The 72,089-nt window shown below is 38.3% G+C and overlaps 1 protein-coding gene and 1 long non-coding RNA gene across 6 annotated transcripts; one reads left to right on the forward strand and one right to left on the reverse strand.

Annotated features, from left to right (window-relative positions):
* Positions 1-24,893: 24,893 nt before the first annotated feature.
* LOC113349023 lies at positions 24,894-29,801 on the reverse strand. Of its 3 annotated transcripts, XR_003359892.1 has the most exons (5): positions 29,504-29,801; positions 27,628-27,715; positions 26,717-26,802; positions 25,690-26,602; positions 24,894-25,585 (listed from the first exon to the last, which is right to left on the reverse strand). It is a non-coding gene; the product is annotated as an uncharacterized LOC113349023 (long non-coding RNA). The 3 variants fall into 3 exon arrangements; XR_003359891.1 differs by lacking the exon at positions 26,717-26,802 and having other exon boundaries at positions 25,690-26,581; XR_003359890.1 differs by lacking the exon at positions 26,717-26,802.
* A 38,121-nt stretch (positions 29,802-67,922) lies between these two features.
* On the forward strand, positions 67,923-70,168 carry LOC113353890. Of its 3 annotated transcripts, none has more exons than XM_026597359.1 (6): positions 67,923-68,411; positions 68,840-69,392; positions 69,486-69,533; positions 69,658-69,720; positions 69,805-69,883; positions 70,023-70,168. In XM_026597359.1, the coding sequence occupies exons 1-5, from the start codon at positions 68,287-68,289 to the stop codon at positions 69,853-69,855; spliced, it is 840 nt and encodes a 279-aa protein (XP_026453144.1). In that variant the 5' UTR covers positions 67,923-68,286; the 3' UTR covers positions 69,856-69,883; positions 70,023-70,168. The 3 variants fall into 3 exon arrangements, with proteins under 3 accessions (XP_026453144.1, XP_026453146.1, XP_026453145.1); XM_026597361.1 differs by having other exon boundaries at positions 69,658-69,712; XM_026597360.1 differs by having other exon boundaries at positions 68,858-69,392.
* Positions 70,169-72,089: the final 1,921 nt, after the last annotated feature.

Raw genomic sequence — 72,089 nt, forward strand, 5'->3', positions numbered from 1 at the left:
CCTGACACCACCATACCACCTCCGTCATCATCCTACACGTGATTGAAAGCTTCCCCATCATTCTAGCCCTTTATCCCATCAACTTATTACCTAACCTAAACCCTAGGTTATGGGTTGATGGATTAACGTGTGCTAGAGAAGCAATTGATGCATGAAGGTGATACAGGAGAACAAGTGGAAGCATGGGTCGAAGATGGAATGGTCTCATCACATCAAATCAGGTTACAAAATCGATCCCTAGGTCACTGTTGAAAATTAGGGTTTCGAAAATTAGGGTTCTGTTTACATTTTTTGTATAAATAGAAGAGATGGGTATGGTGTAGAAGCTGTTCTTGGACTAGCCAAGTTACCAATTAGGTTTAATTTTAGTTTGTAAATTTTTAATTTCAAAATCAATTTAGGGTTTATGTTTAATTTTCAATTTCAATTTCCTGCTTCAATTTCAGTTATGTTCATGTCTACTATGTTCTGTTGATGTTACTGTTAATCCTGTTGCTCCATGTTAGCTTCACCATCCCCCCTGCCTTAGGCTAATTGCCTTTGTGTCACTTTCACTTTGCTCCATTTTGTTTTGTTTTTGTTCACTATTTTGTTGCTGTTTAGTTTTTAATCTGTTTAGTCTTTGCTGTTTTTGCCAATCTTTTGTTCTCTGGTTTGCTTCCAATTTGGCCTAGAGCCACTGTTTACCACTCCTTGTGCTGCTGCTGCATTGCTGCCTTTTCCTGCCTACTGCTGCTGCTGCTCCAAAGCTCACTTCACTCCCAAAAGCCTCTGAAGCCCAGTTAAGGCCAAAGCCTAGTTCACTACCAAGCCCAAGTCACAAGTGAACTGTTAAGCCCAATTCACAAGTGAACTGTTAAGCCCAATTCACAGTTGAACTGTTGAGCCCAAAGCTCAAATCAGTTCACTGAAACCAAAGCCCATAGTCCACATTTCTGAGCCCAAGCTCAGTTCAACCCAATTTACTCAAAGGGTATTCAAAGCCCAACAATAGCAATTTAGGAGCCCAAAATAGCTAGAAAACTCCAAAACACACCCAGTCTCTGTGGATCGACCCGTACTTGCACGAGCTACAACCGACGACCGTGCACTTGCGGTATTACTGTAGGCCCGCGTTTTTCTGCGCTTAATTTTATACATATCTCCGGGCCCACCAAGTTTTTGGCCGGGGATAATTTTTAGACCTTTTCAAAGCCTATCAGTCAGCGCTCAATTGCAGAGGAGATAACGAATTCAGAGGGTACGGTGAGTTTTCCCCAATTTCCCAAAAACCCTAATTTTATCAAATTTGGGGAAAATGCTTGTAAACCCTAATTGAATGTTTTGGGTATAAATAGAGATGAAGGGTGAATGTCAGAATCATCTCTGGACTAGCCAGTGAACATTGTAGTAGTTTTATTTCCAATTTCAAATTCAGTTATTTGAGTTCAGTAAAAATTTGAAGTTATGTGTCAATTATCTTTTAAGATGTATGATATTAGTAACATGTTAGTTATGAGCTAAGTTACATTAGCTAAGGTTTAGATGAAACCTTAGTACACAGTTAGGTGGTGGAATGTTAGGTTATAACTCATGTAAGTTGAACTGATTGAGGAATGGAGGAAATTAGTGTCCAACTTTGCTTGTGATTGATTGTGCTGTTAAAAGACAGTCAATGCTAGGAGTAAAACAGTTGAACTAGCTTATTATTCTTCCATTCCATCTATGTATTCCCTGGAACATAGGCAGGCTTGAACCTTCACCTAGCTCCATTAGGGATAGGGATTTAACCTAGAACTACACTATCTAGCTAGGTCACTAGGTGGATTCAGAACCTTAGTTTAGTCCACAAACTCACTTCACTGTCACTTGAAATTCTCTGTTTTTGCTTATTGCCCAGCTACTTGTTTCTTCACTGTTTTGCTTAAATTGTGCAACTTAAACCTTGCTGTGCACTAGTTATAGTGCACTATCCTCCTCTGCCTTGCACTGTTGTGCTTGAAATCACCATGCAATTTGCTTACTTCCTGTTTTAGTTTGAACTCTTAGTTTCATGATAGGTTGCATTTAGTTACAATTTATCTCCCTTGCTCTTGGCTACTTCCCTTGGTTCGTAGCTTAGCTACCATCACTACACACCACATCCCTGTGGACTTCCCCTTACTCATCCCTTTACTATAACTTGGCCCTATATACTTGTAGGTTTTGTGTGCGCTTTCGTTTTCACACCAACAACCGTGCCAAATTCGAGTTGCACAATTATTGCGCCACACGCGCCATTGGAACATGCCAAGCGACGCTTGCGACCTAGCATGCCAAGACGTGCAAACCTAGGGCCAATTCGCCACACGCGCCATTGGCACATGCCAAGCGACGCTGGCGACCTAGCATGCCAAGCCGTGCAAACCTAGGGCCAAGCCGCCACACGCGCCATTGGCACATGCCAAGCGACGCTTGCGACCTAGCCGTGCAAACCTAGGGCCAATCCGCCACACGCGCCATTGGAACATGCTAAGCGACGCTTGCGACCTAGCATGCCAAGCTATGCAAACCTAGGTCCAATCCGCCACACGCGTCATTGGCACATGCCAAGCGACGCTTGCTCCTAGCATGCAAAGTCGTGCAAACCTAGGTCCAAGCCGCCACACGCGCCATTGGCACATGCCAAGCGACGCTTGCGACCTAGCCGTGCAAACCTAGGGCCAATCCGCCACACACGCCATTGGAACATGCTAAGCGACGCTTGCGACCTAGCATGCCAAGCTATGCAAACCTAGGTCCAATCCGCCACACGCGTCATTGGCACATGCCAAGCGACGCTTGCGCCTAGCATGCAAAGCCGTGCAAACCTAGGGCCAAGCCGCCACACGCGCCATTGGCACATGCAAAGTGACGCTTGCGACCTAGCATGCCTAGCCGCTACACACGCCATTGGCACATGCCGAGCGACGCTTGCAACCTAGCATGCCAAGCCGTGCAAACCTAGTGGCAAGCCGCCACACGCGCCATTGGCACATGCCAAGCGACCCTTGCAACCTAGCATGCCAAGCCGTGCAAACCTAGGGCCAAAGCCGCTACGCGCGCCATTGGCACATGCCATGCAACACTTGCATTTTGGCATTGCCACCTGCACCCGATGCGCAACGTACAACCAAGGCATTCCACACAAGCCATTGGCACATGCCATGCGACCCTTGCACTTTGGCATGCCGCGCCTACATCAAAGGCCACGATTCCTCTCAAGATGCAAAATCTCGACCGTCGAAAGTCGCCACTGAGCCGGCGCATCTCTCAAGCTCAACTTATCAAACACTAGCGACATGCTACACGATTTCCACTAAAACACTCGAGACATCAATACATGTCACAAACTGGGGGATGCTCTTTAGGGTTTTGGTTTGGCGGTTTACAGCGTGCGGCATACACAAATGTCTATTTCAAGACAGTGTATTAAGAATAAAACGGTTAGTAAATGCAGGAAGTAATGGTGAAATGCTCTTTCATTATGGAACATCAATTCCATCAAATTCCATCAATACCAGGCGTTACCACCTCTTCCCATTTAACTCATCCGTTTATTTTTCTTACAAGGCCAGAGTACGTTTCACTTAGACTTGTATAAATAGGTTTTACCTATTTCCACCAAGACAACAATTTTTTGGTCAGGAGAAATACAATACTCAGAAAGGAAACTTTGCTAGCTTTCCCAATAGCTGTCACCTTCTGATACAAGTCAAGTACTACTCTTCCGGAACTGTTCTGGTCTCAACACTCTTCGCTTCTGTCCCTAAACCAGCCCTTCTCCTCCTCTTTGTGACCGAAGCAAATCCAGAACGGCCATTTCTTGGTTTAGGCCGGAGTTGTACAGATTGATCTCTCGAATCTAAAGTACTCCCGTGCAGTACATTTGTTTAGGGTTTAGATTTGTTTCTCACTCACCTACCGAAATTACCAAAATCGGCAGAAACGATTTTCACCCATAAACAGCAAGATAAAAATTAGTCACAAACATCTTCGTCTCATCGTTTGTGATTCCACAATATCTTGTTTCACTACCATACAATTAAGATTATTGTGAGGTGATTGATATTACTAGGTTTTTCTTCGGGAATACAACTCCGGTGTATGAATTGGTTCCTGTTCACCTTGATTTATTAAAAAACGGAACAAAACTCATAGGTATATGTGTAGGAGACATATTTATCTATTCAATAGACTTTTTTGTGTGAGACATATTTGTTTATCAAGTCTTCGACTTTGGGTCGTAGAAACTCTTAGTTGTGGGTTAGATCATCTAAGGGAATCAAGTGCGCAGAATCCGGCATGGTTCTAGAGGCGTAAAGAACGCGACTGTACCTTGATAAGTGTGACATTGGTTAGGGATCAACTACATTACAGTCCGAAGTTAACTTGGAGTAGGCTAGTGTCTTTAACGGATTAATATAACGTGGTGTTCAAAACTGGACTAGGTCCCGGGTGAAAAAGCGGGGGTCTAACAACCATACCCAATATTTCTCTTAGCAATTTGTATGGACTAACTCCAATATACTTTCAAGAGAATTAACTTTACAGTCAGACTCAGTCTTAAAAAAAGTATATCAAAGAGTTATATCTTAATTTCTCAATTCAATTTGCAATCAAACAAATAGGAATTTGCGATCCCGATTGAATATAAGAAATAACTTGGAAGGTATCAAAAACCAATATCCAAGTGTCAATCAATTTAATCAACAACCAAAGGTTGGATTCACAATTGATTGAACTTACGCACAACTTGTGATATTTAAATTATATAAACAAATAAAATGCGGAAAAGAAATAACACAGACACCAGAAAATTTTTTAACGAGGAAACCGCAAATACAGAAAAACCCCGGGATCTAGTCCAGATTTGAACACCACTCTATATTAAGCCTCTACAGACACCATCCTACTCCAACTTAACTTCAGACTGGAATGCAGTTGATCCCTAACCAATCTCACACTGATCAAGGTACAGTTGCGCTCCTTACGTCTCTGAATCCCAGCAGGACTCTACGCACTTGATTCTCTTAGCTGATCTCACCCACAACTAAGAGTTGTTACGACCCAAAGTTGAAGACTTGATAATCCAATCTGTCTCATACAGAAAAGTTTATTGAATAGATAAATCTGTCTCCCGCAGATATACCTATGAGTTTTGTTCCGTCTTTTGATAAATCAAGGTGAACGAGAACCAATTGATATACCAGACTTATATTCCCGAAGAACAGCCTAGAAATATCAATCACCTCATAATAATCTTAATCGTATGGTAGCGAAACAAGATATTGTGGAATCACAAACGATGAGACGAAGATTCTTGTGACTACTTTTTATCTTGCCTATCGGAGATTAAATCTTGAGCAAATCTTAGAGAAGATAGTACTCAATCACGATAGAAAACATCAAGATCAGAACATGCAACTACAAAGAAAATAGTTGGGTCTGGCTTCACAATCCCAATGAAATCTTCAAGTCGTTAACCAACAGGGTTTTGGAAAAACCTATGGTTAAAGGAGAATCGACTCTAGTTACAACTAGTATCACACATGAGGTGTGAGGATTAGGTTTCCCAGTTACTAGAGCTCTTCCTTATATATTCTTCAAATCAGGGTTTTCAATCAATGCTACCTTGGTAACGAAGCATTCAATATTCACCGTTAGATGAAAACCTGATTAGACTCAAGCTAATATCTTTCAAATGTTACATCGAACTTAGCTTGTTACACACAAATGAAAAGTGACTTCATTTAGATATGAGTAACCATACCTAAACGTGTGCATCTTTGTTGGGTCAACATTAGTTAACCGAAGTTAGCCATATGAACACTTTCATATCAACCATATTCATTTTAATCATAACTAGTTCAAATGACTCGAATGCAACTAGTTATAGAGTTGTTCAATTATTTATATTCTCATAGAAGTATACAAGACACAATTGAAGCAAAATCGATTTTGATTCACTCGAATCAATTCATCAACATTATAGCCACGGTTTGAAAAAGATTGCATTCCTTAATATATAGATGTATTAGTTCATGAACAAACCGATTTTTGAACATAACCTACTCAAGTATGCAAACGGGTACGCATACCCAAGTAGCCGGACTTGGACTGTGTTTGCCAGTATGCAAACGGGTACGCATACTGTCGTTCACATCCGAATTCAGTTGAATATAGTGCGCGTACGAGTACGCATACTAAAGTTCCAGGACTTCAACTGAATTCGCCAGTACGCATACGGGTATGCATACGATAGCTCCCGGACTTCACCTGACCAACCAGTACGCATACGGGTATGCATACTAGATTTCCAGTCTCGGACTACACATATGCTAATACGCATATTGTGTTTATATCCAATCATGGTTATCTCCAATATGCTAGTATGCATATTGTGTTCTAAACTCCCATTACAATCATTGAAACATTCTCGGAAGATGACAATAGCTGTCTCTCACAAACTATAAGCTTCAAAGCAATTTTTAAGTGTTCGAATGATCAATACGAAACATTCTGAGTCTACATCAAATGAACTGTCTCACATTAGGGCCGGCTACATAGGGGAAGCAGGGAAAGCTCCACTTTGGGGCATCAAGGCCTGGGGGCAACAAATTAAGGGCTTTACATTTTGGTGTTTTATCAAAAAATAGAAATTTTGTAGGACCTTATTATCAAATTGTGTGATGTATGGGGGAGAAATTGAGTAGTTCTGGGCTAAATTTTGGGTAATCAACTTAACTTAACGTAAAGGTTTGGGTAATCAACTTAACGGATTTAAGAATCAAGAGTATTGGTAGTCTTTAAGAATCAAGAGAATTTTCTACCGAGTCTTCACTGAAATGGCATTGACTTGTTAACCGTACACGGTATAAAAAATTGCAGGCATAATTAGTTGATGTCAATGTTTTAAGGCTCCCGATGCTAGATCGCCCGAACAAGCCAATCTATGTAACGAAACTGGTTCAAAGTGACCAATCTTTCTACTCCAATCACCGGTTCGAAAGAACCTTCCATTCCTCCTTAAAAGTTCTTTTGTGCACCGAGTGGTACCCAAACTTGTATCTATGAAGATCTATTTCCAGTTCAGACCCTGAATGTCATACCTTGCTGAAGGCGAAAATGGCCGCCTGTAACCCAGCAAATAAAGTACATTATATAGTCTGTTTTAGGGATTGGCGACTTACCCATTCAGTTATTTTGGCACTGGACGTTCCCAAAATGGGTACTATCAGGCCCTATCCACTACTCCTTATCCAATAGATGGAAGGTCTTATCTTTGTCCCCCTGTCGGTGGGGAATCCGCTCCCGGGTCGTACTAATGTACTATCTCAATCTCACCATTGCCGCTCTGAGAAATCTAAATGGTGTTTCCCGTGCATTTAATCCTAATCTAGTCCACGGGGCCGGTTCGTCCTATTCAGATATTCACACGACCAAGAGGTACTGGATTTTCTTGCCCTGAAAGTGGAAGGAAGGCTGGAATGCCTGCCTATCAAATGTTATAGGCTTAGTGATTCAATTTAAGTTTTAGGCTTACTCATAATTCTTGTTTGCTGTAGGTATCCTTTTTTCTTTTCATTTTTGTTAAGTGTACGCCCTTCACTTAAAAAGCAAGCAAGCATCCCCATCCCAATTTTTTTTTAAAGAGTTAAAAAGTTCTATTGTTAGAATAAGTTAAGCTAGAGAATAATAATTATGGGGCAAAAAAAAAGTCCACTTCGGGGCAAAAAATGTTCAGGACCGACCCTGCTCACACAAATCATGTAAGATGCTACAAGGAGATTTTCACATGATCATCTTTGACTTTCGTCAAGAATATAAGATGAACTTGGTTAAAGCAAAAGCTTACCAACACATATTTTGAGAAATATGTAAGCGAGTTAAACTCAACTCGAAATATCAAATTTGTATAATCAAAGTCTATATAGCTATACGACTTTTGTCTCAAATGGGAGATAAAGTAGATAGACTTTTAAGTGATAGATGAGTTCAGGTCTCCGCATACCTTTTGTTGATGAAGTTCCACAAGCTCCCCTTAGTAGTTCTTCGTCTTCAATCGATGAACGCCGTGAAGTCTAATGCTCAACTACACTTTCTATCCTAATCCAAGACTTAGATGTTTTGACAACTAAACTTGACAAACAAGCTTGAGATAGCAACGCTTGCGAGTTCGACCGAGCAGTGCTCTAACAATATCCCTCTTTGTCAATTTTAGTGACAAAACTATCAATACATATGGATTACAAAATAAATAAACTTTGTAGCTTCTCATCCAAATGCTTGATTTCCTTGGTTCTTCAACATTACTCGAAATCTTCGTCACTTCCAAGTACTCCAGTGATTCTGAGCGTGTTCAACTCAGCATCATAGTTATTGAAGATCCGAAGCTATAACAATGAGAAAAAAGTTGCTCTCAATCATTGTTATACAGTGTCATAGTATTATTACATGGCATCAAAGTCCAATTGTATCACAACTTTGACAACAATACCATGGTGATATGTATCACTCCCCCTTAGTCAATACATGATCTCACATGAAAATTACTCCCCCTTGCATAATGATCCGTAAACCATACGTATTTGTAGTGCGAACTACACAGTAATTCTCCCCTTCTTGTCAATATAAATTGGCAAAGGTACAAAACTAGTGGGATCTTAATGAAATTCTCACGGAGATACTTCATGACCAAAAGGAAACATATCAACTTTGTTTAGGTGCAATCATATAGTCGAAACTAAATGCATTCATCAAGGAGTTAATAAGGATACAATAAAACTCCTACAATGTTCCACAACCGCACTCCCCATAAAGATTTGGCAATTAAGCACAAGTTCAATTAAGAACTCTCCCCCATAAAATGTCATTCCCGAGAGAACAACAAGAGCGACCTTACTTTTACAAGAAAAGAAGGATTTCTTTGGACATTAACAAATCATATGAAACATGAATTTGTATCTAGAAAACTCAATTAAATTAACCACAAGAGAACCCATGATTAATTTAATCAGAAATGCTCACATAAGAAAACTTATGGAGCCGCACAGTATTTACACATAGATGTGGATCAGGGAAAGACCAATATTGCGTAAAAGATTCATTCTATTTTTCATCAATATGTGCATAAAGACATATAATAGACTTAATCTTTGCAGACAAAAGTTCATCATATCTTCATCAATATTTGCATAATGACATAAAAGGCTTAACTTTTGTTCTCAAAAGTTTATTATATCTTTTATCAATAAAGACATATGATAGACTTAACTTTTGAGCAAAATATGGGACAATCACAGTCCACGGGCGCAAACACACATATCCCATAACAAGTTGCAATATACAAAACCATAAAAATTAAATTGCAAAATCATCTTCCAAATAAACTTTAGAATTTAAATAAATAAATCTAAAAACATTGCAAGATGAAAATCGTTGGCAATAGCTATGGGTACTCACAATAATTGCTATTCCAAACCCTAGTTATCCTTCTTAAAACACAAGAATAAATTCTCATAAGAAGTTTCCTAGATAGAAAATAAACATCAAGTTTCTTTGATAACATCATACCTTTGAAAGGGTCTATCATAAAAGGTATCACTGATATCCTTGATTTTTTTGACCGTAGAGACTCCATGTTCATGAGTCAGAACATTAACGGGCAAGATGCCTGGCTTTGACACAGTCCATGATGAGTTTCTTCTGATTCCTGATCAAGATCTTTTTATTATCAAGGATTTTGGTCTGACCATCAATAAGTTGTTTTATTTGCAATTGAAGATTTGCAAATTCGACCCTAGAGTCATTCTGAAAAAGAATTAAATCCTTGACAAATTCTCCAATCCAAGAGTTGTACTCTTTCCTTTCAGTCATATTTTTCAAGAAAAGTTCTTGAACGGAATCACATCCTTTAACGTCTTCATCCATCTCAAGATTCACCACTTTTTGAGGTCTTGAGGAGTTCTCCATTTTTTTTTTAATTAGGGAAGGCAAGACCATAAAATATATAAGTTTACAAAAAAGAGAAGGACACCCTTGTTATGGAAACCATAAAACTCCCAAGAAAGACACGGACGATTGTGGACTGGTGAGGAAGGCTAATGGATTAGAAAAGATCCAACCGGAAATACTCACTGTTTTCAAATATCTCTTATATCATGGCTCAATAACTAAAAGACTTAATCAGAGCATGCAGAAGAGATACAAGTTACAAGAAGTCAAGAAATGACTCAACCTTCACAAAAGGGGAAAACAACTTAATCAAACATAAGAGACAAATGGTAATCAACAATAGACTTGAACATCTGGCAAATATCATCCTTCCAACTCTCAAGTTAGATACAAGGATGAAATTACCTAGAGCTAGGTAGAAAAGTGATATGTAATCCCACCATAAGTATTGAGAGATGAGTTGTAAATACCATATGAGCGTTTGAACCTAGTATTTCTTACCTTCCTTCGGCTATTTATTATTCCAGAAGAATTCGATATAACTTTTTTATAAAATCCATTAGAGCGAATTTTCTGAGGATTAAGTCTAGGACCTCTACAAATCGGTTCCATAAGATTAGGGGAGAGAGGTCTCCACCTTCTAGACTTAGATATACCAGACTTATTCTCATAAACACTGGGAATGCATATTTTTGTGATGTAAGAGTTTGCACCATGAGGAGAAACACGATCCCTATAGAGATTTCGAAATGAGTGACCATTGAAGTCCCTTTTATGAGAGTTATGGCTTTCTGCATGAATGAAATCCATTGTAGATGTCGTCAGACAATTCACTTTGTCGACTGTAAAAAGAAGTAGACTTTGAAGATCAGAAATCTGTTTCTTTCTAACAAAACAATGCTGAGCATAGTGATTCTTTTTCCCACAGAAAGAACAGGTTTGTGGAAGAGAAGCAATGGAAGGAACCTGTAAGTTCATACCCCTATTAGAATACTACAAGTTATGTAAACACTTCTTAGCAAAGATCTCCTTTAGAGAACTTTTCTTCATGTATTGTAATTCTGTTTGAGAATTAGAGATTGGTACGGAAGATTTTCTCATTAAAACCGAGTTTTCCTTTTTCAAGGATTTGCATTGTTCCTGGGCTAAAAGAAGGGAGGCAACCAATTTCTCTTTTTCAACACGAAGGATGTTCAGATCAGATGAGAGAGTCTCGATCAAACGTTTTTCTCTAATTAAATCTTCTTTAACAATATCCTCAAGAGTACTAATCTTTTCACGTTGTAGAGTAGTTTCTTGACCAAGTTTCTCGATATTGTTAGAGAAGGACTCAATTATGCTATAGAGTTCCCGTTCTCGACCAAGAGACTTCTCAAGCTCATCAATGAGTTGATCATGTTTTTCTTCAAGAGCCTTTATCTTAGCACCTTGAAGATCAAAAATCTCAGCAGATTTTTTTCGAGTTCTGGTGAGTTCCATTTCAATTTTAGACATGCAAAAGTGGGGGTCTAACAACCACACCCAATATTTCGTTCGTCAATCTGAATAGACAAACTCCAATATACTTTCAAGAGAATCAACTAGACAGTCAGACTGGATCTATAGAAAAGTATATCAAAGAGTTATATCTCAATTTCTCAATTCAATCTGCAGTCAAACAAATAGGAATTTGTGAGCCCGATTGAATAAGAGAAATAACTTGGACGGTATCACAAACCAATATCCAAGTGTCAATCAATTCAATCAACAACCCAAAGGTCGGATTCAAGAACTGATTGAACTTAACGCACAACCTGTGATATTTCTATTATATAACAATATATAATGCAGAAAAGAAGTAGCACAGACACCCGAAATTTTGTTAACGAGGAAATCGCAAATGCACAAAAACCCGGGGACCTAGTACAGCTTTGAACACCACACTGTATTAAGCCGCTACAGACACTAGCATATTACCAATGAACTTCAGACTGGAATGTAGCCCCTAATCAATTTCACACTGATCAAGGTACAATTGCGCTCCTTACGTCTCTAAACCCCAGCAGGATTCTACGCACTTGATTCTTGTTAGAGCATTGCTCGGTCGAACTCGCATGCGTTGCTATCTCAAGCATTTTTGTCAATATTAGTGATCAAAACTATATGTCTTGATTTATAGTTTACTTATGACTAAGTCTCGGTCTAGGATAATTAAGTGTAGTTGAGCTCTAGACTCCATGACGATCATCTTACAAAGACGAAGAACTACTCGAGGAACCAGTGGAACTTCATCCGACTAAAAAGCTATGTGGAGACTTGAAATTATCTATCACTCAAAAGTCTACTCTATCTCCTACTCTTGAGACAATAGTCGTATAAGTATGATAGTTTTCATACATACACATTTGCTATTTCTAGCTTACTTTACTCGCCTATCTTTTTCTCGAAATATGTGTTGGTAAGCTTTTGCTTTAGCCACTTTCATCTTTACCCGTGACGAAAGTCATGATGATGTTTCAATCTTGAAAATCGCTTTAATGACGATAGTCGTGAATAACGATTGTTATAATATTATAGAAGAATGTTTCAATGATTGAAATGTAGAGTTGAGATTACCAACTATGGATATAAGCATATATAGTGTATTCGCACATTAGTGTATAAATCCATGTGCCGGAAACCAAGTGTGTGCATATGTGTGCATACGGTATTGGTGAAGGAGACAGGTTGGGTACGCGTACCAGCGGAAGTATTCAACCGAAAGTTTCTGCCGAGTTTGTTGTTCGCAAACTAGTAAACCATTCACCTTAGGTACGCATACCCGTACGCGTACCCACATAAGTTTTCGAACCGAAAACTGCTGAGTTTGTAAACTCAAATCCGGTAGCTAAGGTACGCCTACCCGTACGCGTACCTAAGCTGGTTATTTCTCAAAGCGGTAGTTCATGAACTTAAAACAATAATTATAAGGAATGCAACTTTTGCAAACTGTGGGTATATTTTTCATGAATTGATTCAAATGGATCAAACCGATTTTGTTTCAATTGCGTCTATGAATAAAGACCTAAGCAATTGAACAACTCTTCAACTAGTTCTTATGAGTCATTTGAACTAGTTATGATAAAGATGAATATGGTTAATATGAAAGTGCTCATATGGCTAACCATTGGTTAACTATTTGTGAACCAACTAAGTGTACACGTTTAGGTACGGTTACTCAAACCTAAATGAATACCTTTCATTTGTGTGTGACAAGCTAAGTTTCGATCTAACGGTTGAAATATATTAGATTGGTTGAATCGGGTTTTTCATCTAACGATGAATATTGAATGCTTTGTTACCAAGGTAACTTGGATTGCAAACCCTGATTTGAAAACTATATAAAGGAGACATCTAGCAACTGGAAAAACTAATCCCCCCACCTCATGTGTGATACTAGTTGGTTTTGCTAGAGACGATTCTCCTTTAACCTTAGGTTTCTTCTCGAGACCCTGTAGGTTAACGACTGAAAGACTTCATTGGGATTTTGAAGCCAGACGAAACTACTTCTCTTGTAGTTGAGTGATCCGATCTTGCCATTTTCTAGCGTACGAGTTCAATTGAATAATTGACTTGAGATTATATCTCCGATAGGGCAAGATAAAAAGAAATCAGAAACATCTTCGTCTCATCGTTTGTGATTCTGCAATATCAAGTTCCTCTGCCATACGATTTAGATTATTGTGAGGTGATTGATATTACCAGGATGTTCTTCGGGAATATAAGTCCGGGTTATCAATTAGTTCCTTTTCACCTTGATTTATCAAAATAAGGAACAAAAAATCATAGGTTTATTTTTGGGAGACAGATTTATCTATCATCATTTACTTTTCTGTGTGATACAGATCTGTTTATTAAAGTCTTCGACTTTGGGTCGTAGCAACTCTTAGTTGTGGCTGAGATCAGCTAAGGGAATCAAGTGCGTAGTATCCTGCTGGGATCAGAGACGTAAGGAGCGCAACTGTACCTTGAATCAGTGTGAGATTGATTAGGGTTAACTACAGTCCAGACCGAAGTTAGTTTGTAGTAGGCTAGTGTCTGTAGCGGATTAATCCAGTGTGGTGTTCAATCTGGACTAGGTCCCGGGGTTTTTCTGCATTTGCGGTTTCCTCGTTAACAAAACTTCTGGTGTCTGTGTTATTTCTATTCCGCATTATATTTTGTTGTATAATTGAAATATCACAGGTTGTGCGTTGTATCGATCAATTGTGAAATCCAACCATTGGTTGTTGATTGGAAATTGATTGATCCTTGGATATTGGTCTTTGGTACCATCCAAGTTTAACCTACAGAGAAAATAGTTGGGTCTGGCTTCACAATCCCAATGAAGTCTTCAAGTCGTTAACCTACAGGGTTTTGGAAAAACCTAAGGTTAAAGGAGAATCAACTTTAGTCGCAACTAGTATCACACAGGAGGTGTGGGGATTAGGTTTCCAAGTTGCTAGAGTTCTCCCTTATATAGTCTTCATATCAGGGTTTTCAATCAATGCTGCGTACCTTGGTAACAAAGCATTCAATATTCACCGTTAGATGAAAACCGGATTAGACTCAAGCTAATATCTTTCAACTGTTAGATCGAACTTAACTTGTTACACACAAATGAAAAGTGACTTCATTTAGATATGAGTAACCGTACCTAAATGTGTACACCTTTGTTGGCTCAACAATAGTTAACCGAAGTTAGCCATATGAACACTTTTATATCAACCATATTCATCTTAACCATAACTAGTTCAAATGTCTCAAATGAAACTAGTTCTAGAGTTGTTCAGTTGTTTATATTCTCATATAAGTATACAAGACACAATCGAAGCAAAATCGATTTTGATTCACTCGAATCAATTCATGAACATTATAGCCACGGTTTGAAAAAGATTGCATTCCTTAATATATAGATGTATTAGTTCATGAACAAACCGATTTTAGAACATAACCTACTCAAGTATGCAAACGGGTATGCATACTGTCGTTCACATCTGAACTCAGTTGAATATAGTGCGCGTACGGGTACGCCTACTAAAGTTCCCAGACTTCAACTGACTTCTCCAGTACGGGTATGCATATTATAGCTCCCGGACTTCACCTGACCAACCAGTACGCATACGGGTATGCATACTAGATTGTCGGTCTTGGACTATACATATGCAAGTACGCATACTGTATTTATATCCAATCATGGTTAATCATTCTAAACTCCCATTTCAATCATTGAAACATTCTCGGAAGACGACAATAGCTGTCTCGCACAAACTATTAGCTTCAAAGCAATTTTCAAGTGATCGAATGATCAATACGAAACATTCCGAGCCTACATCAAATGACTGTCTCAAACAAATCATGTAAGATGTTACAAGGCGATTTTCACATGATCATCTTTTGACTTTCGTCAAGAATATAAGATGAACTTGGTTAAAGAAAAAGCTTACCAACACATATTTTGATAAATATGTGAGCGAGTTAAACTCAGCTCGAAATATAAAATGTGTATAATCGAAGTCTATATAGCTATACGATCGATTTTTGTCTCAAATAGGAGATATAGAGTAGATAGACTTTTGAGTGATAGATGAGTTCAAGTCTCCACATAACTTTTGTTGATGATGTTCCACAAGCTCCCCTCAGTAGTTTTTCGTCTTCAATCGATGAACGCCATGTAGTCTAATGCTCAACTACACTTTCTATCCTAATCCGAGACTTAGATATAAGTAGACTAGAAATCAATACTTATAGTTTTGATAACTAAACTTGACAAACAAGCTTGAGATAGCAACGATTGCGAGTTCGACCATGCATAGCTCTAACACCGGGGTTTTTCTGCACTTACGGTTTCCTTGTTAACAAAATTTCTGGTGTCTGTGTTATTCTTTTCCTTATTATATTTTTTTATATAATTGAAATATCACAGGTTGTGCGTAAGTTCAATCAGTTGTGAATCCAACCTTTGGTTGTTGATAATATTGACTGACACTTGGATATTGGTTTTTTGATACCGTCCAAGTTATTTCTTATTTTCAATTGGGCTCGCCAATTCCTATTTGTTTGGTTGCAAATTGAATTGAGAAATAGAGATATAACTCTTGGATATACTTTTCTTAAGATTGAGTTTAACTGTCTAGTTGATTCTCTTGAAAGTATATTGAAGTTAGTCCATACAGATTGCTAAGAAAAATATTAGGTGTGGTTGTTAGACCCCCGCTTTTTCACCTCCATATAAGAATAATTCAGAACAGTATATATATAATATAGGTCGTATAGTACGTCAAAGTTTAAGACGAAGAGATTCTTTTAACCAGTTTGAAAAATATTTTTAGGTTTAATAGTGTATGATGTTTTTTTTTGCACGACTCATTTAAATATCTTTGGTCGTCTGATTTTGTTTGTTGATTTTCCGTGTCATTGTTGAATTTTGTGTGAATTGTGTTACATAGCAAACTTCATGTGTTTAACTTATACATGTAAAACTAAACAAATTTCACATGTGAAACTAAACAAAACTTATGTTTTCCTACGTATTGCCTAGGTACATTGTGTTGCATTGCAAACTTTGTGAATTTACCATACGTATCATACATGCGAAACTAAACAAAATTTAACTAATATTTGTATTGCCTAGGTATATTGTGATGTTTGTTGTGCATTATTATATTTTCTCCTAGGTACATATATAACTATTGATCATTTCAAGGAAGACCCCCATATAAGAATAATTTCTTGTCGTCCCTAGGATATTCTTATATAGAGGTTCTACTGTATAAATCTAATCTAAAATTACCATTTCTAACCGTAGATTTTATAATTTGGGCTACACATATGTATCATCTTAATGATGGGTTTATGGAAGGGAGAGGAACCAAACTTGGGCTCCTTAGATATTTTCACTTTTTAAATATAACAAAATATAACATGAACACATGATATTGTTTTCGCTTCATATTGTTAGTCTTTTAAACGAAACTAATATGCTCTGAATGCGTGAAAATGTAACCCAACCACTTTCAGAAGTTGATTTGACTTAAATGATATTAGATTTGCCAAAAACCATACCTTAAAATTTTTAAAAACACCATTGGGGTATTTGTTATTTAACACCAAACTTGGCAACCTCGAGACCCTACACAACGCTCAACCTTTCCGGATCAAGTTCTTATATTTTTGAGTTCGTATAAGTTCTTATGTTCAACTTAGCAACCTTGAGACTCTACGCAACGCTCGTTTCCCTTGGTGTTTGAAGGAGCATAAAAAAAATTTCTTTTGGGGGTGAATTGAAACAGACTCTTTGCTAGCCCCAAGTGTTTGGAGTGGACTAAAGTTGGGTTTGAGACACGACTCTCTCGAGAGTAGCAGCAAAGTTGATTTATGCCCTACTTTATCTTAGCTTGCAGATTGGGCGGATGTAGTTGTGCAAAATGTTATCTCAACTTGGTACAAGGGTGAAAGTGTAAAATCTGATGTGCATTCAAATTATTGGGCAGTGCCAACCCTGATTTTAAAGAAAAAAATATATATATAAGTATAAAAAAAAGGAACTAATTAGGGACAATAACTTGGCAAAATACGGTCATCAAATAATGTAAAAGCCCCTTACACATAGAATATTTGTAATAGTAATATGTCCTCGATTAATTATATTATTAATAAATTTGACTAGTTTACTTAATTAAGTGCTAGGGATTAGATCGGATAATGAAAATGATTAACGGTTGGATTCAAAAAATCAAAGCTATTATTTATTTTCTAGTTTACAGCTGAAAATTTATAAACTCCCAATCATAAACTAGAAAAGATAGCAAAAAATAAAACTCCAAACTTGTATCCAAACTTGTATCCAAACTTCAGAGCAACGGTTAGGAAATCCTAATATCGGTGGAGAATCTGGTTTCAACTACACAGTCTACAGTTAGAAAAATTCATATATAGTTAGAAATTTTGCCTTTCAGCCTAACATAAGGCAAAGAATTCTTCATTTCCTAACTGTAATAAGTTGATAATTTCCAACTTAAGGTTGGGAGTTCATCGATTCGCAACTGTAACTATTGAAATTTCTAACTTATGGTTGAGAACTCATGAATCTCCATTCTTAATTTGTTGTTTACGGCCAGGAGTTCATCCATTCCTAGCCATAAGTAGTTCAGAAACAGAAAACTGAATCTTAATTTCGTCAAATCTAACATATTCGAGCAATCAAAAGCAAGAAAAAATGGTTGGTTTTTCGAATCTTACCTAATAAAGCTCGCTTGGAGGATTAATGGTTGGTTTTTCGAATCTTACCTAATAAAGCTCACCTGAAGATTAAATGATGTTTGAATTTTTTTATACATATATATATTTTTTTAGGAAAACTGATGTTTGGACTTCTTGGTCAATTATACTCTTTATTTTGTTGTGGGGTTTAAATTATCATCATCACTGATAAAGAAGGAAAGAAGAACTGATTTTAGGTTTTGTTTTTGTTTTTGAACTAGAAATAACTCATGCCACAAAGACACAAACTACGGAATATTTTTGTTACTGCATCATGTGACCCTATCTACTTGTTTGATGTTTATCCTAAAGAGAACTGCTTGAAGAGATGTACAAAACCATTATTTGAAAACCAACATATATCTTGTTTTTAACAAGGACGTCTAGTATATGGGTTCAACTCGAAGACCAACATTATATAATAATCTTACTATAAATCTAAGAGAGCACATCATCAGGGGAAGAATATCAATATTACGTAATGAACAATGGATACTACACATTTATATGTGCTGCACTCTTTATACTCGCTTGGTTTTGTCCATCATGTTTTTTTCGCAAGGTTTTAATGAGGCCGTAATCAATATGTCCAACATCGTATATGGTTTATACCCTTTTTCGTTCGTCTGGGTTTTGTCCCGTTTGGATTTTTCTGGCAAGGTTTTAACAAGGAAATATCATAGTAATATGGTTCCATCAAAGGAGGAGTGTTGTAAATATATATCTAGTGGAGTTACACACTTATACCACCACCTTTTAATCTCCCTTTTCACCTCTTTATATCCTTCACTACTTGGTAACCTCCATAATTAATGTAATACTTAAGTTTAATATCTATAGTTACAGGGATGCCTTTACTTTTCTAATGAAAACGCTGTCTTTATTATCTCTTGTATTTATGGGGATGTATTTATTACTTCTCTAATGAAAATTATATCTTTATTATCTTTTCTTGTATTAACTTATAAATTGAGGCCCATTCTCTTTGTGATGCACACCATTTTTTATAATAAGAAATTATCTTTTCTTCTCTCCTTATATTTTCTTGTGCTTTAGCTTATCTTTTGAGTTAGTTTACACCATTAAAAACAAATATAACATGCACACATGAGAGTCCAAATTTGTGCACCCCCTCAAAACGGGTACACATTCTGGGCCCCTCATTAGCTTAGATCACTATATCAAGTTTTTTAAAACTTGTTTTACTTTTTATTTTTTATTTACAATTTCATTGGGAATAGCTGAAATAATGACTGCGCCAAGTGTTTTAGGTTTCCATTAACAATTTTTTCTTTCTTCTCTCTATCTTCTCTACAACAAAGAAGAAAATGAAAAGTCGACTCAATCAATCAATCTAATTATTTTATAACCTCAAACAAGATGCACTTGATATGTTCGTTTTCCACATTTTAGGAACCCTAGCAGTAGTAGAAACAAACATGTTAGATGATGTTTATGATTCTACTAGTAATTGAGCTCGTGAAGATTTAATTATGGAGATATAAATTCCTTTATTTTTATTTTCCTCCCTTTTATTTTTCTATAAGGATCTTACTAGTTATATCAGTGTTGTGAATTTATGAGTCTTTTGTTTGCTTTGTAATACTTCGGTTCATGAAATTTTTGAAATGGTTTCATTAATTCAAGGTGAGTCGTTGAACAAACTAGTTAGAGAATTAGGTTATAAAAGAATTTGGTTGATTGATTTAATCGATTTTTCATTTTCCTTTTTGTTATAAGGAAGTAGGGATGAACATGGTTTCGGTTTTCCGCTGGAACCGGACCAAACTAGACCAATTAGAAAGAAACCAAACCGAACCATTTCCTAATGGATTGGTTACGGTGTAGAAAGTGGAAAACCGATAGTGTTGGTTTTGGTTTGGTTTGACCTCTAAAACCGAACCAAAAACCATTGGAAAACCGATTAATTTTTAAACTTAATTTCTATCGTTGATTTACAAGTATTAGATTCTACCCATTGATTTAGAGGATAAATAGAAACCCTAAATCTAATATTTCATTATGATACTCTCCCTATTTCTCTTTCTCCTTCTCTCAGTCGTCTCCCTTCTCCACCTCCAACTACAGCCGCTGCTACTCGACTTTTTTCTTCCTGTCTTCCTTCTTTTTTATTTGTCAATAAATAAATTAAGATATATTATATATCTTCTTTTGTCTCTAGAATTGGAGTAAGCTTTAACTATTCTTGATATTTTTTTATTTTTTTTTGTCTGTAAATTTGTGTAAACCAGTACTATCGGCAACTATGATTTTTATATCTGTAAATTTGTGTTTTCTTTTGTTTTGGTTTTACATAATTATTGGTTAACCAAAAACCACTGGGACAAACCGAAACCAACTGGAACCATTTGGAAACCGAACCAATGGTTAATGAATTGGTTTGGTTTAGATTTTTAGAAACCAATAGTATTGGTTTCGGTTTTGGTTTGACTAGAAACCGAACCAAAACCGACCATGAACAGCCCATAGAGTGAAGAAAAAGAATTATTAATGGAAACCTAAAACACATAGCACAGTCATTATTTTCGTTTATTTCTAATGAATTTTTAAATAAAAAATAAAAAGTAAAACAAGCTTTGGAAACCAGATATGATAATCTGAACTACCGAGGGGGCCTGAATATACACCACGGTTTTGAGGGTGCACAATGTCTTTTTAATCGAATAGGAGATTTCCCTCAATATATTGATACTAAAGAACCATAGTCTCCATAGAAGGAGTTTCGGTAGATCATTACATGTTCATTCCAAGTTTGAATGTTAAGATATTCTAAAATTTACCATAAAAAATCTCCTTTCCAATTGTGCTTTATTGCATATTTGTTACAAAAAGTGTATATTGTGGTTTCCTAAATTACATTAGTTCTTAAGTCAAGATTAAAAACCAGAACTTTGAAATTTATGTCTTTCGAGGTAATGTTTCCTTCTGCAGTGTTGTTCTTGTATCTTCGCTCCTTTACAGCTGCGTACTTTCCTATTAGCAGCAAGAGAGTAGGTTCTGAATCGCTCCTGAAAGTGAACGAATGTCCACTCCATTATGTTGACCACTGAAAAACCGCTTCTGCTCCAGCACTCTCTAGTTGTTCTCTGGTTGTACAGTCTGCGTGAAGCCCTCTAGCTTCCCTGATGTGTCATGTAGAGTCAGAAAGAGTTAGTCCAATACCAGGTTTTTCTCCTGCATTCATCTCTGTTAGGACTTGTTGATTTTCATATCTATTAGCCTTGTTTATCCCCGCACTTGATCATTAGTGACCTTGAGAGTAGTACCATTCGGTGGATTATAGTACAAAAGTTGCATAATATCATAATCTGACATATGGATTGTCCCATAACTATTTATAAATTTAATGATATTGTTTTTTGTTGTTTCGCTGTTTTGACTTTCCTTCTTAAATGTTATTTTGCATCTGGATTTCCAGATTTGCCAAATTATAACACTACACAAGACCTGCCAATCTATGCCTAATCCACCTCTGTTGGTGTTTTGAAAACAATTATATAACCAATCATGAAAATTTTCAGTTCCATTTTTTATGTATTGCATATCAAAATTAAAATGCATCCAAACTTGGCAAAGTTACAATCTAGAAACAGATGAGTTAAAGTTTCGGGTTCTTCATTACACAAATTACTCTTAGTATTTGTGTCTGGAAAAATGGCTGCCATTCTCATACTATTTGGCAGTATGGAATGGGATGCTTTCCAAATAAATATTTTCACCGCAGGAGAAGTATTCATGCTCCAAATAAGGTTCGACTTTTTGTCTGCATAACCATTTGTGTTGATCTGATTATAAAGAGACTTCACAAAAAATTTACCTGTTTCATTTAGAGTCCAATGGGGTGTATCTTCTTGGTTCTCACCATTTACCTGAATTTTCTTAATTTGCTCAATTGTGTGTTCATCAAAGCATCTAGCCAGTTTTCCTAAATCCCAAGTATTATTAGTTGTAATCAAATCACTTACCTTTTCTAAGTCTGCATTATGAGTTTGAGGGCTACCTATTGGATACACTGTATCAAGGATCCAAAAATCATTCCATATTTCTATACTAGCTCCATTTCCAACTTCCCAAAGACAAAAATTTTTTAGTTGTTGTATGCTTGTAAGCATCCCCTTCCATATCCAACTGTCATTTCTATTTGGTGTATTTTTAAGATGCAATATATCATTATCTGGGTAGTATTTAGCTTTGAGAATGAAAGCGCATAAAGAATCAGGGTTCTCCTTTAACCTCCACCCCATCTTAGCTATCATAGCTAAGTTGAAGTTCTTAATGTCATTAATTCCTAAACCTCCTTCTTCCAAAGACTTACATATAGAATTCCAATTTTTAAGACAAACAACTTTCTTACCATTTTCATTTAGACCTTTTTCATTTTTTCCCCACCAATAGTCCTTCTGAAGTTTTGTTAAGTCCTTACAGATTTTAACAGGGATTTTAAAACAGTTCATTTGATAAACATAGAGAGATGCTGTGATATTTTTAATCATTACAGTCTTACCTGTTGTATTTAGATCTACCCCTCTACAACTTAGCATCCTAGTTTTCATTCTTTCCACTAAAGGTTCAAAGCATGTAATTTTTGATCTATTGGTGAATAAAGGCAAACCAAGGTATTTGTCATTTAGGGGAATTGTCTTGACTCCTAGAATTTCTTTGACTTTATGTATGATATTACTTTCAGTTTTCGGACTAAAAAACACACCAGATTTTTCAAGATTAATTAACTGACCCGAAGCTAAACCAAAATCTCTGAACAGTTTAACTAGATTGTGACAAGTATTTTCACTTACTTTATAGAACAACATACGGTCATCCGCAAATAATAAATGGCTCATGGAGGGAGCTTGGTGTACAATTTAATACCTTTAATCAACCTAAGTTTTCAGCTTGTGTTGTAGTTCTGGACAGTGCTTCCATACAAAACAAAAACAAATACGGGGAGATTGGGTCTCCCTATCTCAAACACCATTTCTCATTGAAGCCAAACCTGATCATTATTTGCATTAAAAAATTCCATTCGACTCTATCGAATGCTTTTGACATATCTATTTTTAGTCCAATGAATCCTTTTTTGACTTTGATTTTTTCATTTTATAAATAATTTCATGAGCAATCGTGATGTTTTCAGAGATATGCCTTCCAGGAATGAAGGCAGATTGATAAGACGATATCATTTTACTCAATAGCCCTTTCATCTTAGTTTATAAGTTGTGTTAGCCATAGCAATTAGTCTGAACTCCGCAGATGTAGTTGGGTTTAGAGTTTTTAGACTCCACATATGTTGTTAGTCTTTGAGGCCGGCATATTCCTCTTTTTAACGGGAAAAATACGGTTCAGTCCAGAAATCAATTCGAAAGTACAGATTAATCCAGCTCGAGTGAACTAGGTACAGATTAGTCCAAAATATGGGAAAGTACATTAGTAACCTTATTATTTACAATTTAATCCAAATATTTGCAGTTTAGTCCACGATGACTCATGATGCAGTCAACAATTTTAAATAATATATAAATTATTAAAAAACAATTTACTTTCGAAGATTCAACTATGTTTGACAGGGAATATAAGCAGTGAGTTTAAGTAATGCATACTGCATCAACTGCTACTTCTGCATGACCTCTAACAACAATTAACGAAGATTCAATGAGACATCAATATACTTGTTCGGGGGCGATAAGATGTGATTGGTAGCCATTTGCTTCAGCAATTATCTTTCATATGTTCTCCATCGCGAGTTGCTTATCAAATTTCAATATTTTTTCATAACTGCAGGAAGTTGTTTGTTGAAAACATTTGAGATTTTATCACCACCTGGGCGTCAAGATGTTTTTTGTAAATTCCATCGAAAAGAAACATATACAAAACAAGATTCAGGTTATGTCATCCAATAAGTCACCCCCAATGTATGATATTTAAGTCCAATTTTCGACCGTAATCATAGATTGAAAGTTAGGTCAAGGACTTCATAATTCAAAAGCTATGGTCAGCTTCAAAAAGAATAAACATGTGTACAACTATCTACACATGTTGGATAAAGAGTGAACAATTTTCCGGACAAGAACAACAACTAACAAGAACTGAGAATAATTGTTCTGCAACATTTTTTTATTAGGCAAGCTCAAGCATACATTAAATCGATCATTTATACCCATACAAGGACTTATTTTCATGGAAAATACACTATTTATACCCATACAAGGACTTATTTTCATGGAAAATACATTGGTGCACCAACAAGTACACCCCCACAAAAAGTGTAACAAATTAAAAGTATTCACTTGCAAACAATTCTATTTCATGGGAATTACACAGGTGCACCAGCAAGTACACACCTACCAACATTGTATAAGCACTAGAAATCCTCCTTAATTCACCATAACTAGTACCTTTCTGATCATCCAAAATCAAAAAATGAATAAAAAATCAAAGGGTTCCATTGAAAGTATAGGTACCACATGGTATATAGATAAATTCCTTTCAATTGCAAGTATAGCTAATACCGTTCATATCGTATTCAGACACAACTAGCAAACCATGTGTACGCAAAAAATGAGTTAAAAAGCATCACTTGGTTCCCTATTTCTGAATTGTAGCTACATGTTACTGCTGAATGCCGATACTAACGTAATCTGATACTTTATGTGAAATCAAACTTGAACAAGAAAAACTATTAATAATCATCATGTGTACAACTATGTAAACATTAACAATAAACAGATGTACAATTATGTACACATATCAACAGGTGTACAACTATGAATACATTGATAATAAACAGGTGTACAACGATGTACACTTAACAATCAACTGGTGTACACTAACAACTTTAACAGCTTTAGCTCACATATTTCCTTACATAAAATACACTTTCAATGAACAAACCACAAGAAACTCCTATATTGTCAATAAAAACATTATCTCAGAGAATATCAGGTGCTATATTTTTGTCTCACTTTGACAAAGACCAGCATCAACTCTGATTTTACTTTAGCATCTATTAGTATCCAAATGCCTAAGATCCTAATTTAGGCACATGATAATTTCTAATAAATTCTTATCTACAACATTAGCACAGTCTTGTTGTTTGGGAAAGCTTGCTTACTACTCTACTCAAACTCCGACAATAGAAGGTTCGCATAGAAGTGTATCAAAACATACAAAAAAGTTGATCAAAGTTATTATAATTAGTTGTCGACTCATCTACAGAAAAATGTGCTCAGTCAAGTACAATTAAAAAATAGAATAGACATAAATGAATAAATACCTGGTTTAGATGGCCCACAGTCAAAATTGCTATCACATACATGACCAAAACAGGGTCATCCTCTAATCGATCTTGAAAAATCTGCAAGAGCACATAAAAGTGTATTATCAATCAACAGAGAAAGTTGTCGATGGACATCAACATCAACAAATTAACAAACTAATGTAGTGTTCAAGATACTTTACCTCTTCCACTTTATTCTATAATTTTCCACCTTGTACCCTCTGCTTGTTTCTGTTTGCCTCTTATTCAGCCTCTTATTATTGTACAAAATACAGTGTATATTAATGTGCACATATTGTCATAAACAACTTCAGTAAGAATGGATGATTTTGATAAAGAAGATCAAAGATTTAATGTGTGTAACAATGTACACATTAGTTAACAATAAACATGTATACAACTACGTACGCATTGACAATAAACATGTGTATAATCATGTACACATTAATATTCAGCATATGTACAACTATATACACACTAACAAACCAACATTGTATAATTATGTACACATTAATATCCAGCATGTGTAATACTATGTTCACAAACTCAACATACGTCGACAGCTTCTAGTTTTAGTAAACTAGGAAACTGACAATGCTAAAAATGCAGGAATCTGACTTGCTTTCATATAATTATGTACCGTTCAGCAAAAAATACACAGAAAAAACCTAAGATGCAAAATAGAAGAAACAAACAGAAGAGTGGAGATCCTTAATCAATACCTTTTAAATGTTTTGTTCTGCGTCTCAGCTTCAAATGGTGGAACCCAAAAAGGAGTTAAATTTGCTACTACCTAATGACTTGGGGATGATGATCTTCGATGTAGGAAGATTTCTACGTATGTTGTGTGTAGACAAGGCCAAATGCAAATACTAGTTTGATAGTTTCAGGTAAATAACCAATGCAGAAAAAAAGTGCACGACTTACAACAAGTATGATAAAACTGGTGCACTAAAAAGTACACTACGTAAAACATAAATTGAATCACCTTCTTTAGCTTATGCGTGATACATTTTGAATGATATAGTGGTCAGCATGTCTCGGTTTTTGTATTCCATACAACAGATCACACATCTGCAAAATTTTATAATTAACCTGAAATGAGAAACACAGGAATTTCTTGACTCAGTTACTAAACCATGTGGATGAGGGGGGAAGAAAAATCAGTAAGTTACACTTAAATGCTATAAGCAGATTGGGTTTACGTACTCGTCATGTTCTTTCTTGGAGAAGAATCATACTTTATGTGAATCACTAGAAGAATCTGTTGGAACTGATAGCACAATGGTGTACCACTATGTGCGCATTAAAAATCAATATGTGTACAATTACATACACATAAACAATCAATAGGTGTACAAATGTATACACATTAACTAACAACAGGTGTACAACTATGTACACATTAAAAATCCACATGTGTACAATTATGTATGCATTAAGAATCAACATTGTACAACTATGTGCACATTAAAAACCTTAGCATCAACTATGCCATTCATTCATTTCATAATGTAAAATGCCTAAAAATGTAGGAACAATCAGAAGGAAATCTAAAACTTGATAGAAATATTCAAGGTTGCTAAAAGCGGGTACCAATATTGGTAAAGGAATTAATCCATAGCTTTTAGCAAACGTGCAGCTGGTAATTCAAACATCTTACCCGGAAGATGCATGCATATATATATATATATAAGCGCAATTTTTTTCAAGACTTTTACAATTGGTTTAAAATGTCCATCAGTTCTAAACTATGGTCAGCTTCGAAAAGAAGCAACTTGTGCACAAATATGTACACATTAAAAACTAACATGTGTACAACAATCTACACATGTGGTTATTACTTTTCAATAAAGTTCTACAAATTATACACGTCTCCAAGTCAGGGCACGTCTAGAACTAATACATCTCACTCTAATTTATCCTACAGTCAACAAACTCAACACATTACTGACACTCCAAGCCAGATTCATTTCTAAATCCATCAATTAATACCTCTAAAAAGTCTTTTTGCGATATAAATAGCTATTTTTTAGCAGATCTATCTAGACAAATCATTTACCAATCCCATTTGTCATAATCATGAAATTTACATCATAATTACACTAAATTAGACTTACCAGGAGAAGATGCAACCTTGTCTTTATGGATGCGCATGGTATGGTTTTGAACAACTTTGAACAAAACTGCAACCGCAACCAATTATGTCTGCATCCATCCAAGCAATTCGTTAGTATACAAATCAATAAACTTAATTTCTTGAAATCAATTGACAATCTACTTTCTTATGTACATATAATATAAGAACATTTACTTAACTAAAATTAATTTCTCACCAATAATAAATTACATAAAATAAAGATTAACTCGCATAAGCTTGACTCCGTTCATTTTAATTACTTTATTTCTAAATTATCACTTTCCCATCACAAGATCAAAACACCAAAAGTGATCCAAATTTCGGATGTGCCAATTCCACTTGCCATACAGGACCTTGCTGACCATTCAAACTAGCAAGGCTTGTGAAGAAGAACTACTGACACCAATTATCTTAATAAGCTCATAATCCCACAAATCAAACACCAAAACACAATATCTAGCTATCCTAATGGAGACAAGAATAATATCGCGAGCAAGCTCTGATACAGGGATGACACTGAATTTGTGCAAAGATTATATTATGTTATCCTACATATCTTAAATTTGAGAGTGCTCCAAGTCGGTTATGGAACGGTGATTATAGCACAAGAAAAAAATCCCAGGTCCAGCAAAAGAGAGTCTATTCAAGCATCCCTTTAAAAGAATGTTGTGCGCCTCTCTTTACGAGATTGATATCTCTTTTTTTTATCCCTCCTTATTGAGTAACCCTGGTCAATGGATTTACGAGATCCATATCTTTAACTCAGACGCTTATTTAGATATACAAACATTAACAAAAAAAAGAAAAAAGAAAAAAAAAGACAAACTCAATACTTTACAATTTTAACTATTAATTAGAAATGATAATGGTCAAAGAAAAAACAAGTAGCATAAAAGACTATATTTGGTTTCTATCTTAGTATCTCTTTAACTTAGTTTAGTGCTTGTGTCTCTCTAGCTAACTCAAATCAACAGATAAGTGATCAGTCATGGCAGTGGGACTGAGTACAGAGGTTAGCAGTGGAGATAATCAATACCATGGGAGGGTGACACGATATGTAATTCCAAATTTATCTTGTTGTAGTCTGTCATAAAAAAGGATATATATTGACACTTCAAGTTTTAGTAATCATCTCTTCAAAGAACTTAATATTGATAAACGCATTTCATGGTTCCTTAACTCGATAACCAATTCAGGAACAAACGAATTATCTTCACGCTTAAACATTCCTATCAAGTCCCAACATCATATATTGATCATAGTAATATCATATTATACATAACTGTTTCCGAATCTACTGATGCAACAAGCTCAAATTGTCAGACATGAGGAGTGACGATTAAGTGGACAAAGTGCCAGAATGTCACCTAATTTAAAAAGTAATTAAATATGAAAGTTACTAGCATTTTATGAAACTTGGATAATAGAGACTAATGTTCTTTTCTTCTGTGTAACTACAGTAAAATAAATGCAATGTTTAAATTAAAGCCATTACAGTATTTTAAGAACATATAGAACACTCAAAACATGTCCAAAATCCAAACTAAATCTTTTAAGAACAAATAATACATTTCCAGATCTGATTTTCAACCGTGAAAATGATAGAGGATTCCATCACAAGTCATGGAAGAACATATATATAGTTTTGTGATTTTTTTGTTTTAAAAATTCTTACATAAAAAACGATAAGCTGATCAGGATATTATGAATCTAATATGAAATTTGAATCAGATCAAAAGATTGATAGTAATTTGGAGTTGAGATTTTTGAAACCCTGAAAGGTTTTTTCTCGAATTCGAAACCAATCAATTAATAGCTCTTAATCGAATTAAAATGATGAGAAGAGATAAACTTACCTTTCACATCGATTTTGATGACGAAATCTCCAATTAATTTGCTGAAATTGAACCTCATCAACTTTTCTCCACGATTGCGAATTAATCTTCAAGAATATGTACTGATAATGACCATTTATTTGATTCTCAAATTAAGGGTTTGTAGATTGAAGTTTCAAACGCCAGAGATTAGGTTTTACTTTTTAGGATTTATTCTCTGCTCCGGCAAACTCTCTCGGATTAGGTTTTACTTTTTAGGATTTATTCTCTGCTCCGGCAAACTCTCTCGACATGAAAATGAAGAAATAAAAACTGCGTTAGTAAGAAATTATACACGACGGGCATTTTTGTCAAAAAGAAGAAGAAGTTGTTTTGGACTGAGTGGTTCATAAAAGGACCGACTCGTTCGAGATTGTGCAAATTTGGACCTCTTAGATCAACTGCAATGGTGCGAGTATAACCAAAAATCAATGACCAAAAAAATGACCAAATTTGAGTTTAGTCTAGTGTGTGACGTTAGAGCAACCACAGTCATGACCAAATTTGGGGACTATACCCAAATTTGGTCCCAAATTCAGCCGCAGTGGTACTGACTAAAACCATATTTAGTCCAGTTAATTAGGGTTTGCGACCAAATGTGGTCGCCAACCCAGACTAAAATGATTAATAGTGGGACGGAAGTATAGTGGGCGTATGATTTCAGACGGAAGTATAGTGGACGCTCCACATCGGGCGTACGTATAAATAACGTATGATAATGGGGCGGATGTATATAGAGCGTTTGAGTTAGGCGTCATTATAAACACCGCCGGGCCATACGTAGATAAAACCTACGCCCCATAGCAGACGCAGTTATTAAAAACGCCTGGTTTGGACGCAGTTACTAAAAGCGCCTGGTCCGGGCGCATGTATTATGACCGTATGCGGGAGACGGACGTATTATTAACGTCTGTTGGTATTGCTGGTCCGTTGTTACTTGATGAGAGAGAATATTCAGTACCAATGGCTACTATTGAAGGTTGTTTGATTGCTAGTACAAACCGTGGGTGTAAAGCGATTTACGTTTCTGGGGGTGCTACTAGTGTTCTGTTACAAACTTGACTGGTTCTGCCATTGCATCTACGCCTGAACTAGAACAACCACAGTCATGAGACGGACCAAAAGAATCCAGTACGCCTGTGTGAGACGTAATTTTAATGTACGTCTGTTTTGAGCGCACGTAATATGAGCGTTTGTTACTCAACAGTTACTATCAGAAGAATCCAGTACCTACTAGCTGTGATTTTGGAGGTGCTGCGATGCTTGTTAATGCCAACCCATGTAAGATATTTAAAAGCTTATACAGATTAATTCATCCTGTTTTTAGCTTCTTAATTAAACAAATTTCTTTGCTGACAACTTGTCAGCTGTGAATCTTTATTTTCTAATTGGCTCCATGATAGCTAATGGAAATTACATATTCTCTTGAATTTCTTCTTAGGTACCGGATCTTGTGTATTTCAATCATCCACATCCTCATTATGAGCGCACGTAATATGAGCGTCAGTTTTGTGCCCACTCAGACGGACTTTCCATAAACGCCCCACTCAGACGGACTTCACGTATACGCCCGACCCAGACGCACCTTTCATCTCCGCCCTACCCAGACGCACCTTTTATGTCCGCCCGACGGAGACGCACTTTCTATCTACGTATGTATCAGACGCACATAACATCTCCGTCCCAGTAGACGCACTTTCCATCGCCGTCCCATGTTCGGCGTGAATTATACCTGCGCCTCAATCAGGCGCACGTAATAACTCCGTTTCACTCAGACGCATATTATAAAGACGCTCGGTCAAGAAACGTGAGTATAAGTTCCGTCTCGCATCAAGCGTTCGTATAAGTTACGCTTCACCAAATTCTGGTCGTCCCCATTGCGCTTGAACACCCAGAATACCAAATTTTTTTGGCTTTTAGTCTGGCTTTTGGTGTTTGGTCCGTCTCATGACTGTGGTTGCTCTTACGGATGGAAGACTAAATTTGATCAAACGTACACTATATATTCGCCTGGTGTGGGGCGTGGGCTATACTCCGCCTGATTGGGGAGATTCTGAAAAAAAAAAAAAAAAAAAGAAGTGGGGCGGAGATATAAAGTCCGCCCCACTAAAATTGTTTTGGAAAACAAAGAATGGGGTGGGGTATAATGCCCGCCCCATACAAAATAAAAAAAATAAAAAATGGGGCGTAAACTTTGCGTACGTCCCATGTGGAGCGTAGACTTTACGTACGCCTGGTGTGGTGCGGGGACTTTACGTACGCATGGTGTGGGACGTAGATTATATAACCGCCTGGTGATGGGGCGTGGACTATACCAACGCTCGACTATATTTGGGTTTAGTCTTGGTCCCAGACCAAATATACTCTGGATTTTAGTCGTCGATCAAAATTTGATCGATAGTACGTTCCACTACGTCTGTTAAAAAGACCAATATTTGGGTTTAGTCGCCCACTGTGGACGCTCTTAGTACTAGGTTTGATGGAGCAGGACTAAATTGTCCAAAGCCCAACTAATATGGGATTAAACATTAATTTCTACCTTTTTAACACCATACTCTTCACCACACTCAACCTTGCCGTATCAAATTCCTCGTATTAAAGAATCTTATTATCGGGGCTTTGAAAATCAATGGTCATTTGTGGCTTTTTAGGATCATGAAATAGTAAATGAGATTATCCCTTATCACATCATATTCCTAATGTCTATTATACCCTTACCTAAATTTCACTATTCATAAAAAAAAATCCTAAATCTATTATCTTCTCCTTCTCATTTACAATCATGATGAAGATCATAGAAAAAAAAATCTATTATCTTCTCCCCATCCTTCTCTTTTCATTCATAAATTGCGAAAAGATGATGAGCATAATTTCATCATGATGAGGATGATGATCATCAAAAAAAACCAAAATTATTTTCTTCTCCTTCTCCTTCTCATTCAACATGATAAAGACGATGATCATCATCGAAAGAAAAAACTAAGAAAACCCACTATTTATTTTTGGTTTAAATGGTTAAAAAAATCCAATTCGATGAATTTCGGGTAAAAAAAAAACAGTTTATGAAAGTATTTACGGCTGGGAGTTGTTAGATTCCCAACCGTGAATCAAGATTACGGCTGGGATAGTTCGTCGACCCAACCGAGAGTCCATGTTTCGGCTTGGTTTTTCCAACCGAAAGTTTTTTCAATTTTTTTTTTTTTGGTTTTTAGAACAAGTTACGGCTAGGTTTTCCCAGCCTTAACTGCACTTCGGCTTGGTTTTCGGCTGAGATAATTTGTCGACCCGACCGTAGAATGAAAAAACGGTTGGGAAATAATGGTGTTCCAAACCGTATTTTTTATTTATGGAGGGGAAATAAAGAACTCATAGCCGAAATCATTTTTCTGATTATTTTTGTTTTTAGAACCAGTTAAGGCTGGGTTTTCCTAGCCGTAACTGGTTCTGAAAACCAAAAACATCAAAAAACTGATTTCGGTTGGGAAAACCAAGCCGAAACATGTACTTTCGGCTGGGAATCTAAGAACTCCCAGCCGTAAATACTTTCAGAAACTTTTTTTTTTAACCCGAAATTCATAGAATCATATTTTTTAGGGCTATTTTGTGTTTCCTCCCTTCCCAAGATCGCTAATTAGCGTTTCCTCCCCAAATAGATTCAAATTAGTGTTTCCTCCTCTCGTCAAGTATTCCATCCATTTTCCCGTTAGTTGAGTCAGCACCAGTGCAAACGTGGAAAAGATAAACACGTGTCAATTGAAATACCCGGAATACCCTCATATACTAATATGATCCGACGGAGGTAGAACAATCATCGGTGGAGTTTTACCATCAATGGGTTCATGCATTTATACATATACCTTCAATACATTTATACATACACAATCAATTGATTCATGGCAACGAGCTTCCTTCAATCACCTAAGAACTAACGACAGCAGCAACAACACTCCCTTCATCTCTAATCTATCTCTTGCCTGATCAGTATGTTTGTGAATTCTATGTCACCGGGGTGCAAGTGGAAGTGGTGATCTTAATGGGAGATACAAGGTCAGTGAGCCATACACTCCCTTTCTACAAGGAAACTTCGTCTGGCAAGTTAAAAATGGAAACTCGGTTAAAATATGGGAAGACAGATGGATTCCAAATTCGGATATAATATCGCAACCACAAGACTCGCAAGACACATCTCCAAAAAGAGTTCAAGAGCTCATAACTGAAGAGAATAAATGGGATAAGGAACACTAGACAGTTTCTTTAGCCCAGAGGTTAGAAATAAGATTCAAGCCATAAGCCCGAGAAAAGAAGAAGAAGACAAAATCCAATGGTTACACCATCATTCAGGACTCTTCTCGACAAAAAACATTTATAATTTCTTGGCAAATCAAGCTCAAGAAGATGATAATTCGTTAATAGATTTCCCATGTAAAAGTATATGGAAAATTCAAGAAATTCCGAGAATTAAACTTTTTGTGTGGAAGCTAGCTGGAAAAGCTTTGCCTACCTCTTCGAGATTAGGGGCACATAACCCGAAAATTGACCCAAACTGCCAACTATGCAATTCTCAAGTTCAAGAAACCGAGAATCACCTATTCAGATCTTTCCTTTTCGCTAGAGCTATTTGGTTCAGATTTTCGCTAGGAAAATTAACTTCTCCAACTAATACGGATCCGATTACATCTTGGGTTAAATGGTGGCTTTTAAACCCAGATTTGGATAATATGGTAGGAAAAATGTCGACCATATCATGGTTCATCTGGAAATACAGATGTTCAGTGGTTTTTGAAAAGATAAACCCAAATCCAATGCAACTAATTGATCAGATCAACAAATTTTTGCAATCCATCCCTCTAAGGGATAATGCAAAGGGACTGGATAACAATCAGTTAATGATGACCAACACCAAATGGTCAGATATAAAAACAGATTGGATAATATTTATTGATGCTTCTTTCAAGGAAGAAGACCTTTCAATGGGGTACGCTCACATTGTTTATTCAGTAGATCACCAGACATTTATGCACATTTCAGCGGGTTCAGAGACATCTACTTCGGCTTTTCATGCGGAAGCGAAATCTTTACAAAATGCGGTCATCTGGCTAAGAGACAACGTCTTGTCTAGCATTTCAATAGTAAGTGATTGTAAAGTCTTGGAAGACAGCATCAACAAGGACAACACAAATCTCTCATGGACAACCGAAAACACCGTTCGAGAAGCCAAGATAATTTTAAAAGATCCCCCTCAAGCTCAAGTTTAGTTTACAAATAGAAAATACAACAAATTACAACAAAAAATAAAGAGCCTTCAGCATATGTCTATGAAATTACAACAAAAAATTACAACAATCTAGCATTATTTCTAATGTAATTGATAAAAACGAAATTGTAAATCTTCTGTACTATATTTGCTGGTTAATATAATTCATCTTCCCGTCAAAAAAAAAAAATCTCCTTAATGTCGATACTGATGGTGGGAATCAGCGGATAGGTGTTTGTTTTTTCAAATGACTAGACAAAAGCCCCGTTTGGGATTGCTTTTTTTCAACCAAAAGCACTTTGTAACAAACTTTTACCAAAAATTGTCTTTGGTAAAAAAAATTCAAAGTGCTTTTGGAGAGAAGCACTTTCATTTTAGGCCTGCTTTTAAAAGCTACTCAGTACTAGCTTTTAAAAGATGGAAAAGCAGAAGGTGTGGACCCACATAATTTGATTTAATTGATTCTCTATTTTAACCTTGTTATTTTATTATAAAGACATGTTTTACCCTTGAATATTCTATACTTATCATTATATTTCTAATTTCTATTTTATTTATCTATTTTTCATTTTTCATTTTAAAATAATAATTATAATATAATAATATTTTCTTAAGAAAACATAATTATAAATTTTTTTATTAAATAATAACAATAATTGTATAAACTAAATAAAATAATAAAATAAATATTAGATATATTTTATTAAATATATTAGAATTAAAAATATAATTTATTTTAATTAAAGTGTTTTTAAACTAATTTTTGAAATATGTCTATTTTCGTCATTATCTACATCATCAGCATTTTAAAATACAAGTTTACCAAACAAAATTTACAGTTTATTAATTTCATAGTGCTTTTTAAATTATAATTTACCAAACAGCATGCCGATTTATTTCTACAACACAGCACAACACAACACAACATAAAAGCACTCTTGTGAAACTCAGCGCAATATCAAACTAGCATAAAGGGTCTTGCAACTTGCAAGGTAGTGATGTAATTTTAAAGTGGTAAGTAAGGTTGTCATTCACTCGGACTTGTGTAGACTCGAATTTAGACTCAAAAATAGAAAACACTAAAAATAAAGAAAATATATTCACAAAAGGTTATCACAGTATCGAGAGAGACTGAGACTCAGGATTCCACCAAATTCCATTCATGTGACTGAAATAATAATTTCAATCAATTATAGTTCAAATATGGACTCTTGTTCTTTGCCAAAAATAAATTTTTGAAAAGCAATGACTGTAAATCACAAGCATGATGTATCAAAAATACATAGACCAAGCATACACCATCAAACGAAATCACACCCATTCAATAAAAATCATAAATCGATTAAAAATCAATGCAAATAGTCATAAAAGAATTATTAGAATTACCACATGCGTGAAATAGGGCTTCCTCCGTCATCCCAGTGTTAGGGTTTAGCTTCTCATATCAAAAACAGGCTCAAAAGAATAAATCATGACTCAAAAGTTGTTTTTATTGAAGAGATGATATGATTCAGTGAATATGCAACGATGTAATGGCATTACAAAATCCACTGTTACAGGAGGTGTGGCTAACTAAAGATAAATGTGGCTGTTCAGCTGTTACAGAGAGAATATTGTAGCAGTGTTGCGAATTTGAGACACTGTTCTTATTTGCAACGTTGTTCTTCAGCACCAGCAGCAGCAGCGACAGGCTTCCTGTAATCTCTGATTCTCGCCTCCTGAGCTCTCCTCTCGACCCCAAACTCTCGACACCCCTACTACATGACCCAAACAATCTATTTATACACCACAGGACGGTTAAATCTCTCCCAAATCGCTTCGAAATCTCTTCTTTCCTTCCTTGGCAGTCACGGCAATAATTCCTTCCAGAAATTGTTTTACGCGTTTCTGAGCTCTCCCACTTATATCAAACTCTTCCTTAGATAGAATATGTACCTTCAGAATGAATTTCTTGCCTTTAATCTCTCTGAATATCCAAAAACAAACCCAACAGGACTGTGTTTCTTTATTCACCTCCGTTTCCCTTTTCCGGCCATTCCAGCCCAATTCGATCGATCCAATTGCTTCTAGTAAACTTGTCTAGCCCTGAGAAGTCCTGCCCAATCAATTTCCGGTGTTGAATCTCTTTAAAACTGCCCAAAGCTTCACGTCCAAAATCTGCAGACGTGATTTCCCGCCAAAATTTCTAATTTGAAACGTGAAGAAGGTGACCTCCCCCTTATCCAGTCCCGGTCTCCCTTTAAAAGATGTCTGGAAATGGGTCACCCCTTAGAAATTAGGTTACCGCTTATCCAAAATGAGAGTCTGTATAGTAATTTTATCCCACGAGCGCAAAAACCACTTTTTTAGCCAATTTCGCCGCAAAATCTTATTTCTCCAAAAATACCTACAGCGACATAAAAAACCATAATAAATATAAAATCGAACACTAATAATATATATAATTGAGATTATATAAGACACATAAATGCGTCTATCAGGTAGTCTATTCATTTTGGAATAAATAAAGCATCTTAACTCGCTCGCAAGACTCCAACTACTCACCGTCGTCATTTTAATGTATGTCTCTCTCCTTCTCGATATCAAAAAAGGAAGCCTGAATTTCTCCTTAATTTTCTCCGACCGACTTAGTCAAAGGATCCTCTCTCTCTCCCAACTGTCCCTCGAAATGGACACTCACCAACAAGTGGACTCACCACCCACCATCCCACGTCAACTAGCAGCGGCACGAGCGGTTTTGGCGATGTTCAGCGGCCACCCAATTGTTCTCTTTCTCTGACTAGATCTAAACCCATGTGTACGAGATTGAGATTATCGCATGCTTTGATCTCTCCCAAATGAATCAGTGGTTTGACTTTCAAAGATCAGGAAAAAATAAAATCACGAATGCAAATATGGCGCCTAAATCGAAATGTTGGCGTTTCTAGGTCACAGTTATATGCATGCGTAGTTGGTTTCCAAGAAGAATTATTCCTAATTTAATTGACATTTAATAAAAAAATTATTCCTAGAAGAATTATCTCTATCCATTAATTTTTAATCTTGTTAAGTTTTCTAGACGTCTCTCTCCTCCAGTTGTTAATTAATTTTTACCAATCATTTTATATGGTACTGTTAGATGCACGTAATGTTTTGTAAAGAACAAATGTCTCACCGTTAGATGAATTATTTAGTTTGCTAGTCAGCATGTAACATTATATATGGCTGAAGCTACATTTACTGGGCTGCATGAAGTAGTGTGTGATCATAATCCATTTTGTTTCTTTTGACACGTCTTGGCTTGGCTAGGCTATATAAACACAAACTGAAAACTATTGAAGAGAGAAAACCAACCCTCATCTCTTCCTCTCTTTACTTTACTCTTTCAGTTTCTTTATTTTATAGTTTAAAAACAAAATAAAATAAAAATATAAGTGAAAAGAACTCAACGAGATATGTTGAAACTATCATGTTATTTGTAACACCTGAGCTCTGTGCTTTTATGAATAGACTCTTCTAGATGTTTCCATCTAATCAGATTGATTCCTCAACTCATACGATCAAAATGCTTCCATCCACTTAGATTAGTTAGTGCAATCCTCAATAGGCATAAATTTCTAGGTTCTGGAGTTTATTTATTCATACTGCAACTAAAAAGTTTCTCTCATACCCCCAAACTTAAATCTAACATTGTCCTCAATGTTCTAAAGATGAAATTAAAAGCATGAACAAGGAGAAAACTGTTACCATTTGAAGCAAAAGAGATAAGGAAAGATATTACCGTGTCGCATTAATGTTGGGTTACCTCCCAAGAAGTGCTAAGTTTAAAGTCTTCAGCCAGACTAAGAAAGGATTAGTCACCTCATAGAATCATAAAGTAATAGACGAAATTTCTGTGGGTCATCAAAACCAAATAGAGCTATCACAAATAAAAGGAATCTGCAACCTGTCAAGAAAATAAACAAATAAAGCACATCCTTGTCTAGTTTCCTGTTTAAGACAACTACATCTAGCTGTGGTTCAGGTTCAGGTTCTATAACTGGGCCCAAATAAAATATTTTCATGGGTTGGAATTCCTCAAAGCTAAGATCCGGTTCAGGTATTAGAGTCTGGAAAAACTCAAGTAAAAACTTAGAAGCACATAATAATAACCTGAATAATTGAGGATCCTTAAAATCAATCAGTTTTGACTCACACAATCGACCACGATGAAACTGGTGGTCAATCTTAAGCAAATGTATCAACCCTAATCTCTTAAAGTAATTAGGTTTAGTCTCAAAACTAAATAATTGACACATCTGAAATTTATACGTTCCCACAATTGGTTGAAAAATATTTGGTGGGAAAACAAAGTCGATCTTGGTATCATAGCCTGGTCTAACCTCATCAACCAGAGGCTGGGTTTCTAACGACTGAAATTCCTTTTGGACATTATGAGGTCCGGGGGAGCGAGTATGAAGATAATCTTGTACGATGGTTGAGGCATTGATGTCAAGTCCCAAGTGAGGGACCTTTCTAAGAGTTAAAGCATATGGAGAATGATAATCACCCCCAAACTTAGAGTTTTCAGTGTCTCTAGTTAGACTAGTCACAATCTCCCTAATTTCTAGGTCATCAGATTCCTGAAAATGGGCAATTGATTCTTCTAAGTCAGGTTCATCCTCATTAATCTCTACGAGTTCATCTAAGACTATTGTTTCTAAATCGTGCGACTCTAAAACAATATTCTCAGGATAAAACCGTTCCTCGAAACCATCATCGATTACAGTTTCTAAATCGTTCGACTCGAAAACAGTAGTCTCAAGATAAACCGGTTCCTCTAAACCTTTATCGGATTCGTAAACAGGACATACTACATCGTCTAAAACGGGGGTATCTCTAGTCAAATCCTCGTCCTTTTGAATAGGTGAATAATTGTTAAAATTATTAGGATCTGAACCAGAAATAATATAATCATTATAAGGCTCTTGGGGTAACAAATTCCTGATCACTATTCCCACATATTTCAGATTCTTCATCAGCACTATCCTCATTATCATCATCATTGTAACATGAAAATGGTTGAACCTCATCTAAAAAAGTAGTGTTACCAATTCTAACCTCGGCATCTTGATTATGCAAATAACTATCCTCATTTTCAAGGGTACTATTGGAAACACTATATTGGAAATTAATACTATCTTGAGTAGTTCTGTTCTGGGCCTCTAATAAAAGCTGTTGAATCGACTCACATGACTTCCTTATGGTATCGTGTATAGAAGGTTCACTCATGGGTGCATTTTGTTTATTCATTTCTAACACAAAACTATTTGTATTCTCAGTTAATTGTTTGAGAGACTCTTCTAGAGGAAGAACAGGTTCATAAGGATCACAATAGGGACTAGTTTTCAACATTTTCATTATATTGTCCAAAGACGAGGAACTAGTACTATAATAATCCTTATTTTCTTGCTCGTATGACCGGTGTGTGTGTGTATAGTAATTGGGCTCACCTTGGTATGAGTCGTAACCTTGAAAAGGTTGATGTTCCCAATCACTATTCACACTATGGTTAAAATTGTAACGTCCATTTTGAAACTCAGTCGGATATTCGTTGTATTGGCTATTGTGATACCAGTTCGACATTCTTTTGCAGGGGTGTGAGTTATCACAAAATAAAACCCACTGAAAGGGGATTCGTGGGTGGATAGAGTCTTACCTCCCGTACCAGACGGGCGAAGAACCGTTGAAGTCGACTCAGGCCACCGACTCTGATGTCAGTGTACGAACCGAGGGGCCGAGACAGTATCATAACTGTCGTCCTTCCCTGCAAACAGTTGATATTTAATTTTGACCCTTCCTTAGGGTTTTAAAATAATGTCCAGTCCAAAAATAAAGTCCAAAAGTGTCCAAAAATAAAAAGAAAAATTACAAAAATAATACCCTATTTACAGTTTCTAAAAATAAAACAAAATATTCTTCTTCACTCCTTTTGGATTCCTCTTTTCTTTCCTTCTTTGGCGATGCTTTCCTTTTATAACACTTTTTCTTCCCTTGTAGCTTCGCTCCAAATCTGAAAAGAATCAAAAAATACCAAAGGCATAAAAGAGAACAAAAATTCTAAAAGAAATAAAATAAATCTAAAACCTAAAACCTAATAAAAATCCGCGTCGGCGGCGCCAAAAATTGATGTAATTTTAAAGTGATAAGTAAGGTTGTCGTTCATTCGGACTTGTGTAGACTCGACTTTAGACTCAAAAATAGAAAACACTAAAAATAAAGAAAATATATTCACAAAAGGTTATCACAGTATCGAGAGAGACTGAGACTCAGGATTCCACCAAATTCCATTCATGTGACTGAAATAATAATTTCAATCAATTATAGTTCAAATATGGACTCTTGTTCTTTGCCAAAAATATATTTTTGAAAAGCAATGACTGTAAATCACAAGCATGATGTATCAAAAATACATAGACCAAGCATACACCATCAAACGAAATCACACCCATTCAATAAAAATAATAAATCGATTAGAAATCAATGCAAATAGTCATAAAAGAATTATTAGAATTACCACATGCATGAAATAGGGATTCCTCCGTCATCCCAGTGTTAGGGTTTAGATTCTCATATCAAAAACAGGCTCAAAAGAATAAATCATGGCTCAAAAGTTGTTTTTATTGAAGAGATGATATGCTTCATTGAATATGCAACGATGTAGCGGCGTTACAGAATTCACTGTTACAGGAGGTGTGGCTAACTGAAGATAAATGTGGCTTTTCAGCTGTTACAGAGAGAATACTGTAGTAGTTTTGCGAATTTGAGACGCTGTTCTTATTTGCAACGTTGTTCTTCAGCACCAGCAGCAGCGACAGGCTTCCTGTAATCTCTGATTCTCGCCTCCTGAGCTCTCCTCTCGACCCCAAACTCTCGACACCCCTTCTACATGACCCAAACAATCTATTTATACACCACAGGACGATTAAATCTCTTCCAAATCGCTTTGAAATCTCTTCTTTCCTTCCTTGGCAGTCACGGCAGTAATTCCTTCCAAAAATTGTTTTACGCGTTTCTGAGCTCTCCCACTTATATCAAACTCTTCCGTAGATAGAATATGTACCTTCGGAACGAATTTCTTGCCTTTAATGTCTCTGAATATCCAAAAACAAACCCAACAGGACCGTGTTTCCTTATTCACCTCTGTTTCCCTTTTCCGGCCATTCCAGCCTAATTCGATCGATCCAATTGATTCTAGTAAACTTGTCTAGCCATGAGAAGTCCAGCCCAATCAATTTCCGGTGTTGAATCTCTTTAAAACTGCCCAAAGCTTCACGTCCAAAATCTGCAGAAGTGAAGTTTCTTTTCCCGCCAAAATTTCTAATTTGAAACGTGAAGAAGGTGACCTCCCCCTTATCCAGTCCCGGTCTCCCTTTAGCAGATGCCTGGAAATGGGTCACCCCTTAGTAATTAGGTTACCTCTTTTCCAAAACGAGAGTCCGTATAGTAATTTTCTCTCACGATCGCAAAAACCACTTTTTTAGCCAATTTCGCCGCAAAAGCTTATTTCTCCAAAAATACCTACAGAGACATAAAAAGCCATAATAAATATAAAATCGAACACTAATAATATATACAATTGAGATTATATAAGACACATAAATGCGTCTATCAGGTACAAGGCCGGCTTATGAGGTAGGCAGTATAGGCGGGTGCCTAGAGCCCCAAATTATTAGGGGCCCCAATTTTTTAATTTTTTTCTTCTCGCTATGGTTAGTTTGTAACATTTATAACTGTCAATAAAGCGTTTAATCACTTTACAGATAATTGTAACAATTATAATTGTTAGTAAATACCATGTAGCATCTATAAGCGTTACTGATTTCTTAATTTTGTGATATCAGTAAGCAACTTTCGGGGAACTTTTTGACAAAATACAAGCTTATTACCTAAATCTAATTAAAATTCTGAAAAAAATTAAGCGGCCTTCGGCCGCATCGCCTGGTTCCAAATTGTCACTTAATTTATCTCGCCCTACAAAATAATTCTAGTTTTATCTCTAAATTAGTGACCTATAAAAAAGCCTCGTAGTTTTAGTTCGCCTACGGTACCCAAATCCTATAAGACGGCCCTGATCAGGTAGTCTATTCATTTTCGAATAAATAAAGCATCTTAACTCGCTCCCAAGACTCCAACTACTCACCGTCGTCATTTTAATGTATGTCTCTCTCCTTCTCGATATCAAAAAAGGAAGCCTGAAGTTCTCCTTAATTTTCTCCGACCGACTTAGTCAAAGGATCCTCTCTCTCTCCCTACTGTCCCTCGAAATGGACACTCACCAACAAGTGGACTCACCGACCACCATCCCACGTCAACTAGCAGCGGCACGAGCGGTTTTGGCGATGTTCAGCGGCCACCCAATTGTTCTCTTTCTCTGAATAGATCTAAACCCATGTGTACGAGATTGAGATTATCGCATGCTTTGATCTCTCCCAAATGAATCAGTGGTTTGACTTTGAAAGATCAGGAAAAAATAAAATCACGAATGCAAATATGGCGCCTAAATCGAAATGTTGGCGTTTCTAGGTCACAGTTATATGCATGCGTAGTTGGTTTCCAAGAAGAATTATTCCTAATTTAATTGACATTTAATAAAAAAATTATTCCTAGAAGAATTATCTCTATCCATTAATTTTTAATCTTGTTAAGTTTTCTAGACGTCTCTCTCCTCCAGTTGTTAATTAATTTTTACCAATCATTTTATATGGTACTGTTAGATGCACGTAATGTTTTGTAAAGAACAAATGTCTCACCGTTAGATGAATTATTTAGTTTGCTAGTCAGCATGTAACATTATATATGGCTGAAGCTACATTTACTGGGCTGCATGAAGTAGTGTGTGATCATAATCCATTTTGTTTCTTTTGACACGTCTTGGCTTGGCTAGGCTATATAAACACAAACTGAAAACTATTGAAGAGAGAAAACCAACCCTCATCTCTTCCTCTCTTTACTTTACTCTTTTCAGTTTCTTTATTTTATAGTTTAAAAACAAAATAAAATAAAAATATAAGTGAAAAGAACTCAACGAGATATGTTGAAACTATCATGTTATTTGTAACACCTGAGCTCTGTGCTTTTATGAATAGACTCTTCTAGATGTTTCCATCTAATCAGATTGATTCCTCAACTCATACGATCAAAATGCTTCCATCCACTTAGATTAGTTAGTGCAATCCTCAATAGGCATAAATTTCTAGGTTCTGGAGTTTATTTATTCATACTGCAACTAAAAAGTTTCTCTCATACCCCCAAACTTAAATCTAACATTGTCCTCAATGTTCTAAAGATGAAATTAAAAGCATGAACAAGGAGAAAACTGTTACCATTTGAAGCAAAAGAGATAAGGAAAGATATTACCGTGTCGCATTAATGTTGGGTTACCTCCCAAGAAGTGCTAAGTTTAAAGTCTTCAGCCAGACTAAGAAAGGATTAGTCACCTCATAGAATCATAAAGTAATAGACGAAATTTCTGTGGGTCATCAAAACCAAATAGAGCTATCACAAATAAAAGGAATCTGCAACCTGTCAAGAAAATAAACAAATAAAGCACATCCTTGTCTAGTTTCCTGTTTAAGACAACTACATCTAGCTGTGGTTCAGGTTCAGGTTCTATAACTGGGCCCAAATAAAATATTTTCATGGGTTGGAATTCCTCAAAGCTAAGATCCGGTTCAGGTATTAGAGTCTGGAAAAACTCAAGTAAAAACTTAGAAGCACATAATAATAACCTGAATAATTGAGGATCCTTAAAATCAATCAGTTTTGACTCACACAATCGACCACGATGAAACTGGTGGTCAATCTTAAGCAAATGTATCAACCCTAATCTCTTAAAGTAATTAGGTTTAGTCTCAAAACTAAATAATTGACACATCTGAAATTTATACGTTCCCACAATTGGTTGAAAAATATTTGGTGGGAAAACAAAGTCGATCTTGGTATCATAGCCTGGTCTAACCTCATCAACCAGAGGCTGGGTTTCTAACGACTGAAATTCCTTTTGGACATTATGAGGTCCGGGGGAGCGAGTATGAAGATAATCTTGTACGATGGTTGAGGCATTGATGTCAAGTCCCAAGTGAGGGACCTTTCTAAGAGTTAAAGCATATGGAGAATGATAATCACCCCCAAACTTAGAGTTTTCAGTGTCTCTAGTTAGACTAGTCACAATCTCCCTAATTTCTAGGTCATCAGATTCCTGAAAATGGGCAATTGATTCTTCTAAGTCAGGTTCATCCTCATTAATCTCTACGAGTTCATCTAAGACTATTGTTTCTAAATCGTGCGACTCTAAAACAATATTCTCAGGATAAAACCGTTCCTCGAAACCATCATCGATTACAGTTTCTAAATCGTTCGACTCGAAAACAGTAGTCTCAAGATAAACCGGTTCCTCTAAACCTTTATCGGATTCGTAAACAGGACATACTACATCGTCTAAAACGGGGGTATCTCTAGTCAAATCCTCGTCCTTTTGAATAGGTGAATAATTGTTAAAATTATTAGGATCTGAACCAGAAATAATATAATCATTATAAGGCTCAATTGGGGTAACAAATTCCTGATCACTATTCCCACATATTTCAGATTCTTCATCAGCACTATCCTCATTATCATCATCATTGTAACATGAAAATGGTTGAACCTCATCTAAAAAAGTAGTGTTACCAATTCTAACCTCGGCATCTTGATTATGCAAATAACTATCCTCATTTTCAAGGGTACTATTGGAAACACTATATTGGAAATTAATACTATCTTGAGTAGTTCTGTTCTGGGCCTCTAATAAAAGCTGTTGAATCGACTCACATGACTTCCTTATGGTATCGTGTATAGAAGGTTCACTCATGGGTGCATTTTGTTTATTCATTTCTAACACAAAACTATTTGTATTCTCAGTTAATTGTTTGAGAGACTCTTCTAGAGGAAGAACAGGTTCATAAGGATCACAATAGGGACTAGTTTTCAACATTTTCATTATATTGTCCAAAGACGAGGAACTAGTACTATAATAATCCTTATTTTCTTGCTCGTATGACCGGTGTGTGTGTGTATAGTAATTGGGCTCACCTTGGTATGAGTCGTAACCTTGAAAAGGTTGATGTTCCCAATCACTATTCACACTATGGTTAAAATTGTAACGTCCATTTTGAAACTCAGTCGGATATTCGTTGTATTGGCTATTGTGATACCAGTTCGACATTCTTTTGCAGGGGTGTGAGTTATCACAAAATAAAACCCACTGAAAGGGGATTCGTGGGTGGATAGAGTCTTACCTCCCGTACCAGACGGGCGAAGAACCGTTGAAGTCGACTCAGGCCACCGACTCTGATGTCAGTGTACGAACCCGAGGGGCCGAGACAGTATCATAACTGTCGTCCTTCCCTGCAAACAGTTGATATTTAATTTTGACCCTTCCTTAGGGTTTTAAAAATAATGTCCAGTCCAAAAATAAAGTCCAAAAAGTGTCCAAAAATAAAAAGAAAAATTACAAAAATAATACCCTATTTACAGTTTCTAAAAATAAAACAAAATATTCTTCTTCACTCCTTCTGGTTTCCTTTTTTCTTTCCTTCTTTTGCGATGCTTTCCTTTTATAACACTTTTTCTTCCCTTGTAGCTTCGCTCCAAATCTGAAAAGAATCAAAAAATACCAAAGGCATAAAAGAGAACAAAAATTCTAAAAGAAATAAAATAAATCTAAAACCTAAAACCTAATAAAAATCCGCGTCGGCGGCGCCAAAAATTGATGTAATTTTAAAGTGATAAGTAAGGTTGTCGTTCATTCGGACTTGTGTAGACTCGACTTTAGACTCAAAAATAGAAAACACTAAAAATAAAGAAAATATATTCACAAAAGGTTATCACAGTATCGAGAGAGACTGAGACTCAGGATTCCACCAAATTCCATTCATGTGACTGAAATAATAATTTCAATCAATTATAGTTCAAATATGGACTCTTGTTCTTTGCCAAAAATATATTTTTGAAAAGCAATGACTGTAAATCACAAGCATGATGTATCAAAAATACATAGACCAAGCATACACCATCAAACGAAATCACACCCATTCAATAAAAATAATAAATCGATTAGAAATCAATGCAAATAGTCATAAAAGAATTATTAGAATTACCACATGCATGAAATAGGGATTCCTCCGTCATCCCAGTGTTAGGGTTTAGATTCTCATATCAAAAACAGGCTCAAAAGAATAAATCATGGCTCAAAAGTTGTTTTTATTGAAGAGATGATATGCTTCATTGAATATGCAACGATGTAGCGGCGTTACAGAATTCACTGTTACAGGAGGTGTGGCTAACTGAAGATAAATGTGGCTTTTCAGCTGTTACAGAGAGAATACTGTAGTAGTTTTGCGAATTTGAGACGCTGTTCTTATTTGCAACGTTGTTCTTCAGCACCAGCAGCAGCGACAGGCTTCCTGTAATCTCTGATTCTCGCCTCCTGAGCTCTCCTCTCGACCCCAAACTCTCGACACCCCTTCTACATGACCCAAACAATCTATTTATACACCACAGGACGATTAAATCTCTTCCAAATCGCTTTGAAATCTCTTCTTTCCTTCCTTGGCAGTCACGGCAGTAATTCCTTCCAAAAATTGTTTTACGCGTTTCTGAGCTCTCCCACTTATATCAAACTCTTCCGTAGATAGAATATGTACCTTCGGAACGAATTTCTTGCCTTTAATGTCTCTGAATATCCAAAAACAAACCCAACAGGACCGTGTTTCCTTATTCACCTCTGTTTCCCTTTTCCGGCCATTCCAGCCTAATTCGATCGATCCAATTGATTCTAGTAAACTTGTCTAGCCATGAGAAGTCCAGCCCAATCAATTTCCGGTGTTGAATCTCTTTAAAACTGCCCAAAGCTTCACGTCCAAAATCTGCAGAAGTGAAGTTTCTTTTCCCGCCAAAATTTCTAATTTGAAACGTGAAGAAGGTGACCTCCCCCTTATCCAGTCCCGGTCTCCCTTTAGCAGATGCCTGGAAATGGGTCACCCCTTAGTAATTAGGTTACCTCTTTTCCAAAACGAGAGTCCGTATAGTAATTTTCTCTCACGATCGCAAAAACCACTTTTTTAGCCAATTTCGCCGCAAAAGCTTATTTCTCCAAAAATACCTACAGAGACATAAAAAGCCATAATAAATATAAAATCGAACACTAATAATATATACAATTGAGATTATATAAGACACATAAATGCGTCTATCAGGTACAAGGCCGGCTTATGAGGTAGGCAGTATAGGCGGGTGCCTAGAGCCCCAAATTATTAGGGGCCCCAATTTTTTAATTTTTTTCTTCTCGCTATGGTTAGTTTGTAACATTTATAACTGTCAATAAAGCGTTTAATCACTTTACAGATAATTGTAACAATTATAATTGTTAGTAAATACCATGTAGCATCTATAAGCGTTACTGATTTCTTAATTTTGTGATATCAGTAAGCAACTTTCGGGGAACTTTTTGACAAAATACAAGCTTATTACCTAAATCTAATTAAAATTCTGAAAAAAATTAAGCGGCCTTCGGCCGCATCGCCTGGTTCCAAATTGTCACTTAATTTATCTCGCCCTACAAAATAATTCTAGTTTTATCTCTAAATTAGTGACCTATAAAAAAGCCTCGTAGTTTTAGTTCGCCTACGGTACCCAAATCCTATAAGACGGCCCTGATCAGGTAGTCTATTCATTTTCGAATAAATAAAGCATCTTAACTCGCTCCCAAGACTCCAACTACTCACCGTCGTCATTTTAATGTATGTCTCTCTCCTTCTCGATATCAAAAAAGGAAGCCTGAAGTTCTCCTTAATTTTCTCCGACCGACTTAGTCAAAGGATCCTCTCTCTCTCCCTACTGTCCCTCGAAATGGACACTCACCAACAAGTGGACTCACCGACCACCATCCCACGTCAACTAGCAGCGGCACGAGCGGTTTTGGCGATGTTCAGCGGCCACCCAATTGTTCTCTTTCTCTGAATAGATCTAAACCCATGTGTACGAGATTGAGATTATCGCATGCTTTGATCTCTCCCAAATGAATCAGTGGTTTGACTTTGAAAGATCAGGAAAAAATAAAATCACGAATGCAAATATGGCGCCTAAATCGAAATGTTGGCGTTTCTAGGTCACAGTTATATGCATGCGTAGTTGGTTTCCAAGAAGAATTATTCCTAATTTAATTGACATTTAATAAAAAAATTATTCCTAGAAGAATTATCTCTATCCATTAATTTTTAATCTTGTTAAGTTTTCTAGACGTCTCTCTCCTCCGGTTGTTAATTAATTTTTATCAATCATTTTATATGGTACTGTTAGATGCACGTAATGTTTTGTAAAGAACAAATGTCTCACCGTTAGATGAATTATTTAGTTTGCTAGTGAGCATCTAACATTCTATATGGCTGAAGCTACATTTACTGGGCTGCATGAAGTAGTGTGTGATCATAATCCATTTTGTTTCTTTTGACACATGTCTTGGCTTCGCTAGGATATATAAACACAAACTGAAAACTATTGAAGAGAGAAAACCAACCCTCATCTCTTCCTCTCTTTACTTTACTCTTTCCAGTTTCTTTATTTTATAGTTTAAAAACAAAATAAAATAACAATATAAGTGAAAAGAACTCAACGAGATATACTGAAATTATCATGTTATTTCTAATACCTGAGCTCTGTGCTTTTATGAATAGACTCTTCTAGATGTTTCCATCTAATCAGATTGGTTCTTCAACTCCTACGATCAAAATGCTTCCATCCACTTAGAATAGTTAGTGCAATCCTCAATAGGCATAAATTTCTAGGTTCTGGAGTTTATTTATTCATACTGCAACTAAAAAGTTTCTCTCATACCCCCAAACTTAAATCTAACATTGTCCTCAATGTTCTAAAGATGAAATTAAAAGCATGAACAAGGAGAAAACTGTTACCATTTGAAGCAAAAGAGATAAGGAAAGATATTACCGTGTCGCATTAATGTTGGGTTACCTCCCAAGAAGTGCTAAGTTTAAAGTCTTCAGCCAGACTAAGAAAGGATTAGTCACCTCATAGAATCATAAAGTAATAGACGAAATTTCTGTGGGTCATCAAAACCAAATAGAGCTATCACAAATAAAAGGAATCTGCAACCTGTCAAGAAAATAAACAAATAAAGCACATCCTTGTCTAGTTTCCTGTTTAAGACAACTACATCTAGCTGTGGTTCAGGTTCAGGTTCTATAACTGGGCCCAAATAAAATATTTTCATGGGTTGGAATTCCTCAAAGCTAAGATCCGGTTCAGGTATTAGAGTCTGGAAAAACTCAAGTAAAAACTTAGAAGCACATAATAATAACCTGAATAATTGAGGATCCTTAAAATCAATCAGTTTTGACTCACACAATCGACCACGATGAAACTGGTGGTCAATCTTAAGCAAATGTATCAACCCTAATCTCTTAAAGTAATTAGGTTTAGTCTCAAAACTAAATAATTGACACATCTGAAATTTATACGTTCCCACAATTGGTTGAAAAATATTTGGTGGGAAAACAAAGTCGATCTTGGTATCATAGCCTGGTCTAACCTCATCAACCAGAGGCTGGGTTTCTAACGACTGAAATTCCTTTTGGACATTATGAGGTCCGGGGGAGCGAGTATGAAGATAATCTTGTACGATGGTTGAGGCATTGATGTCAAGTCCCAAGTGAGGGACCTTTCTAAGAGTTAAAGCATATGGAGAATGATAATCACCCCCAAACTTAGAGTTTTCAGTGTCTCTAGTTAGACTAGTCACAATCTCCCTAATTTCTAGGTCATCAGATTCCTGAAAATGGGCAATTGATTCTTCTAAGTCAGGTTCATCCTCATTAATCTCTACGAGTTCATCTAAGACTATTGTTTCTAAATCGTGCGACTCTAAAACAATATTCTCAGGATAAAACCGTTCCTCGAAACCATCATCGATTACAGTTTCTAAATCGTTCGACTCGAAAACAGTAGTCTCAAGATAAACCGGTTCCTCTAAACCTTTATCGGATTCGTAAACAGGACATACTACATCGTCTAAAACGGGGGTATCTCTAGTCAAATCCTCGTCCTTTTGAATAGGTGAATAATTGTTAAAATTATTAGGATCTGAACCAGAAATAATATAATCATTATAAGGCTCAATTGGGGTAACAAATTCCTGATCACTATTCCCACATATTTCAGATTCTTCATCAGCACTATCCTCATTATCATCATCATTGTAACATGAAAATGGTTGAAACTCATCTAAAAAAGTAGTGTTACCAATTCTAACCTCGGCATCTTGATTATGCAAATAACTATCCTCATTTTCAAGGGTACTATTGGAAACACTATATTGGAAATTAAGACTATCTTGAGTAGTTCTGTTCTGGGCCTCTAATAAAAGCTGTTGAATCGACTCACATGACTTCCTTATGGTATCGTGTATAGAAGGTTCACTCATGGGTGCATTTTGTTTATTCATTTCTAACACAAAACTATTTGTATTCTCAGTTAATTGTTTGAGAGACTCTTCTAGAGGAATAACAGGTTCAGAAGGATCATAATAGGGACTAGTTTTCAACATTTTCATTATATTGTCCAAAGACGAGGAACTAGTACTATAATAATCCTTATTTTCTTGCTCGTATGACCGGTGTGTGTGTGTATAGTAATTGGGCTCACCATGGTATGAGCCGTAACCTTGAAAAGGTTGATGCTCCCAATCACTATTCACACTATGGTTAAAATTGTAACGTCCATTTTGAAACTCAGTCGGATATTCATTGTATTGGCTATTGTGATACCAGTTCGACATTCTTTTGCAGGGGTGTGAGTTATCACAAAATAAAACCCACTGACAGGGGATTCGTGGGTGGATAGAGTCTTACCTCCCGTACCAGACGGGCGATGAACCGTTGAAGTCGACTCAGGCCACCGACTCTGATGTCAGTGTACGAACCCGAGGGGCCGAGACAGTATCGTAATTGTCGTCCTTCCCTGCAAACAGTTGATATTTAATTTTGACCCTTCCTTAGGGTTTTAAAAATAATGTCCAGTCCAAAAATAAAGTCCAAGAAGTGTCCAAAAATAAAAAGAAAAATTACAAAAATAATACCCTATTTACAGTTTCTAAAAATAAAACAAAATATTCTTCTTCACTCCTTTTGGATTCCTCTTTTCTTTCCTTCTTTGGCGATGCTTTCCTTTTATAACACTTTTTCTTCCCTTGTAGCTTCGCTCCAAATCTGAAAAGAATCAAAAAATACCAAAGGCATAAAAGAGAACAAAAATTCTAAAAGAAATAAAATAAATCTAAAACCTAAAACCTAATAAAAATCCGCGTCGGCGGCGCCAAAAATTGATGTAATTTTAAAGTGATAAGTAAGGTTGTCTTTCACTCGGACTTGTGTAGACTCGATTTTAGACTCAAAAATAGAAAACACTAAAAATAAAGAAAATATATTCACAAAAGGTTATCACAGTATCGAGAGAGACTGAGACTCAGGATTCCACCAAATTCCATTCATGTGACTGAAATAATAATTCCAATCAATTATAGTTCAAATATGGACTCTTGTTCTTTGCCAAAAATAGATTTTTGAAAAGCAATGACTGTAAATCACAAGCATGATGTATCAAAAACACATAGAACAAGCATACACCATCAAACGAAATCACACCCATTCAATAAAAATAATAAAATCGATTAAAAATCAATGCAAATAGTCATAAAAGAATTATTAGAATTACCACATGCGTGAAATAGGGCTTCCTCCGTCATCCCAGTGTTAGGGTTTAGCTTCTCATATCAAAAACAGGCTCAAAAGAATAAATCATGGCTCAAAAGTTGTTTTTATTGAAGAGATGATATGATTCAGTGAATATGCAACGATGTAGCGGCGTTACAGAATTCACTGTTACAGGAGGTGTGGCTAACTGAAGATAAATGTGGCTGTTCAGCTGTTACAGAGAGAATACTGTAGCAGTGTTGCGAATTTGAGACGCTCTTCTTATTTGCAACGTTGTTCTTCAGCACCAGCAGCAGCAGCAGCGACAGGCTTCCTGTAATCTCTGATTCTCGCCTCCTGAGCTCTCCTCTCGACCCCAAACTCTTGACACCCCTTCTACATGACCCAAACAATCTATTTATACACCACAGGACGATTAAATCTCTCCCAAATCGCTTCGAAATCTCTTCTTTCCTTCCTTGGCAGTCACGGCAATAATTCCTTCCAGAAATTGTTTTACGCGTTTCTGAGCTCTCCCACTTATATCAAACTCTTCCTTAGATAGAATATGTACCTTTGGAACGAATTTATTGCCTTTAATCTCTCTGAATATCCAAAAACAAACCCAACAGGACCGTGTTTCCTTATTCACTTCTGTTTCCCTTTTCCGGCCATTCCAGCCTAATTCGATCGATCCAATTGCTTCTAGTAAACTTGTCTAGCCATGAGAAGTCCAGCCCAATCAATTTCCGGTGTTGAATCTCTTTAAAACTGCCCAAAGCTTCACGTCCAAAATCTGCAGACGTGAAGTTTCTTTTCCCGCCAAAATTTCTAATTTGAAACGTGAAGAAGGTGACCTCCCCCTTATCCAGCCCGGTCTCCCTTTAGCAGATTCCTGGAAATGGGTCACCCCTTAGTAATTAGGTTACCTCTTATCCAAAATGAGAGTCCGTATAGTAATTTTCTCCCACGATCGCAATAACCACTTTTTTAGCCAATTTCGCCGCAAAAGCTTATTTCTCCAAAAATACCTACAGAGACATAAAAAGCCATAATAAATATAAAATCGAGCACTAATAATATATACAATTAAGATTATATAAGACACATAAATGCGTTTATCAGGTAGTCTATTCATTTTCGAATAAATAAAGCATCTTAACTCGCTCCCAAGACTCCAGCTACTCACCGTCGTCATTTTAATGTATGTCTCTCTCCTTCTCGATATCAAAAAAGGAAGCCTGAATTTCTCCTTAATTTTCTCCGACCGAATTAGTCAAAGGATCCTCTCTCTCTCTCCCAACTGTCCCTCGAAATGGACACTCACCAACAAGTGGACTCACCACCCACCATCCCACGTCAACTGGCAGCGGCACGAGCGGTTTTGGCGATGTTCAGCGGCCACCCAATCAAGTACTTAAGAACATCGAACTATCCCTCCAGCAGCAGCCAAATGAATAGCACTTCCACCTATTCCATATCCATTATCCAAGTAGATGAGCTACTGCTGCCGCAGATCATGATCCAAAATAAAACAACATCAACATCAAAAAGTTCAGCAAAACATCAACAAAAAAAACACTAGAAATCTTTAATAACTCGATGCTTACTTTTTAATCGGTCGACTTCGCCTACATGAGCAGCACTAAGTAAGATCTTAGCAGTTGTGAGCACACAAACCACGAGGGGGTCCGAACGCTCACAATCAATCATTATCATCTAAAGAAATTATGATGATGGTACCCGGGTGTAGATTCATCGGCTCGAAACCTTCGGGTTTATCATGGCCTCATCCAACAACTCCATGTGTGGCGTTTGTGCATGGAGTATAAGTATTAAGGAAAACAAAACAAACAAGTAAACATGCACGGAGCTAAATGAATGTAAAGTGCTGAAATGTAAATAAGACCAAGGTTTACGTGGTTCAGCACTAAGGCCTACATCCACGGGGTTTGTTGTTTTACTATGTTCTTCACGGTTACACGAATAGTTGAATGACTTTTGGGGTTTACATCTTTCTCTCCTCTAAGGGATTAACTTACCTTTACTATTTCTCTCTCTCTCTCTCTCCTTCCCTTCATGATCTTTTTTTCCATCCCCCTCCCTCTTAGTGGAGATTGGGTATTTATAAGGTTAGAACGTGGGCCCCATCTCTGAAGACCGTTGGAACCTTATCTTCTTGTGTCCCTGCGTCCATCACGCGGAGGTCTGCGTTTTCCCCTTGATCCCGCAGAGGCATCCTCGCTCGTTCCACAGGTTGGTCGACACGTACACTGCTCAGAGTGTTTAATGCGGGTAGTTGAGGGGTCTGCTCGTGTCAGACAAGTGTCTTCTGCCCCTGTCAGTCCGTGTCAGCTAACTTTCTCTCCACCGTTGATCTTAAGCTCCTCTTTTGGGGATGAGATAAAGTAACTCCTCGGGGTTTATTGGGTGTTTCATGATGCATCATGTTTTGATGTTTTGGCCTGCATGCTTTCCACGTATCTTTTTATATACACGTGTCTGATAGTGAGATATATGTGTACACAATTTGCCCCTTTTCTTCGGGCTTGAATGACTAGTGGGTGCCTTGAAGAAAAACTATCGTCGCATATTCTTCTCACTCCTAATAACTTCTCCTAGATACTTGGGCACGTCTTTTATTCGTGCATTAACTGCTTATGTAACGGGCACGTTTCCCATTCCTCCCTTAATTTCCTTCTCTTTCTTTCGGGTATTTTAAGGATAGAAAGAAAATTTAATTTCATTCTTCCTAAACACTCTCAGTTTTCATTCTTTTTCCATCCTTTAAATTTTCTGTCTGTCTTCATTGAACCTGTGACCTTAAATTCTCTGTCAGTCTTCATTGCACCTTTGATCTTAAATTCTCTGTCAGTCTTCATTGCACCTTTGATCTTAATTCTCTCCACCCTAGCATTAATCACGCCCGCTTCTCCTGTTTGTTTCTTCTACTGCTGTTTTTGCCGGTAAGTTTTTCTTTTCTTTATTTCCACCGTTTTATGCTGTGTTGATTTGTGAATTCTCTGCTACTGTTGTTCCTTGTTTGTGATGAAGAACTTCTTCTGATGCTTGTATACTAGTTTGCCCCTGTTCTTCATCTTAAATTAAGGAAGCCGTTCCTTCAAGGGTGAAATTTTGAGCGTGTATACTAATTTGGGGTTGCTACATTATCGTGGTTGTATTGCTATGGATGTGTTTTTTGATTTTTGGTAATTTTTTTTGATTGCATGTAACTTGTCCTTGATTTTATTCTTTCCGCAGCCATGTCTGACCGTCCGCGGCCTACTTATCAGACTCCTGATTCTGGGTTATCGAGATCTCCTCCGCGGCGACAGTCTCAAGATGATGTTCGTCGGAGTCGAGTTTCTTCTAGAGCGAAAGCCTCGTCCTCTAGGGAAGAGATTCCTCCGATAATCCCGTCTGGTTCTCGAAGAGTCTTTGATCGCTCAGTGGCTCGTCCTCGTGATGATACTAGGAGTACGCAGGCTCCGCCCCGCGCTGTTGCTTTTGACATTCCTCCTCTACGTTCGTTAGTGCCCGAGCACCATCTACGGTCTTCTCCGACTTTTAAAGGGAAGAATACGAAGGGTGTAGCTCCTAGGGTTGAATCCTCAAAGAATCCCCCCGTTAAGAGAAAAGCTTCGGAAGCGTTCGTTAGTTCATCCGGCCCCTCCGAGGAGGATGAGGCTGCTCCCTTGATACGCAGTGTCTCTGTTAGCAGGAAAAAAGTAACCTTCAAGCATATCGATCTTGAAATATTCAAGGAAAAGCATGAGCTTCAGGCCTTCGGGGTTCGTTTCTATGCCCCTGAGGATGATATTACGTATGAGCTTATCTCCAAGTATGAGTTCGATGAATTTCATTTGTTAACGACGGTTGGGGCGTTCGAAGCTGGTCTCATGCTGCCGTTGTATAAATCAGGTGATTCCTTCTATTACGACGTGCTCGCTAGTCGTGAGGGTTCTTCCACCAATACTCACAGCCGTTCCGTACCAACTATCGGGGAATTATCTCCGCGCCCTGAAGGAATGCTATCTGCGGAGTAAGGGGGAAACTTCGATAACTTGTTACGTCCCCAATCCCATGGAGAAGGAATGGTATACTCCTAAGAATTTCAATAACTCCTTCGGTGATTACGTCAATAGTAGGAATCGCAAGCCGTGGAGTGTCAGCCTTCGGAATCTTCCTGCTCCTCGAGGCGAAATTCGTCTGTTAAATGAGGTCAGCGATGCCAAGCTGAAGTATGTTCCTGGCACGGAGGCGTCCAGTCGTCGGAAACTCTTCCCCGCGCGAGAGAGGATCAAGCGCGATCATGACTACGAGTGGCACGCCACCGTTATCGAGATAGTTGGTCCGTGGGCTTACGGTTGGATTCCTGGTCCCCGCGGTTGGCGGCCTACCGAGAATAGTAAGCCGCGCGAGTCTCCTCCTGTTCGCTATGGAGATTTCTGCCCCTGGCGTCTGAACTTTGCGGGCATGAATTTTTCCTTATGCCCTGGACGTCGTAGAGGGAGACGAAGAGGATGGTTCCGGGTGCTATACTTCCACCGAAGAATATCTCGGCTGCTCAGGTACGCAGAGATTCTAGTTGCGCTTTTTTTTAGAACTTCGATTAGACGGGAAAAATAATTCTTTTGTGGCGTTGGTTTCAGGTATTGAAGAAGAAAAAGATTAGGCCGAAGCAGTCTTCTACTACGGTGATGGGCGAGGTTGAAGCCCAAGAAGAAGTTACTAGTCCAGTGAACGAAGAGTTTGCTGAGGACGAGATTACAGATGGGGAGGAACGTACTGGTACCTCCCCTATCAATGTCGAAGAAGAGGTCTTCGCTGGTCACGCTGGTGATGAAGGAAGGAACAAAGCTGTGGTGGCTGATGACGTTGTTATCGGGGATGTTTCCGTCCCTGCTGGTGATGTCGCGGATACCCTTCCCACTTCTCAAGAATTTTCTTTTGATCGGATGTATTCCACGGGGGAGTTCTTTGACGAAGCCCTCGATTTTCCCGAGGACTTCTCTTTACTTTCCCCCAATGATGATTGGGATGTTCTTGGTGGTGATGGTAATGGGGATGCTACTGTAGAAGATGTTGGTGCGGAGGAGCCTGCTGTGCATGTAGGCGCGGAGGAGCATGCCAACATTCGTGCTGAGGGGGTCGTGTCAGAGAAAGGAAAATCTGTCGTTGATGCGCCTGCCGATAGTCTTCCCCAGTCGCCGACGTCTGAGGGTGAGGACGCCATCATGGATTGGTTTAAGGAAAAGAATCTTCTGTTTGTCTCTCCTCCCGCTCCTGTGTTGCTGGGGAAAAGGAATCCCGCGTATACCCGTCGCATGATGGAGATGTCTTCTAAGGCGCAGGTGTCTGAAGCCTGGGGAAAAAGGTTGACTGTTCCCGAAGCTACCCTCGTGCCGGAGCCTCCTACTTCCGTTGCCGATATGATGGCCATCGCCGACGGGTATCAATATGGCTTTCCGCAGCAGCGTGTGCTGGAGGTAAATTTTCGTACATACTTCTACGTGACGATCAGACGCTTCGGTGAAATAATGTTTTGTCATCTTGATGTGTAGATGATGAGGAGCGAGCATTGTAACCACGTGCTGTATCAGTTCTTCAAAGCGAAATCTCTGAAGCTCGAGGCTAAGCTTCGTCACCGAGAAAAGGAATTATCTGCGGCTGAGGTGGAAATAGAAGAGCTGAAGAAAAGCCTTAAGGAGAAAGAAAAGCTGGGTGAAGCAGAGGCTGATCTTCGTTCAGAACTTGTTGCAGTGCGCTGAGTTAGAGCAAACTCGTAGCCAAGTTTCCACTTTCACAGGTTTGGTTCTTTTCCCTCGCCGTATGTCGTCATTCTTTTCTCTTAGTTGTTCTGTCTGAGTCTCCCCACCCTATCTCCAGTGGGTGGCGTCCCCGAGCTGATATGGCTTCGAAACGAAAGAGCTCGGCAAAAATCTCGTATTAGAGATTTGGTTGAGAAAATTAAGAGTGAAGCTAAGAAATGGGATGCTCGGGCTGAGGTATGGCGCGCGCGCATGTTCAGATGGTCGACATGCAAAATCTGTACAACCATGATCGTGCTTTATTTAATGGCACACTGCTGTGGACCCGTGATAATCTGCGGGAAGCCCGTGAGCGCACTTCCTTGTTGGAATCTAGGATTCAGCTGTTGGAAGAAGAATTACAGACGGCTCGATCCATTCCTCTTTCAGGGGTCCAGGATAATATGCTCTGTCTTGCCAGAGAAAGAGATGATGCTCGTGCTGAAGTCTACGCTCTCAGCAATGCTCTTTCCGCGTCTCGTGCCGACGTAGCTCGTCATGCTGAGTCTGAGAGGAATCTTGAAGTGTGCATGTACAGACTCAGCAAAGGGGTCTCAGAGATAAATAAAGAGGTCGACCACCTTCGTCATATGGACTCGATGAAGCAGGTAGAATTAGATGCCTGTCAATTTACTCTCACCAACCTTCAACTAGACTATAAGAAATTATCCGCGGAATATGATCATCTTGATGAAGCGCGAGATGCGGTTGTTAATGAGTATGAAGAGGCTTCGGCTTGTGTCGAAGGTATAATCCCTTTCATCGAGTGTGACCTTGTTTTTTCTACTAACTCCGTGGTGTTGTCTTTTTCAGAGCTCGAGGGACGCCTTCGCGTCACAAATGAAAAACTTGAAAAGGCTCAATCTTCCTTAGCGCAGCAGGAAGAACAGACCAATCACTTCAATAATTTAGCAGCAACCCGCGAGGAGGCCGTTGGTGCTGCTTCTAGAGAAGTGAATCGGCTAACTACACTTATGGACACTGATGGGGGAGCCCTGAGAGATTGTAGGTTAACTACTTTCCCCAATATTGTGGTAGATTCCACTGACTTGATATTTGAAAGCTTGTTTGATTGATAAGCTGAGGTCTGCAATTCCTCTTCCGAGATAGAAACATGTGGAGCGGTCAGCTCCCTTCATCTTCTGGTACACTCCAAGCAGATTCAAATCTGCGTTGCTTCTATGGGAAGTAGGGTTTGAGCCATTTAGCATTCCAAGGATGCCGGAGGACCTCGCCTTTTAGATTACGAAGGTAGTAGGAACCGTTACCCGCGTGTCGTGGATCATAAAAGGTCCTCCCCATGTAGGTGCTAACTTTCCCCATTTCTTTTCTTGCTGATACCGTGGGATTGTTCTCAACACATACTGTCCCTCTACAAAATTCCGTAGCTTTACCTTTTTTGTGTATTCCCTTGCCAGTCTTCGTTGATAATTTCCATCTTTTGCAATGCTACTTCCCTTCTTCCTTCCAAGTCGTCCAACCTTTCTAACATCATATCTGTTGTGAGTTTTCCTCCAAGCTTCGGTCTTCGTGGTTGGCATGAGGATTTCCGTAGGTATGACTGCTTCAGCTCCATAAGTTAGAAGAAACGGGATTCCCCGGTATCGGATCTTCGTGTTGTCCTGTATGCCCATAAGACTTGTGCAGTTGTTGTTCGCAACCATCTTCCCTTTCTCGCTAATTGTTTTTTGAGTATAAGGGCGAGGGCCTTGTTGGTAGCTTCCGCTTGTCCGTTGCTTTTGGGGGTATATGGGGTGGACTTGTTCTTTCTTATTTTGAAAGTGTCGAAGAGCAATGTCTATATTTTTTCCCTGATTGCTTGCCGTTATCAGATACAATTTCAGCAGGTATACCAAATCTGCAAATGATGTTCTGGAATATGAAGTGAACACTCCGCGTCTCGTCCTGGCCAAGGCCTTAGCCTCCACCCATTTACTGAAGTAGTCGTGGCTACTATCAAATCGTCTCTTCCCTGATCCTTCGATGAAAGGCCGACGATTGTCTACGCCCCATTTTGCAAATGGCCACGGGATATCGACAGAGTTTAATATTGTTGCCGGCGCGTGGATCTTTTTTCGCGAAGCGCTGCATTCTTCACATCGTCGGGACATCCTCGCGGCATCTTGTATCATTGTCGTCCATTATTATCCCTGCGTTTTTGCTTTGTCACTAGTGATCTCATGCCGCGATGCTTCCCCGCGTCACCATAATGGATATCATTTAGAATTCGATGCCCCTCTTTCCGGACAAGCAGCGTAGTAATGGTCCAAGGAAGATTTCCTATACAGGACCCCCTCCCGAAGATCATATCTTCCCACTTTGGAGAGTATCTTCCTAGCTTTTCCGATCCGCAGGTAAGCTTCTTTTTTCGAGAAAGGCATGTATTGGTCACTCTCCAGTCATCTTCGTTGCTGAAGTCTTCGTCTGATTTGCTCTTGACAGGATGTCCTCTTCATCAAAGTCATTATGGATGTCTTCCCCTACCTGGTCTTCGATATTTTCTTCATACATCTTGATTGGTACGAAAGAGATTGAGATGCAATCGAAGGCTCGTATACCCTTGCTATTTTAATACCTTCGGCATTTTTTATCCCTTAGCATGGATGATATATATGCTAGGGCATCCGCGTGCCTGAGGTCCCTTCTGCATAAGTGCCGGAACTTAATGTTCGGGATTTGTGATGCCAATGTTTGGACCAAGGCCATGTAAGCTGAAAGGGTGTCATCGTACACATTATACTCGAGCCCTATTTGCCGTATGACAAGCTGCGAATCACTTGTCAGCCTTACATCGGTTACCCCCATCTCTATTATTATACGTAGGGCATGTACGACAGCTTCGTATTCAACAATGTTGTTGGTATGCTCTTTGAATTCCAATCTAAGTGCCTGTATAATCCTTTCTCCAGTTGGGGTGATAATGACAATACCTATTCCTGCTCCTTCCTTATTTTTAGATCCGTCGACAAGACTTCCCATTGTCTATGACTCGCAGGTTCGAGGATATCCATTGGATCCTTGATTTCTTCCTCGGCTTCTGGTATTCCCTTAATCTCTTCGTCGTTGTCAAGGGGGAGGTCTGCTAAGAAATCTGCCAGCACTTGGGACTTCTGAGAATGTTGAATTTCATGAATGATGTTGAATTGGTCCAGATGGGTGTTCCATTTGGCTATTCGGCCCACTTTTCCCGTGCTTTTGAGGACTGCTTCCAATGGTGCTTTGCATGGTACCCTGACGAGGTGAGTTAGGAAGTAGGTTCTCAGTTTTTGGGTAGCCCATACCAGTGCGAGGATGAGTTGTTCAATCTTAGTATAATTTCTTTCCGCGGAATTGAGTGTCTTGCTGACGTAATAGATAGTGTTCTACTTTGTATTGGTTTTGACTAATACCGCGCTGACTGCGTCCTCCGTTGCTGCTATGTACAGTGCCAAAACTTCATCAGGGTCTGGCTTCTGCAGGATCGGGATTGAAGCTAGATGTTCTTTGATTTTTGGAATGCTTCCTCGCATTCGGCGGTCCATTCGAACCTGCTCCCTTTTTTAAGAATATTGAAGAAATGTTTGCATTTGTCCGAAGACCGTGCAATAAATCTGCCCAACGCTGCTATGGACCCATTGAGCTTCTGCACTTCCTTGATTCTTTGGGGACGGCATCTCTACTATGGCTTGAATCTTGCTGGGTCTACCTCGATGCCCCTTTTCGTCACCAGATACCCGAGGAACTTCCCCGAGGTGACACCGAAAGTACATTTCTCCGGATTCACTTTCATGTGATGCTGTCTCATTGCTTCGAAGATATTCCTCAGGTCCTGGTGGTGATTTTTACGCAGCTTGCTTTTGACGAGCATGTCGTCCACGTAGACTTCTAGGGTTCCTCCAATCCATGGCTTGAAGATAGCATCGACCATCCTTTGGTATGTTGCCCCTGCGTTTCGGAGCCCGAAAGGCATTCTGGTATAGCAATAAAGGCCATGTGGGGTATAGAACGCTGTGTGTGGCTGATCTTCTTCTGCCAGGGCTACTTGGTTGTAACCAGAATGTCCGTCCATGAATGAAGTCTTCGACATCCTTCCTTCACTGCTTCACCAGGGTCTATGCTCGGCAGGGGATAGCTGTCCTTTGGACATGCCTTGTTGAGATTAGTAAAGTCGATGCATATTCTAACCCCTCCATTTTTCTTAGGAACAATGACCATGTTGGAGATCCAGGTAGGGTACTTGACTTCCTTGATAAATCCTGCGTCTAGTAGCTTCCGAAGTTCTGTTTCTACCGCCTCATGATATTCTGGAGCCACTTTTCGTATTTTCTGCCTGAACGGGGCGTGCCCGGTTTGATGCGTAGTTCATGTTGGATTACTTTTGGGTCAATCCCCGGCATATCTCCTAACTTCCAGGCGAACACATCCGCATATTCCTTAAGTAATTTGGTTAAGGAATGTTCTCCCTTCGTCCATGATGGTCCCAATTTTGACCATCTTCGGGTCTTCTTCCGTTCCTATGTTGATTTCCTTTACGGGTTCTACTGGTGTGAACACAGGCTTCGGGTTTCCGAGGACTGGGGCGCTCTTTAATTGCTATTTAGCGTGTTTCTGCTCTTCGCTGGTTGTTGAGGTACTTGTTTCCGAGCCTTGGACATTACCATCTTTCGTCAAGCCTTTTCCTGTAGTTTCCTTAAGGAATAGGTCTACGGCTTTCTCTTTCGCGGTTTCTTGATTTCTTACTCTTCGGATTTTTCGCTGCTTCTTGCTCATTGTTGATATGATCCTGAGTGGCCTGGCACTCTCGCGTAGCGATTCGATCTCCCTTGATCTCCATTATTCCCTCAGGTGTTGGAAATCTGAGGTATTGGTGGTATGTTGCCGCAACTCCTTTGAGCTTGTGTACCCATTTCGTCCAATAATGGCGTTGTAGGGGGAAGGGGTGTCCACCACACTGAATCGGGTATCCAGTTTCATGGGCCCTGCGTTAACCTGTAACACGATGTCTCCCAAGGGCTTCGTGGCTGCTCCATTGAATCCGTAGATGGTGTGATAAGAGGTCATCAACTGTTCATCATGGAGCTTCATCCGTTTGAATGCATCATAGAATAGGACATTTACAGAGCTTCCCCCGTCTATGAGGATCTTTTTGAGGTTACATCCAGCTACTGGTAATGTTAGGACCAAGGGATCGTTATGGTCTTCCATATCTTCTTCGTATATCCTCGGCATCGAAGATGATAGGAGATTCCATCCATTCTTCGTGTTCGTCCACCGCTATCCCATCGACCTTATATAACTCGCAGCGGTCTTCGAATTGCTTCCGTAACCTTTTTCCAATCTGCGCTGTGAGTGAGGGTCCTGTGGCTTCGGAACACGAGATGGTGTTGATTGTTCGGTTTTCTTCCGGAAGTTGGACTGGTTTGGTTCGTTTGGATCTGTCCTCGGTAACCCTTTCGTATGTAATGTTTGAGCTCTCCCGCATCAATTAATTTTTGGATCATTATTTTAAGGTTCTTGCATTTTCGGTCTGGTGTCCGTTGAAACAGTGATACTCACAGTAATCTTTAGACTTCTCGGATCTCGGGGGCTGCTTTCCCTTAGACCATGGCCACTCTAAGTTTTCCCTCCCTTTGATCTCTCGTAGGATACGAGCATAGCTAGCGTTGAGTTTCGTGTAAACTTGATCTTCGAATTTTCGGTCGCCTGTTCTTCGTTCATCCCTCCGTTCCTTCCTATCTTCGTGAGGTCTCTCATCTGAGCAACCCCTTTTGGCCCCATTGGTTTGTTCCGCTGAATTGGTGCGGTGAGACCTCTGCGGATATGCCCTCGGGTTTTCCCGTTGAATTTCTTCAAGTCGAGCGTGCTTTCGATAATTATTCGGAGATCTCCTTCTGTCTTGGGCACGCTCCCGTGAATTTCAACAAATAGGGGACTCATTCGGTCTAAGCCCCATTTAGCAGTTGATGCTTACCACTGGGTCCACGCTCCCTATGGCTTGGCAGATCTTATGCCATCTGTTTGTGTACTCCCTCGTGGTTTCCTTGTAGCCAATTGCTAGTGAAAAGAGCTTATCCATCCCGGTGTTTACAGTCTTGTTGTACATGTATGTTCTTAAGAATTTCTCTGCGAGTTGGTCGTATGAGTGGATGGAGTTTGGTGGCAGATTATCAAACCATGATAACGCCGATCCCTTCAAGCTTGACGGGAAGTATCTACAGAGTACGGCGTCGTTCTGACCCCATCTAGCTAAGACACGGTTGTAGTACCGAACATGTGCAGCAGGGTCGCTGGATCCATCATAGCATTCGAACGTCGGGACAGGGCATTTCAGTGGAATAGGGGTGTTGGCCAAGCGATGCGTTAGGGCGTGGAGTTAGCTTCTCTCATGACCTCTTCTAACCTTCCCCCACCTTGTTTATTTTTTAATTGCCTGATCTCTGCCATCATCTCATCTCGTAGTTCCTCCATTGCGCGTTGGTGCTCTAAATTCTTCAGCTCATTACCGTCTGACTCTCCATCGTCATAATCCGGGTCGGATACGCTACGTCTCCTTGTCGCGTCTTCATTAGCCGCTAGGACGACTCTACAGTCTTGGTTTGGCTCTGGTGCTTTGGAGCTTGCTTCATCAAGTTGTTGGCTGGTCTTCGTGCTTAGAGCAATCCGCTCCTTTAAATCTTGATTTTCTCTGGCCAACAGAGCTACAGCTTCTGCGTAAACCTGCTGGTCTTCCTCAGTTCCTCAAGCTCAGCCATTAGTCGGTGTGATTGGTTGGACCCCTGATTGGGAGTCCCCGCGTGCCGCTACAGCCGTGGTGCCGCCCTCCTCCATGGTCTGTACTAAAGGTGGCAGGGGTTCAGCTTCGGTTGCTGGTGTTTCCAAATTGGAGTGAGCGCCCCTCTGCGGTGCCAGAGCCGCCGGTATGGTTTGATTCTGATTATTTGTTAGCGGCATTCCAAAGGTTAGAAGGTGCGCGGGTTGGAATGTTCTGGATTCATCCACCCTTTCTCTTGGTTGATTAAGTTGACTCATGGCGAAGGTATTGCTAGCCTCCGCAGCCTTCGGGACTACCGCAGCCTCCCCGTACTTTATCGTTGCTGCTCTGAGAGCCGCCGCTGCAACTGAATTAGCGTTCATGGGTGAAGTGATTTCTGCAGTATCTTGCCTTCGATTGGTCATTTTAGCTTTATCTCCTTTCTGCTTGCTTCGGGTGATGATCGGGGTTGTCCTGGGTGTTTGGGTTGACAAAGCTTTGGATTTTCCTGCTTCCTGCGTCTTTTCCATCACGTGCCCTTTTGTTGATAATGAAATCTCGCGTAAACTTGCCTTCTTTACTCACAACACGTTCTCTCTGCATAAGTTATTTCAAACAACAGAAACGGGAATATCCGCGTGAAGCGGGTTAGTTGGCGAAATACAATTTTTCAAGAGGGAATTAATACCCGCAGGCTATAAATACGGGTTAGAGTTTTATTAAAGGCGATCCTTAGTATAAAAACTACGAAAATTGTAAATCCGATGGATTAGAACAATAACCCGCTTAGAACAATAACTCTTATCGAAGACCAAAGGTGGGTTTTTGAACATAATACAGTTAACGAATGATCTATACGGTCCGAGCTGATAAAATCAGAGCAATCATATGCCAATTAAAATGAAATCACAGGACAAGATAAATCTTTTACCGGGACGAAGTCCCTGTTTCTAGCGCCAAATTGTGAGCACAAACCACGAGGGGGTCCGAACGCTCACAATCAATCATTATCATCTAAAGAGATTATGATGATGGTACCCTGTGTTGATTCATTGGCTCAAAACCTTCGGGTTTATCATGGCCTCATCCAACAACTCCATGCGTGGCGTTTGTGCATGGGATATAAGTATTAAGGAAAACAAAACAATAAGTAAACATGCACGGAGCTAAATGAATGTAAAGTGCTGAAATGTAAATAAGACCAAGGTTTACGTGGTTCAGCACTAAGGCCTACATCCACGGGGTTTGTTGTTTACTATGTTCTTCACGGTTACACGAATAGTTGAATGACTTTTGGGGTTTACATGTTTCTCTCTCTAAGGGATTAACTTACCTTACTATCTCTCTCTCTCTCCTTCCCTTCCTGATTTTTCGATCCCCCTCCTCTTGGTGGAGATTGGGTATTTATAAGGTTAGAACGTGGGACCCATCTCTGAAGACCGTTGGAACCTTATCTTCTTGTGTCCTTGCGTCCATCACGCGGAGGTCTGCGTTTGCCCCTTGATCCCGCAGAGGCATCCTCGCTCGTTCCACAGGTTGGTCGACACGTACACTGCTCAGAGTGTTTAATGCGGGTAGTTGAGGGGTCTGCTCGTGTCAGACAAGTGTCTTCTGCCCCTGTCAGTCCGTGTCAGCTAACTTTCTCTCCACCGTTGATCTTAAGCTCCTCTTTTGGGGATGAGATAAAGTAACTCCTCGGGGTTTATTGGGTGTTTCGTGATGCATCATGTTTTGATATTTTGGCCTGCATGCTTTCCACGTACCTTTTTATATACACGTGTCTGATAGTGAGATATATGTGTACACAACAGTAACCAAAGAAGAAGAAGCGAAGGAAGTGAAAACTTTCAGCCAAAAAGGCGCGCCTAAGGGTTTGAGAGTTAATTCAGTGAAGCGGAGCGGTTGGGACTCGGGAGTTATGCCTGTGGTGGGTCTCGACTACACGCCTTTGTGTTGGGTCATGCCATGGGTAGGGTGTACCACTAAACAACAGGAGACAAATGGAGAGTCCAAAGATATTTTTGTTACAAATTCAGAATGGAATAATGTGTGGATATTCCACCCTCCATGCTTAAGTACAAGACACGTCTGGATAATTGGATATGAGTGCCATGCTGACTTGCTCGTCAACGCCAACACGTGGAATCTGTAAGGCGTACGTGGCAGTTGACTAGGATACCACTTTGGAATATCTGCACCACGGACAAAGTTTGAGGTAATGGTATTGTGCCCATATTGCCTGCCATACTGCTCCTAATAAACTCAGCCGATCCCACATCTTTGGATGATACCTGAACTGACGTACGAGATTGAGATTATCGCATGCTTTGATACTCTCCCAAATGAATCAGTGGTTTGACTTTCAAAGATCAGGAAAAAGTAAAATCACGAATGCAAATATGGCGCCTAAATCGAAATGTTGGCGTTTCTAGGTCACGGTTATATGCATGCGTAGTTGGTTTCCAAGAAGAATTATTCCTAATTTAATTGACATTTAATAAAAAAATTATTCCTAGAAGAATTATCTCTATCCATTAATTTTTACTCTTGTTAAGTTTTCTAGACGTCTCTCTCCTCCAGTTGTTAATTAATTTTTATCAATCATTTTATATGGTACAGTTAGATGCACGTAATGTTTTGTAAAGAACAAATGTCTCACCGTTAGATGAATTATTTAGTTTGCTAGTGAGCATCTAACATTCTATATGGCTGAAGCTACATTTACTGGGCTGCATGAAGTAGTGTGTGATCATAATCCATTTTGTTTCTTTTGACACGTATTGGCTTCGCTAGGATATATAAACACAAACTGAAAACTATTGAAGAGAGAAAACCAACCCTCATCTCTTCCTCTCTTTACTTTACTCTTTTCAGTTTCTTTAAAACATCTGCAAAACTCTCTGAACCTTCTTCCCAAAACTTAGAAATGAAAACAAGTTTTATGAGAAGACCCAATCAACCTGCCGGAGAGAGTAGTATGGTTTTCTCCGACAAACCTGCTGTCAATGGAGCGAATCTATGTTTAGACTTTCTGCCAAAAGGAGTACCTAGGTAGATCGGTGGTTCTGATACACTGGATATATGAAAGATGGACTGGGGTTAGGTTTGGGACACTGGTGAGAGGTCCGGCCGGTGAATAGAAGCATTATTTGGCGAGATTTATGGCTTGGCCTCCAGATGAGCTGTCCCGCCTTAGTGAAGTTGTATGAATGAGCATCATCATTGTCATTGTCTATATAAGACAACCAGTAGAGGTAGTCTCATTTCTTTCCCCTGAAGAAGAAAGAGAAAAAGAAAGAAAGAGAATTCTTGGTCTGTTTCAGTCGTTACGAAGGTACGAGAAACATGATTAGGGTTTTATAACAATGCTTAGAATACTTGTTGATTTATATGAACAAAGATTAGGGTTTTTCTGAACATGATTAGGATTTTAGTAGTGGTTTTGATGTATGTAGCATATTTTGCTTGGATTGCTGATTCTTTAGGGATTAGGTGTGTTTCTTTGCTTTTTGCTTGGATGAAATGCTGATGAATGAAACCATGTGATTGGTATTGCTTTCATAATAATGTTTAGTTTTTCAGTAAAGAAAATATGTTTGATTGGTTGCTGTTTCTGAACATGATTAGGGTTTTATAACAATGCTTAGGATACTTCTTGAGTTATATGAATATGATGTTGTGTCATATTATTAGGGTTTCATATATCTTGTTTCATGTTTTTCGCATTGAGTGACTTATTGCAGTTGGACATGATTTATGTAGTGGCTTTGGTGTATGTAGACACAGAATGGCTCGCTCAAGTGACGAAGAATATATGCCTGGGGCTGTTGAAGAGGCTATCTCTGACTTAGAGGTAGAATTTGTACCAGAGTCTCCCCTGCGAGGTTCTGACATTGTTTCTGGTAGTGTTGGTCTACGTCCCTCTCAAAGAGCTGGTAGGCCAAAATTTCTTGCTGAGTTAGATGACGATGATGATGATGATGACGGTGATCATGATGATGATGATGATGACGGTGATCATCATGATGATGATGATGAACAAGTGGAACAGGAATATACAGGCAATTGGCTTTCTGATGATGCTGGTTGGCTTTCTTTTGGTGCTAGAACCAAGGTTATTATCCTACCAAATGGTGTAGAGAAAAATGCTAGGTGCAAAAGAGGGAAGAAGTACAATGATCCTTTTGAGAAGCTCATTGATGAGCACTATGTGGCAAGGATTTTGTGTGAAATGTCAGCTATTGTACCACATGTTCCAGGTGAAATTCTGCTTGTAGAAAATCAACCTCTCCAGCTGTTCCAACTTGATGCTCAGGTGAACCTTTGTCTCAATTTCATTTCAACTTTTTATTTATCAATTAATGTTTATAGAGTGTTATAACTTATTTTTGTCTGTCTGTCACTATAGGATGAAAATTTCGCGCAAGAAACCCCCTCACCAGTTGGTAGCAATGAGGTGAAACTTCGCTCCAACTTTCCTTTAACTTTAATTTGTAGTCTTTTTATCTATCTATCACTTGTAATACAATGTTAATTGTTATCGGGTGTGTAATTTTTTTTGTGAGTGTCTGTTTTTGTAGGATGGAGACCCAATTGCTGGTATTGATGATCAAGAAAAACTACCAACAGTTGGTGGTAATGAGGTGAAACTTTGCTCCAGTTTAATTTTATAGTTATCTGTTACCTGTAGATAAGAATTTTTGTTATTTATGTGTCTGTCTTCGTAGGATGGAGATCCAATTGCTGGACCAAGCCATGGTAGTATTCATGAAAGCTAAATAACCAGTTGGACTTGGCACTAACTAGGTAATACAAGCTAGCTTTTCCAGTTTCTGTTTAATGAAAATTAGATGATATATTCTACAATGAGAACCGGGCTTTGATTGGGGTTCATGGTTGTTCTGCCGGGACTCACTGCCTGACATTTTGCTACTTTGCCTTGCAGGCTGTGCAGGGTAGGCAGTGTGTTGTTTCTGAAAGAAGGAATGCTAAAGACTGAAAACTGAATTTTATACTTGGTTTAAACTGTATTAGTTGATTTACTTCGCCTAACTAATTGCTAGGCGGTTAATATGGTTTACTGATGCTCTTATGTACAGGGCTTTTCAGATTGATTCTTTTGGTGGAATTGATTAGTAGTGACGGTTAATATTTGTCTATATTTTAGTATTCTTGTTCCATTGATTATTCTTTTTGAATTTATTGCGATTGAATTGATGTCAGTTTTTTTAGTACCGTTGAGAACTTGTCAAATAACAAACCTCGACCAAATTCACCATCTTGTTGGCTGTCGAAGCTATGTTGTTCCTGTGTGAAAAAAAAAGACTAGAAAAATTGAAGCTTAGATCTCACTCTTTCTGTGTATTAGAAAATGATGAGAAAGAAAAGATTAGAGAACCAAAAAACGCAGAAAATAAAATCTGTAATCCACATATTAGCATCGCTCACTTATCCCACAACCCGTCCTTTCGAGTTTGTAATTGCTAATTAGTTTTGGAGGTCTTGTAAAACCTTTGGTTGTGTGTGCCCGACAATAGAATTAGTAGATCAATGTTTGACATGTATTGGCCACAACCCCTCCTTTCGAGTTTGTAATTGCTGATTGGTTTTGAAGGTCTTGTTAAACCTTTGGCTGTGTGCGCCCGACAATAGAATTAGCAGCATCGGCTGCACATAATCTATTACCTTAGTAGATCAATGTTTGACATGTATTGGCCACAATCCCTCCTTTCGAGTTTGTAATTGCTGATTGGTTTTGAAGGTCTTGTAAAACCTTTGGCTGTGTGCGCCCGACAATAGAATTAGCAGCAACGGCTGCACATCAACTACTACGTTAGTAGATCAATGTTGACATGTATTGGCCGGAGGTGTGCAAAGTATCAATAAACCAAGATGTTTAACCTACACTTGACTTTAAGAATACTACCTCATGAAAACGTACATGAACCAAAATAATTAGAGCGTAATCGATTGATTTTTTTGCTTTTAAAGAAAGTATAAACTGGATGAGAATGAAGTTTGGCAAATGGTACCGGGTTCAGCTACTAAGTTGAGTCATCTTTGATATCTCCTAGTATGATCGGTTGGTCAAGTGGCCTAGAAATAATGCGCAACCGTTGTGCATTATTGGCAACATGGCATAGGCCAGAAATGCGGTGGCGCATTCAGAGTTGCAGGTAGGCCAAGGCATGTGCCAAACAAGGTTTGGACATGGCCAAAGATGCGAGATTAGCATCAAGAGATGTCAAAGGTGCAAGGTTTTAGCTCGATAATGGCCGTCGTTGATCGCTTTTCGAAGTATGCTACATTCATTCCCAGTGCCCATTCTTGTAATGCCGACGTTGCATCAGATTTGTTCTTCAAGAATGTAGTGAAATATTGGGGACTTCCTCAAGATATTGTGAGTGATAGAGACTCACAGTTTACAGGCAGATTTTGGACTGCCTTGTTCGGATTGCTTGGATCTGAACTAAAGTTTTCTACTAGAAATCACCCCCAAACCGATGGCCATACGGAGAAGATACATGCATTGCTAGAAGAGTACTTGCGCCATTATGTTACAACAAGCCAGGGAATTTGGGTGTCGTTGATGGATACATCCCAATTTTGTTGCAATTTGCACAAGAGTTCATCAACGGGGTTGAGTCATTTTGAGTTAGCAACATGCCAACAACCATTAACCCCTCATGAGGTGCCAAATGCTAAGAAGCAAGGCTCATGTCCAGCAGCATATCGCTATGCAAGGTCTAAAACAGAGATGACTGAGCAAGTGCGTGACAATTTGTCCAAGGCGCAAAGAAGGATGAAGAAATATGTTGGTTCGTCGCAGAGATGTGGAATTTGAGGTGAGAGATATGGTGTTGTTGAAGCTAATGCCCCAAATTTGGAATAAGATTTCTAGCAAGACAGTGCATAGAGGCTTAATTCCAAGGTACGATGGTCCTTTTGAAGTGATGAAAAGAGTTGGTAAGGTGGCTTACAAACTCGTTTTTCCGGAACGATTGAAAGTGCA

This window comes from Papaver somniferum, chromosome 2, assembly GCF_003573695.1.
Source record: "Papaver somniferum cultivar HN1 chromosome 2, ASM357369v1, whole genome shotgun sequence".
Lineage (NCBI taxonomy): Eukaryota > Viridiplantae > Streptophyta > Magnoliopsida > Ranunculales > Papaveraceae > Papaver > Papaver somniferum.

Excerpts from the sequence above, each read along its gene's own strand:
- LOC113353890 (XM_026597359.1), top strand. The coding sequence starts at position 68,287 with ATGAGCATCATCATTGTCATTGTCTATATAAGACAACCAGTAGAGGTA. Across the intron at positions 69,534-69,657 it reads CACCAGTTGGTAGCAATGAG|GATGGAGACCCAATTGCTGG; the intron begins GTGAAACTTCGC and ends CTGTTTTTGTAG. Across the intron at positions 69,721-69,804 it reads CAACAGTTGGTGGTAATGAG|GATGGAGATCCAATTGCTGG; the intron begins GTGAAACTTTGC and ends CTGTCTTCGTAG.